This window comes from Aphelocoma coerulescens, chromosome 4 (assembly GCF_041296385.1).
Source record: "Aphelocoma coerulescens isolate FSJ_1873_10779 chromosome 4, UR_Acoe_1.0, whole genome shotgun sequence".
Taxonomy (NCBI): Eukaryota; Metazoa; Chordata; class Aves; order Passeriformes; family Corvidae; genus Aphelocoma; species Aphelocoma coerulescens.
In genome coordinates, this window is record NC_091017.1 from 58518317 (window position 1) to 58590405 (window position 72089).

At 36.3% G+C, this 72089-nt stretch overlaps 1 long non-coding RNA gene across 2 annotated transcripts; it reads right to left on the reverse strand.

Moving 5' to 3' along the window:
- Positions 1 to 5026: 5026 nt before the first annotated feature.
- On the reverse strand, positions 5027 to 56161 carry LOC138109101 (uncharacterized). 2 transcript variants are annotated; one of them, XR_011150264.1, is made up of 4 exons: positions 55859 to 56161; positions 21871 to 21949; positions 15872 to 16023; positions 5027 to 5394 (listed from the first exon to the last, which is right to left on the reverse strand). It is a non-coding gene; the product is annotated as an uncharacterized lncRNA (long non-coding RNA). The 2 variants fall into 2 exon arrangements; XR_011150265.1 differs by having other exon boundaries at positions 15850 to 16023.
- Between the last annotated feature and the right edge of the window lie 15928 nt (positions 56162 to 72089).

The following is a 72089-nucleotide window of genomic DNA, read 5'->3' on the forward strand; positions in this document are numbered from 1 at the left end:
ATTAATTGTTATTATTATCAAAGCATGACTCATAGCACTATAAAGAGGAAAGACTAAGGTGAAAATACAGGGAAATGAAATGTTATAATGAGTTGAAAAATTTTATCTAGTCTAATACCGTCCTACATACCTATTAAAAAATTATAGAAACTATACAGGTCTTCTATCTTGACCTGAATACAAAACAGGGAAGAGTAAGGAAAATATAACTTGCTTAAAGAGAAGATCATGCTCAGATATCAGTGATATGTCATGTTACTATTGTTATCAAGATGGTTAAAAACGTTTCCTGTAGTTTGTCTAAGTTCCTAGTGATGACTTTGATCTAGGAGACTTCAATAACCTTTTTATGGCAAGTGGTTTTATTGTGAAGGGGAGAGGGAAATCAATAAGAGTACCTATCAAATTCCCAAAGCATGCAAAGGTAAACTGACCTTCCTGTTGAGCAAAAAGTCTTTTACAATAACCTTTCACCTTTACTTTGAACTTACTTCTTCATATGTGACCAATTTATCCTGAAGTTATTTTCAAACAGAATTGGAGGACAGACAGTTACAGATGTGTGAAATGTAAAATCACTTGGAGAAACATGGCTTTGTATTTATTATAAACTGAAAAACCATTCCCCAGAATGATGCTGGAGAAAGAGAAGAGGAGAGGGAAGAGGAAGAAAAAAAGAAGAAAAGGAAAAGAAATAAATGAGTAAAAGGTAAAAAAAAACAAAAAAAAAAAACAAAAAAAAACAAAAAGGAGGGGAAAAGAAAAGGGGGAAAAATAGAATAGAATTTTGAGCAAGAGAAATGTTCCTAAAGTTTACTTGATTCTTTGCTAACCAAATGTAAAAAGAGATACACTTTTGAACACAGGTTGTTCAAAAGAGAAATAATTGCCTGAATCAGAAGCAAGGTTGTGGATCAATAAGAAATCACAGTTTATATTTGTAGCCCTTGATTTTTTCTTCACTGTTGGAATAATTCTGTTCTCATGTTTTTGAAACCTTTAGAAGGATTCTCTAAACGTAAATTTCTTAAAAGCGATTATAATTTAAACCATTATATATATATATGTGTACATGCTTATCTGTCTTCATTTTATATGTCCTCTTAGTATTAAATTCTGCTATGCCACTGCTAAAAGTTGCTTACATATTTACTCTTTGTTTAATAGAATACTCAAAATATTACTTAATTTATTGAAAAAATCAGTGACCAACAGAAACAACAAAACCAACATAAGAAACAAAGCCAAATTCACATTTCTTGAGATATAGAAATTCTGAAGGCACTTAACAGCAGCTATAAATTTGCTTATTTTCATTTTTTGCTTATTGCATGGGAGATTACTCATTTTAATGAGTCCTAAAAATATTTTTGCAAATCACTAACTTTGAGAAAAACTCTTCAATGTCATCCATGTTCTCTTACCAAATTATGAATTGGATTTGCAAAAAAAAACCCCAACCCTATCTGAGATATAGACTCTTACATGACCTGTGCTTCTATTAATGAATTTAAACATGTCCAATTAATACTTTATGGTAGAACATACAACACATCTTAGTAAACAGTTGGTATGAATATTTGTCCCAATCTATTTTATATTCCCCCACATAGTATGTATCAAGACTTGGTTAAAATGATGTGGGAACAACTTCCAGTAGAAAATTTGCTGCAAGAAATGATGTTTTGGACATGCAAACACTTTCATTAGCATGGCCTTGGATATGTAAAGATGCTTTTGCATATATTTAATCTATTATTGCATGTTTATTCATAAAGCCACAAGGGATCACAACACTAATAGAATTGTACTGTGTGTATTTTACCTTTATCTACAGGAGACGCTCATCAGGCTTCTCTGAGAGATAAAACAGTTATTATTTTTCCAGAATAAATAAAGGCAAATGAAAACTATTTCTGGCTTGCTTCACTTCTACAAAATAATTTAATGGTCTTACTCATATTTCATTGTCTTTCCCAATAAAAAAAGTGTTCATAATTTATATATTTTTGCATTTAACCTTTGATAATTTAGCTACCTTTATTTTTTTTTTTTTTTTTGTATTGAATCAAACTGTGTCCTACCCCAAGTAAAATATCATAAAATTAATTTTTGTTTTTTTCTTTTAAATTGGGTGATAAACAATATTTAGTGAAGGGACATATTATTATTACTGAAAGTATTACTCACATAATACACGATCTGCTTTCCTGCAGTTCTGCTTTGCAGTCATAGCTGTTGACTTCCTAATAGCCATTTGAAGACACAAGAAACAAAACAACAAAAATATTCACAAAAAGTATACATAGAAGCTATTGCTTAAGCAAATCATACTCCCTGGGCAACAAAAATTCCACTAGATAAAACTTGTTTGAAATTTGTATTAATGTTGAGACATTTAATATCTATAAACTCTTGCTAAAGAGATGTATCTTAATCCACTGTCCCTCTCAAATGTAAGGTGTTGAGGCCTTTCATGGTTTAGTGTTTGGTTTTGAGTTCTTGGGGTTTTTTTCTCCTTGAGTTTCCCTCCTGTTACCAGGCATCAATTATTCATTGCTGCTGAAAGGAGACTGTTCTGGCTGTACAATCAAAGAAACATCTACCAAGAAAGATAATCAGTTTCATGTTAAACTTTGCTATCTCAAGTGTCCTACTCAGGGTAGGTTTTTTCCACATATCCATGCTTTCAGCAGCATAGTTTAAATAGCTAGCTGAGAGCACCCATAAGAATTTACATCAAAACAGTATGACCTGTAAGTCATGTGTAGACTCTCTAGTCTGTCAGAGTTCCGTACAGAGTTTGTGTCCAAAGCTACACTGTCAGACCTCCTCTGCATGCTCATAACTTTCCCACTCATCTTTTTTATTTTATTTCCATCTTCCCAGGTTACTAGAGTGCCATGCTGTTGCTGCAGCACTTCCTCCCTTCCCACTGCACTTGCTGGGATTGCACAGTTTTGTCCTACCCTGTTAGAAGAGAAGTCCTTTCTTGTATGACCCTTTGCACAGCATTTTAATATGCTTTCTTTACTGACTGTCATCCTTCAGCCTGAAGGATGTCTGAAGGATGTGGCATCATCCAGAGGAATGTGGACAAACTGAAGTGCACCAATGGGAGCCTCATGAAGTTGACAAAGCCAAGTGCAAGGTGCCACACCTGGGTCAGGGCAACCCCCAGTGTCAATACAGGCTGGAGGCTGAACACAGGGACCTGGGGTACTGATGGATGAGAGGCTGAGCACAAGCTGGCAATGTGCCTTTGCAGCCCATAAGGCAAATTGTATCCTGGGCTGCATCCAAAGAGGCATGACCAACAGGGTGAAGTAGGAGATTCTGCCCCTCTACTCCACTTTCATGAGACCTCACCCGAAATGCTGCATCCGGCACAGGAAGGACATCGGCCTGTTGGAGCAAATCCAGAGCGGGCACATGAAGGTGATCAGAGGGCTGAGAGAGCTGGGGTTGTTCAGCTGGAAAAAAAGAAGTTTCTGGGGAGGCAGCCTCCCAGTACCTAAGGAGATCCTGCAAGAAAGCAGGAGAGGGACTCTTTACAAGCACATGCAGTAATAGGACAATAGGAGTGATGAATGAATGAAAAACTTTATACAGTGCCTGCTTTTGAAATTTACTACATAATGCTTTATAACTAAATAATTATTATTTACTTTTATCAGGGATCCAATATAATTATAGTGGGGATCATTCCCATTGCAGAATTAACAATAATATTTTCTTTCACTCCTTTGCCTTTCTCTCTATTCTTCATAATTCTAAAGTCTATATTTAACATGGCCCTTTTTTTCCCTTGTGATTGTGTTCATAATTCCCTTCCACCAGCATGATTTCATCTTTTTGTGAGCACTTAACACATAAATTTTCAATATTTATTCAAAATGACACATACTTGCCTTCTGCAAGGCTTGAGCAGGATGCAAATTCCTCCTTCTATCTGTTCTAAAGGCTGCATATCTCTTCTGCCCCTTCTAGTGCTATAATAATGTAGCATGATGAGATCCTGGACTTTAGATGAATAAGGCATATTAATGACAACGTTGATATGAAGTGTTGATCTGGAGCAAGTTTACACCTTACAGAAAAAAATTTCCTTTTCAGATCAAGATCCAAAAGATTAACTCTGCACAGAAACAAGCTGTGAGATGATATCTGGCAGATGCAGGAATCTGGACACACGCAATAGACAGGAGGTGACATAACCTCAGAGTCTGGAGGATCCTGCAGCATTGAGGCTCAACAGAGCAAATCAAGGTCTGAAAGGCTAATCCTTGTCTGTGGTACAGTGCTGTGTGTAACACCTACTCAGTGTTACCTAGTAATGATAATAGAATGTTTTATTTATAGTCTCTTCTGACCCATGGTCAAGTTTATTTCTTTCATTATGTCTGAACATCAGGCATGAAGCCTGAGGATCCCTAGCTATGAAGCTTTGTGGTTTGGGAGCAAGAGCTCTCAAACAATTTTTTCTGGTCAGTATGCAGTATTTTTTTCCTTAATTTAGTATTTTGGATTTTTTCCTTCCTTTTCTATAGAAACATTAATCTGAATTTTTTTTCATTCAACCGTGTTTGCCATCTGTTATTCTTAGCATTTAAAAGGTATAACCTTGAGTGGTCTTACTAATGCACTGGACCCAGAAAGATAATTTTACTTACAAAATGTGGGGGAAAAAGTGTCAGTTTACATGTGACTCCTTTCAGATTCAAAAGCTATCTATAAGAACATAAGAAGAATCTTCTTGGCCATGGTGCCTATATAAGAGGTAAACTGCAACATAGCACAGAAGAGCCACCGCTCCTTGGAAGTAGTAGAGAGAAAAGACACTTCTCATATCCTGTTGCTGAGTCAGGAGCAGTGCCACACAATCAGAAAGTGGAAGATCTCCCAGCAGAATATATTTCAGAAAGTACAAGGAAAAAATTTACATCTGAGAAGACACCCTATATATCACAGCTAATTTATTTTTTGACATTTTTGACACAATTTTTGACATTTTATTCTTAATTCTTTAATGTGCAAGTTACCTTCTTTAAATTCTTTAACATATTTTCTGAGCTGGTTTTGTGTCTTGCTTTTTCCATAAACTTGTATTTTACGCTTAATAAAGTACTAGGCAAATAAAAAATTTCTTTATATTCTCCATGATGTCATGTTAATCTTTAATCTCTCCCCTCCCCTATCATTCACAGTGTGGATAGCTGAGGAACATGAAGTGTGCTACAGCAGATGTTGAAACCACTTTGATCAGTGCACTTGCACTACATAACTTCCTCTGAGCACATATCTGTCCTCGTTCTTTCTGACATTGCTTTAACATTCTTGTAAGATTTTATTCCACACCATCATGCTTCTTCATACTGTTTTTTTCCTCCAAATCTAAAAAAGAAAAGAAAAAGAAAAAGAAGGGTTACTGGACTTCTCTACTTCCTAGACCATTTTTTATTTAGATTAAGTTCTTGTCTCATGAGGAAAGGAGCTTGAAACTGAGAGCAGGGGTTGAAGGTGGGGTTGGGTGGAGTGTGTCTCTTTTTATTTTTTTCTGTCATCAGATTACACTGTTGTACACCATATTTAGTAGCATAACCATCTGCTTCTTTCCCCACTTTTGAACAATCTCTGAAACATAAAAGACCTTTAAATGTCTGGAACTTGTGTTTCTCCCATAAATAGTGTTGTTTTGAGCAGCTCTCTTAATGGTAAAGCAGTGCCATTTTGTAGGAAAAGACTACTTCTTAACACCATTTCCATAGGAAGTTCAAAGAGAATAAATTATTTATTACATTCAAGACTGGGCAAAATGTTCATTAAAAATATATAGAGACCTAGATTCTAGCTGAAGATGACTTTAGCAATGAACTTGAGGTGTGCCAGTTATAAATATCTGACTTGACTTGCACGCGTATGGGGTATTTTTTACATGTCATTGGCTTTATCTCTTTTTTTATAACCTAAGGGAATCTTATTTCCCTTAGCTTCTCAGATTAAAAACAAAACAAAACAACCTCACAACTAAGCAGTATTCATTTTGATATTCAAGAAATTTGAAGAAAGGTGAAGCTTCCTTTTTTTAAATGATTAACTCTAATTCAACAACACAAAATCTAATGTGACACACCAGAGTAATTTGCAGCAATTAGATACGGTTCAGATCAAATACAAGAACTGTTGTGTTAGCATCTTATGAAGCTGTTTACTTTAAAACTTGAACTGAATATCTTGATCCTTATTTCTGGTTGAAAAGTACAGCTTTGCCATAAAGCAAAGGAGTAGTAAAGGAGAAAATCAGCTGTGTTGTGTACTTGACATTAGACTACCTGAGTTCTATTGCATAATAATTCTATTTAGGTTCATCTATTCAGTTAATTCAGATTCTGCAGGCATTCCAGAGAATGGTTTAGAAGAATTTGCAGTAGGAATAGGAGACAACTGAATATTGATACTGAATAAATAATAATAATAATAGAAAGAGATGTGGACTGATGCAGTCACGAGACGGTGATCAGATCATTTACATTAAAACTTGTCATCTTCTCTGCATGATAAGGCATTATTATAAGTCTTTCTCACTACTAAGACTGAAGGGACAGGCAAGAGGAAGTGTTCGTGTATGGCAGGTGCTGGTGGTATCAGCAAAAAAACTGGGGTCCTGCAATAGAAAAATTGAATTTGAAGAGAATTTCTTTCTCTTACTAAAAATTCTGTCTCCCCACAGAAGATTTCTTCACCATGATTCATATGGTGCCACATTTAAAGGCAATACCTTCCCCACAGGCTCCCCCAAAAAAGTAAAATCAGAGCTATCAATAATGATTATTTGATAATTAAAGCAAATATAATGTGTAGAGCAGAAATAATTTTAAAAAAATTACTCTTTCAATTACAATTCTTTCTTTATATTCCTCTTTGGATAACTTTTGAGAAACACTACATCTTTAAGATTTGTTCTAAAATCAGTGAGGCTTAAAATATTTTATTCATACACGACAGAAAAAGTGAGTGTTCTCTTTATTTTTCATATGCAAATACAACAGTTAATTGTGCATTATTTATCGCTGGTACTTTCATAACCTTATAGAAGGTAATGCAGTGCATTCATTTCTGACAGATGGGGAGTAACCAGCACTGCCTGCTGGAGCAGGGAATAGCAAGTCCAAGCTCAACAGCCAGAAGAAGATGAAAGTTCAGGTAAAAAGGTAAAGAAGTGACAGCTGTAAGAAACAGAAGTTCTTAGGGTAGGTAGGAGTGGCAAGGAATGAAATGTGATTCAAGACCCTGTTGATACAGCCTTGGTAAAATTGAGTAAGACCAGCAGAGAAGCAAATAGCAAAACTGAGAAGCTGAGGAGTGCTGTGAGGTTGATAGCAAAATAAGTGGCTTTTACGTTTCAAAAAGTTATAATCCTTTTTCTCCAACTTCATTGAAATCCTTTATCTGAAGACATATATACTTTAAATGTTACTGATACCTTCTCTCTGGTTCAGTATCATCATGAGCTTTGTTTTAGCAGTTCGGTTCATGAATGGTAATAAAGAGTAACATCGTATTTTTCTGTACTAGTTGTATCATTGTGGCTAAAATTTCCTCTAAATATTTAGAAGTGTGAATTCTTTCTTTTATGACTTTTAAAGAAGTATCCCTTCACTTTTATCGAAGGCTGATAGATCATCAAATTCCCTTTTAAAATAACTAGACTTTTGTACTCTACAACATATTCTCAAAGTTTGCAAAACAAAATTTTATCATTAACTACATCCTTAAAAGTGTCTTTCAGTTGTAGTATGTGCTTCATTTATTATTAAGAGTGTTATCATAATTTTGTTCCTATACTGGTAATCAGTTGTAATAAATTCTCATATGGAACAGAATCTAATTCCTTTGAGGACTAAGTATTAGTGGGAATTTAGCAGGATTCCAAATCCCTATGAGCATGCAATTAGGGCTATTACTAGGGTTCTCTGACCTGAATGCCCTGCTTTATTGTCACCACTTTCAAATAATTTAGCATCCTTACTTCTACATAGAATTATAGAATGGTTTGTGTAGGAAGGGAACATCGCCTAGCTCCAACCCCTCTGTCATGAGAAGAGATGTGTTCCACTAGACCAGGTTGCTCAAAGTCACTTATAGCTGCCTGACTTCTCTGGCAAAATTAGTTGAAAATGGAAACTTAAATGATGTGAGACAACATCTGCCTTAGACTCAGAAAATGTCAAAGTTAAGATATGTGGAATGGAATATTTTGCACTCAATGAAATAGTTCTTTATACTGAAATTTATTCATGAGAAGATTTCTATTCATCTTAATTAAGGAAATTATCAAGTAAACCTGAGTCATGCTGAAATAACCAATATTTTCCACAAAGTGTTTTCTAGATGTTAATCTTTCAGTTAATGGTTGAAAGCCTTAAAGTTCTGATTAAAACAACATAAATTAATTTCATTACCTTTTTTTCTTACTGATTTGAAGGGATACTTCATTTCTGAAGAAGAAAGAAATTTGCTTTGACAGTTCTACTTTAGAGTCTCTCATAAAATCTCTTGTGTAGGATCTTCTGTTCAAAGTAACATGAACAGAGCCTCTTCCATTTTGTGTCAGGAGTGCTCTGTAACATAAATATCTTATAAAAATAAAAGTTTTCCACACCATCATCCTTGCAGAAGTAAGATCATATTAAAATCAAATAGTATTTTTGCAAGATGTGTCTTGCTTTTAAGTAAGACTATTGTTTGCTATTCTGCGGGGGGGGTAGGATATCTTTGAATTTACAATATATTACTCTGAGTGTATTTGTATCTCACCACTAAAGGATGTAAAGAATGAATTATAGCAGACATTGTTTAAACACTTTTTTTTTCAAAATATTGGATAAAATAATATTCTATGAAAAAGTTCAGGCCAGGTTGAAACTAGAAAATGAGTCTGTGAGACCCAGGAAATAAAGAACATCATTTTAGAAAGGAAGAAGTGTTATCCTTCTTAATGCTTAGCTTGTATCCAGATAAAAAGGTTTCAAAGTCAACAACAGCTTGGTTTCTATTCATTTTTTCATTTGTACTTCACAGGTTTATGTCATCCAAGCTGAAGTTAAGCTAGATGTAGCAAATAGATCCATCAGACATGTCTTTACTGTGCATTCCTTCCCTATGTTTCTACTTTCTGCTGCACCCACAATCACAATGCTATGTATGAGTTACAGGTGATGATGAACTCAATTAAAAGGTCAAGATATATACCAAGGCATATTGTTTCTCTCTTCAGCAACAAAATGGGTCCTAATCACCATTACAGGGCACTCTGTGTTAGTGAAAATTAGTGACATTTGCATGTTGATGAGAATTAACTAGCTTAGTATTTACATGGAACAGAGACATTAATGCTTTTCACTCCCACAGTACAGTGGATTTGAAATAGCTAAGTGAAATCAATTATCTTGTAAACATCAATTCCTCTCCCTGTGTAAAGTAAGATACAAGATATCACAAATAAATAAAGGGCTGAGCACTAACCTCTTCCTTGGCCACTTGCTGGGCACGTAATAAGGCATTGCCTCAAGACACCAGGAATATAGTTTTGCCTGGTTTGCTTCACGCAAAACAGCATGAGAGGTCTAAAGTAAATTACCTTTCATCACTGCCAAAACAAATAAAGGAGCCAGCCTAAAGTGGAAGTCTTCCATAATAGAACAGTAAATAGCAGGTTTCTATTTCTTCCAAGTATTCCCCCAGGAATTCATGTATGCTATTGATTCTGTCCACTGGAATTTTGAATGTATCTGAGGTTAGCAAGGTCTGTCAATACCAAAAATGTCAGCAGGTGAATTCATTATTGTTGTCTCCTCATATATATATCATTTACTTAAAAAAACAGCAGTATCTCATTTGCATGTATTATATTCAAGGTCAGCAAGTTTGCAAATAATCAGCTTATATAGGAGACATTTTATTAAATAGCAAATAACAGTAATTTTTGTTACGCAGATCTGAGATATTAGGTCTGAGCATAGATCTTAAAACCCGTTATAACTGATTTCTAAAAATAGTAGAAATAAAAATCAGTTATGCTGACTATGAAATTATAAATGTATTATACAATTCACTGCAATAAAAAGAGCAACATTACTGTGGTTGTTTACAAAAATAATATTTTACAAATGAAATAAATAGTTTCTATTTGTTTTTAATATTTATGGATACGTATCTGAAGTGTCATTGTGACACTGTCACTTATCACCATGTCTTACTCTCTGTGAAAAAAACCCCACTATTTAATAAAAAAATGGTTTATAGTTGCAGCATATTATTAGCTGATTTTATTGATTTTACATTTTTAAGGTATAAATTTTTCTTGTAACATTTGTTGGGTTTTGCTTTCAAATCAGATTTTTTAAAGTTACTGTAAATGGTTTTCTTAATCATAGAAATGAAGGGTAAGAAGTTATTTAATCACATTTACAACTGTAATAAAGTTTAACATCTCATCACTTTACAGCCCAGTGTATTCATTAATTCAGCTTTTTAAAATGTAAAACTGACCAATAGAGAATCTTTATTTTTTCAGCTTCATATTCTTCTAGCTATGCTCAAGAATGCAAGATAAGCCTTTTATCAGTTAGCAAACAAAATTACCACTCATAATGTAAAAACTGGAGTAATATAAGCAGTTTATTGGGGAGCAAAACTTAAGTCAAATAAATTTTTCCAGAGATTGTTTCAGAATATATTTCATTATAATTGCCATTCAACTGTTGTACTCAAGATGAAAAAGAGGATTTGACACTTACTGTTTTACAGTGTAAAGAGGAAGAAACTGAATTGTTTAAACTAGGAGGGAAACCAGACAAGCAAGGGAAGAAAGATGCTTAAAATCTAGTTCAAAACTTGCTCATTCAGAATCCAGCTCAGCTTGCTGGTATGCAGCACCTTTCTCTCTTCTGGAGAGAAAAAGGGAGTAATGATAATGCTTCCACTTGCCCAGGCAAGCCAGCATTTTCTGTTTTACTGAACACACATATTTTCTGGTTTGTTGCACACACATATGAGAAACCTCTCCTGCCAATTTCTTTTATCACTTTGTTCATTGATTTTCGTCAAGATTGTGTGATTACATTCTCAGGATGAGAAAAAAGTTCTCTCAGTCACAGTAATTTCTATTAAGACTTTCAGAATCTCTCTATTTCTATATCTATCTTTCTCTCTCTCCCTTCCTTTCACTCTTTTCTCTTTCTCTCCATTAACTAAACAGTTTTAAGATTTCTTTCCTGAAGTTCTACAATATTTATCTTCAAAAAAAATCTAACAGTGGGCCCACTGGAATAATACAAGGTTTTGCTCTAGAAACTACATATTTCTTGAGTGGGAAGAAGAAGAAAAGAAAGAAAACAAAAAAAAAAATCAACAAAAGTAACAATGTATGCTAAGTTTCTGGGGCCTTTATTAGTTCCATTAGAAAATACAAGACTATTACAAGGGATGAAAATGTTTAAAGCAATGTTTTATAGACCAATTTTTTACTATGATGCTATACTTCCATTATATTACACTCACAATTAAAAGGAATATTCATTCATAAATGGGTCTATTCCTAAAACAAATGCACATCTCAGTTGAAAACTCCAGAATTTTCTACTGTATACAAATCTCCCACTGTACATCAATACTACTTGATTTAGGTTTTTTGGTCACACCTTTAAGGATGTGTCAGCACACATGTTATACACATTTGTTATGGGATCTGTAGCTTGCAGGTCAGTTGCCTATGCACAAAAAAAAATTATCTGGAAAAGCTCATTCCTGAAGGTGCTTAACCCTCCTTCAGCTCTTAACTTTAATAAATTCTCAGATTACCACTATTCTTTAAGTACTGAACCTGAGCTACCACTTTACAAGGAACATATTTGCTAGAGTAAGATACATAACTTAAACTCTCTTGAGGTATTGAAATAATCTAGACAGATATTTAATATTACCGCAGGCCTGGTTCCTACGGTATGTCACCGTGTCCCGCAGCCATAGGGAGGAGGAGGAGGAGAAGATCCAGCAGGCAGGAATTGTGCAGCAAGGTTGATTTATTTAATTATTTTACAAACTCTTTTATAGACATTTTTCTTCATAGCCGAATTGGACAAAGGATCAGCCACCCCTTGGGGGTGATTGGCTAAAATCCTAAAACATCCATTGTCAAAATATTTTTCTACTATACCATAAACAAGACTTTTCAAGGTTGCAGGTGGCTTGGTTGTTTACATTCCCTGCCACCTCTTCTGTGAGAGAGAAAAGTCTCTCACGGACTTAGAAAATAGCAAGAAAATCCTCGCTAACAGCATTTTTGTATCTACAATTTAATCTTCTCTGCAGTTGGAAGGACTTGGTATTTTACCACTATTCAAACACACGATAGTCATGCACATCTTTGTGAATATCTACTACACTAGTCAGGGACACATATAGCAAAATACAGCCAAATGGAATAATATCACCTCTATGCCTTACTTTTTCATGATTCTTCCATGTGTTTAAATATGTTTCTCATCCCTTTGTACACAATGACACTCACTATTCTTTTGACATCTTATTTCAAATCTGATCTTTTTTGTCTTGGCCTTTGAAAATTCTGTCCAAATTCCAAATAAAATTCAATGTTAATGTTGCCTTATTTGCTATTTGTCATGACTGTTGACCTTGCATGTTTTTATTCTTTGCTGCCTTCACATATGGTACAGGTTACACTGTGTGTCTTTACTATATTTTCATCAGGAAATGAGAATTTAATCTATATGACACAGAGCATAACTGCACTTTAGAATATTCTTCATTAACTATATTCAGTGTAAACTAGAAGCTTCAAACATGCATTCAAACTTCATCAAAATGAAATTTTACAACTTTTGAATCTCTTCTCATAAAATATAAAATAATGCCTTGTTATTTTGCTTTTGTCTGGAAAAGAGAAATAAAGACAGATCAATAAAAAAGTATAAAGATACTTAGTAATAAAATAAAATAAAATTTAAATGTAGTTTTACATAAAACTGGTGATATTAGAGTTAGAACATTTACAGATTTAGCTCCACATCTTCTAAAAAAATATTTAGATTTTTTGGAGACATATACTAGTTTGGGAAAGAATTAATGAGTACTGTAGCTGCTTCCTCTTTATGTAACACAACTCAAGATAATTCACCTTTTAATCCAACACTATTCCACATTTTCAGCCTAAATTAATGAGAATTTTGCATATTCTGCTGTATTCTACACTATTTCTTCTGTCTAGAATAAACACCACTCTATCAGTCATTTGACAACATTTCTTTGAATAACCAAAGGGGAAAGAGTGGTGAAATAGAATAGCAGTTTGAAACATCTGAATCCTGGATAACTAAGAATATCTGTGAGTAGGAAGGTGAAACAAGTAGAGTGTTGCCGCTTCAGTGCTATCTACAACTGACATTTATCATTCTTGTTGTGGTAAGGCAAGAAAAAATTATGGACCCTTGAGAGATTAGAACAAGATATTGATCAGAGCTTACTAAGCTCTAAAATCTTGTGCTTGAATTTGTAGTAAATCCTTTAAAAGAGCTGTGTCAGCTCAAAACTTGGTTTTCGTAAAATACATGAATAAAAACTAACATGACTGTAACATGGCTTTCAGGTGAAAAAAAAGAAGGTGCTATAAGGGCATACTTGAATTACAGTTGCAAATCTGCTGTTTTCTATCATAAATTTCTATCTCTTATGCTATGGAGTACCTATTTTTATAGATCTGATCATTGTCTATTGATGTCAAATAGTCTATTCATTGTGGTTATAGCTGAGAAATAGACTCAAGGAACTTACAGTTTTACCCTTCAATACGATCCATCAGACAAGGGAATTACATAAAATTGTTGTTTGGGGGTGGAGGAGTACGTACATTTACAAAACTGTGTTGGGAAAAAAACCTTTCATCTTTCAACAGCTTTTATAAGGCAAACAATCATATTTAAACAAAGGACGAAACGCCAGAGACAAACATTCGCAGAGCACTACGGTCAAAGAGATTATATACCACTTAAATACTTATCCCCAATATTTCTTAATAGTTGTCTCTAGAAAAATTGTTTATTCATGAACTGCAAAATGTTCTTCAAAGGAACTCAGATGTAATTTAGGCCTTATGAAATTTCCTTATCCAAAACCAAATCCTAGACCCCTCATTTCTGTCTATTTTCATATGTGAATGTGTTGCTTCTGTTAAGAATTTATGACAGAAACAAACAAATAAAATTATTTGCATTTTCATTGCTTTTATCATCAATAGTAGTTTTGTTATGTCTCTCTGTGAAGCAAATACAACTCAGTGTGTTTTCAATAAGATGCTAAAAGAGTTTGAGATGATTTCTGAAATGAGTTAAGTTTTTAAAAGACGTCTTTAAGATCTTACAAGGAACAGCTTAAAAAAAGAAAAAGTATTTCTCTAAACAGACAGAAATTATAGCTGTAAGAGAGTCCCAGTAGATCTTTATTTTGTTATGAAATAATATATTAATAGATTTGCTTCATTATTAGTCTCTAATTATATCACACCTAGTGTTCCACATATTTGAATGTCCAAGGTATGGAAAACACAGTAAATGGGTAAATAATGTCAGAAAGTTTATATATTTCAGTTATTAGAAAGGTGTCAAGAACTTAGACCAGCTACCAGTTATATGAACATAATTGGCATGGTATATCAGGATGAGATGAAGGAAACTTACCTGCTATGCAGAGCTAGCTAGTAAAAAAGCATTGAGGGTAGCACAGGATGCAAAATTCTCCCCTTTGTAAAGTTAGAATATTTCACTGAAATTTTGAGAATGTAATTGTCATACTCTCATTATTGTGCAGTATTCTCCTAAGTGTATATGTTTAAACTTAGTGGAAAGAGCCCATTGTCAAAATATTAATATGAAATTCTAACAATTAGATCACCACTCATGAGCTTTTCCAGTTGAGCAGAGAATTTACACATAGAACCCAATAGCTATGTGCTCAGGAATAGTCTGTCTCTGAGCTCTACTCTTTCAAGAGGTTTTGGTGAAGGAATGCCTAAATTCTGTGTCCAGAGGAAATTTATGTCTAGATTGATTTGGAACTAATTGGACTCTGAAAGTCTGGAGATGTGCACAGGCACAAGAGTAGCTAAGTAGAGAACCTAAAAGTGAAGTTGGACATTATCTAGGTAGCCTGCATGTTCCAAGGTTCAATGACAGCTGGAAGGATAGTGGTTTGGGGTTTTTATTTTTAAGATTTCAGTAACATTTCACATCCAAAATAAACCTGTTTAAGGTAGTGATGTACTAAATTTAAGAATCTAGTTCTGAAGTAAGGAAACTTGTTTCAAGTTGTGCAAATGCCTTCCATACAAAGAAAAAAATACCCAAAACCTCCAAAAAGACAAACAAAAAAAACCAAAACAAACAAAACAAACAAACAAAAAAAACCCCAACCCAACCAAAAACAAACAAACAAAACAACAACAAGAACACCCCCCTTCCCTCCCCCCCCGAAAATATAATATCTAGTTACTGGCTAAAAAAGATCCCCCTTCTGTTTAAAGAAACATACTAAGTATCTGCAGGAAAATGAATTTCCACTTTTAAAATAAATGCAATATTTGTCTACTTTGCTTAGTTCCACAACAAAAATCCCCAGTAAACAACAGAACCCCCCCACCAAACTATGCACACACTAAAACAACAGAAAAAACCAAACCACAAACAAAACCCCTCAAAACAAAATAATTAACATCTAAAAGTCATAAAAATTTAAATAATTAAAACAATTAAAAGAGATTTTATATTCCAGATATACCTTAAAAATATGTAAGATGTACCTTTTTCTTCAATCAAGTTGATAGTCAAATCATATATGATACTTGAAATCTTTGGAGAACTGCTTTAGAATTTTCTAAAAGGTGTCCTGATGAGCAATCACTTGGTCTGTGGAAAGGATTGTGAAAATATGTGGTATCCATCAAAGTCAGTCCTAAACAAAGAAAAATGAAATCTGAAATATAAGATGGATTAATCGGTGACTTAGAGAGCTTACCAGCCACTTCCCACACAGGAAAAATAAAATGGTTTTTTTCATGTTTTTGAATGACTTTGTGCATTTTAATGCAGTATTCCTGAAAAATATAAAACATTAAAAATGTCCAAACTCATTCAGATAAAATAACCAGGCTGGTAATGTTCTGAGCTACCTCATTTTGTCTGTAACAAAGTATTTTGTGAAAACATCCTGATTTTTTTGTCTGTATAGAATTTTCATTAACTTAGAAAGCTGTAGAGATATAAAATAAAAATCCATTTCTTGAGAACTATTTATATATGTGTTAAAAGTGGACTAAATAGTCCTTACTTTTTTTGTCTTGGTGCACACTTAGAATTATTTGGATTCATTTAGGGACCAAAACTGTATATTCCTGATTTAGTCTGTTTCAACTGGTGTGCAGACGCTTGGGAGGAATCAAATGCATCAGCAGCAGCCCCCTGTTCTTTCACTGACTTCAGCATCTCCAAATATCCCCCTCAATCCTGCTGCAACTCACACAGTCTTTGATTCCCAGAAAGTTCAGGGTGGTTGCTCTCCAACTAGGATTTCCTGAACTGAAATGCAGGAGCCAGGAGAGGCACCCTTCAATTATTTCTTTGACTGCTTCACACTAGCAGCTTCCTATTTGATATTTCTGTGTGAGGTCTGGGAAATAGGTCATCCAGCCCTCTTGCTCTCCTGGCTAGACAGGGAGGACAACTTGCAGGAAGATGTAGAAACAGTTTATTGACTTCTGTTGGGACCTAATCCAGCACAGCAACTCTGCTGGCTACTCTGGTCCCCCTCTTCTATTTGTGGTTTGGTTTCTTTTTTTATCCCTCTGTATTCCGCTTTCAATTAATCTTTTCACTTTTCTGTTAGCATACTGTGCGAGTTGAAATTTATTTCTGTGGCTGTGATCTCTAAATGTGCAGGAAATTTAGCTGCCAAGACCTGTATGTCTACAATAAAAAAAAAGGCTAAAGAACTCAGACTGTCACAGCTTGAAAAGCCAGGATAAAAAAAAGCCTGCAAGGCCTGGGCTGACAGGGTTACAAAGCAGAGTAGAAAGGACTTCTGTTCTGGGTTTGTAATGGTTGTTGCAGAATCTGAAAACATTAGATGCCAAGGCACATGGAGCTGGGATAGATGATACAGGGTGAAAGTAGAAGTCAGGAACCAAAACAAAGTTGTATTTTTTCTTTTCTCTTTTGGATAACAGGTATTTGCAGCAGGTAGTATACTCATTCAAGCTTAGTCTGCTTGCAGAAAAACAACTAAGCAGCACCCTTGTGTTAGTGTTGGGGCCAGCATTCAGCATGCCATACCCCCAGACACCCTCAGTTTTTGTGAACATTGCCCAGGAGCACAACAAGCAAACACAATCAGAAAGGACTGGCAGTAGCATGGCAAGAGGCAAGTCTCACCAATTTTCGAAGAACAAGAGCAACCTACATTACAGTAATCTGTGGCACTCATTTGTCATATAAGCCCAATGTGGTTTTTTTGTTTGGTTGTTTTTATTTATGACTATAGAATCCCCTCCAGAATTTCTCTCTGAACTGATGATCAATTACCATCTGCAGTAATATCCTGACCAGTATTCACACGAAGTAACATGCAACGTGGAAGGACGGGCAATTACTCACACAGAGGGTGAAAAGATACCTTGTTTTTAAAAAGCAAGTACTTAGCAACAATGTGATATTTTTTAATAACTTTTAATAACTGAAAACCCAATCCATTTGCCAGGAAACTTGTGTAGTTTGTCTGGCATGCCAAGTACAGGAAAAACTACAGCAACAGAGAGCACATAATTTGTTTTCTCCTTATGCCTTGTTTTATATAAACCATGGCATTTTTCTTGCCTTGAAATAACATTTCTAACTGGTGAAGCTCACTGATCCTCTAACTGGTGAAGCTCAACAAACATACCTTACTTTACACTCAGTTTCAGGAACGTAAGTATAACTGTAGAAAAAAGTATTCATCATCCCAAACACATTTTAGTCATCAGCTACAGATAATCAGGAATATGGCAGTATCCTTCTATCTCCTTTATTCTGAAATATGTGTATTGGGCAAAACAAGGGTACTAAGTGACTTTGATTAGCTGAGAGACATAATAGCCAGATCTCCTCTTTCTTAGCCTAATGGCTGGAAAGAAGAACCATGTTTTAAAACAAATGTTGCAATCACATTGAGAAAAACTTGAAAAAATATGTCCTAAAAATAGAGCAATTCTTCTGGACAGCTTTTTAAAATAGGCGAAGAAAAAAAGATAAAAAAACAACAAAAAAAACCCCACCCCCCAAAAAGAAACCCAAAAACCAAACCAAACAAACAAACCACAAGCATCAAAAAAACCAACCAAAACCTCCCTCCAAAACACTTGTATTTCTATTTATACATTATCATCAAGTGTTCCTTGTGACCTTCAGGAGTAACGTTTTAATGCTTTACATTAATCAACCTTACAATAACATAAAGTTCAAATGCCTCCTGAATAAACAGTAGAACAGCTGTACTAGATAACAAGAGGATAACCACTAAAATAGCTATCAGGTGATAAGGTGTTAGAGATAACAAAGACTGCCAAGAAGTCTAATAGAAAGTTGAGAAAATGAACTCATAACCCTTGGATTCAGTTATTAAAAACATCTGAAAGGATAAATAAAAAATATGTAATAGACTTAACACTGTTACTACAAATACTCATAAATAAGAAAGTTACTATAAATACTGCTACAACATTTCACAGAGCAATATCTAGAAACATCAGTAAATATTTATAATGGAAAGGACTTGAAATACTCTTTACAAATTCCACTGTTGCCTTCTGTTAGCTTGTGAGAAGATAACGAGTCCTTTGAGATTAATACAAGGTAAACCAGGGAGGAGGGGCTGCTTCAGAGAACAAATTACTCTTTCCTGTTGACCTACTTAGAGTTTACTTCTCAAAAATAGGTCTGTTCCCTAACCCTGTCACATAACCCTCAGTGCAAAGTAAAATAGGAATAGGTTCAATAAGATGGGGAAAGAGATTCACTTCTTGTTATGCTGTGTTCTTTATAATGCACATGAAAAAATAAAATTAGAATTCCCTTATTTCAGATAAGAAAGAAGAGAAATTGCAATATTGCTTTCACACAGTCTTCGTAATACAAAGCAATCTGTTTTTCAAGTGAAGTGAATAAAAGAATGAGGAATAGGGATGTGAAGTTTTTTAAAATACTCCAAGAACCATAGATGAAGTTTCTCTAAGCTTCAACTAAGTATGTTTTGATATACGAGACTCAGTTCAGTCTTGGCTTTTTATTTATGTCTTTACCAGTCCAAAATGTAAGTTAAGTGGATATAAAATGCAATAAAATCAGACATGGCCCTTAATACCTACTGTACACTCATTCTGTTTTAGCTCAGCTGACAAAAAGGCACCTTCCTGTCTTCTATGTGGTGTTATTGAAAAAAGATTTTTTTATTTTTAATGATAATTTGTTTTCATTTTTGCTGTCTTTAAAGCACTGTTCACGAGGACTTATGGAAAAATAGACTTCATGTAGCAAGACAGTTTTCTTCAGAGAAATCAGCCTCATTATTTTATATTGTACTGTGTTAGTCTGCTTGTGATCTGCCAGTAGGTCCCTATGGTGAAAGGGGAAATATCAATTATGTTAAATGGAAAATTATTTGGTGAATAAAAGTGCAAAAGATCAAATAAAATTAAAATTTGGCCAAAAAGGTTATAAGAGCATCTCTTCAGGATTAATTTGGTATAGACTTTTAGCCTGCTGGCATAGACCAGAGAAGTGAAGCCATTCCCTAAGGGAAAGTTAGCCATGAGCCAGTGACCCCAGCATAGGCCATGCCCCACAGGCTCTGACCAAAGCCAGCTGCTGGAAGCTGGATCCAGTAGCATTTCCAGACTAGGGAAAATGAAAAAAAACGAGATCTGAAGTCCAATTCATAAAGTCCAATTCATGGGGTACAGTCAGGAGCAGCAAGATACAGATCCAAAGGCAAGCTTGGAACCAAGTCACAGCATACCTCAGGAGACAAGGGGCCTGCACATTGGGCATGAAGTCACACAGCAAGGAGAGACAAGGCTGGAGGCAGGCACACCTTGGACACATCTCACCATGAACTGGCTACCCAGAACTGAACTCAGCTGGGCATCCTGGGTGCATGGGCCAGGGTTTGGATGGACACCCCTGCGTGTTGAAGCCATTAAGGCCTACTAGTGCCCTCATGACTCTGAGAGCTGAAAGGGGTAAAAAGCCAGAAGTCTAAATTATTGGGTTTAATAGAATAGAACAAAAACCAACAACAATCAACCAACTACAACAGAACAATGAAGTCTCACTAGAATAATCCAAACCCTACAATATTTTCATTTAATCTTATTTAATACACTAAAACATACTTGATCAACTAATGAATTGAAGTAATGAACTGTGTATCAGCGGGACTCCTTCAGTGAGTACAAATTCTTGAGGGATTTTCATGCTGTAGAGGAACAATCTAAAAATACTTTCTAGTTGCAACAAAATCTGAACTTCTTAAAATATTTTTGTTCCACAAAAAACAAGAAAATGTCAAATTTTCACCAATTTATGTCTAATAATATCTTTTCAATCAGAGACAGTTCTTTGCTGGATTTGTATTATTCCTAAAAGGCCAGTGAAATATCTGTACTACTTTTGGAACATAGAACTCATACTGGGAATCGAGCTTGTCTTCATCCTACAGCCACCTTCTCTGTGATTCAGTGATTGGTGTGTGGAATGAAGTTCATTCTCAGTAAGTTTGTGTACCATGGCAGATTGAGAAGAGCAAGCAATTTGCTGGAGGGCAGGGCTGTTCTTCAGAGGGACCTCCTCACATTGGAGCCATGATCTGACAGGAACCTCTTGAAGTTAAATGAAAACATATGCAACATTCTTCATCCAGGTTGGAATCACCCCAGGCAAACAGTAAAGACTGGATGCGAGTTGCATAGAAGGCAGTTCTACAGAAAGAAATCTGGGATCCAGGTGAAAAGTGAAAAATGTCCCAGAAACGTGCTCTTGCAGTGAGGGAGGTCAAACACATCCCAGGTTGTATTATTAAGGGTGTAGTCAATAGAAAAAGAAAAGTCATTTTCTCTCTCTATTCAGCACTTCTAAGACTCCATCTGGAATGCTGTGTCCAGTTTTGGGCTCCCCAGTGTGAGAAGAATACTGGCATACTAGAACAAGTAGATCAGAGGCCACCAAGATATTTAAATGCAGGAGCACAGGGTATATAAGTACAGTCTGAGAAAGCTGGATCTGTTTAGCTTGAAAAAGAAGAAGCAGCTTGTGATATCAGATATATATTTCTACAGTTACCTGATCAGAGATTAAAGAGAAAATGGGGCTATACTCCCCTCAAAGGTGTACAGTTCCCTTTTCCTGGGGTAATTAATTTCTGGAAAACACTGGTTAGATACTAAAGTGATTTGGTGTTTTTTTTTTTTTTTATTTTTGGTTGTTTTTTTTTTTTTATTTAGAAGGGTGGTTAAGCTCTCAAGAAGTTCTGAAATCTCCAACTTTGGACAAAGCACTGAACAAACAACCTAATAAAAACTTCCCTGTGTAGGATTAGAAAGCATCCATAGGTCTGATACAACTTAAATAACGGTTGTATGATTCTATATACATTATTTTTCACTTGACTGTGTTGACAATCTGATCTAAAGACATAAAAAGTACAGATCTGAGGACATAAGGAGAAAAATTATAATGTATAACATGCTATAGCTAATGTATAACTATTTACCCTTAAGAAACCTTCTTCAATGTCGTATCTGAAGTGAAATTCTTAACGTAGTTGAAATTCTCAGTTATGACTTGTGAACCTGACAAGAGGGGAAAGAAACATCATGAAGCATGAGTATATGTACAGTTATATAGATATACATATACTCATTATTTTACAGAAATACACAGATAAAAAAAGAGAAATTTCAATCCCTATGTATGCAGATACCCACTACTGATATTATAAGTATGAAAGTCTATATATAGCCACAGCAATCTTCAATAGTATGTGATTAAGACTTAATGCACATACAGGCAAAAAGGACAATTGGAGAATATTAAGAAAAGAGCAGGGCAAGATATTAACACTGATAGGATAAGAAGGATATTAAAAATGTGCCGTCCTGAAACACAGATAACAGTAGCTTTTAAACAGGACACTAACATTATGCTGAAGTATTGAACTGACTTGTAATAAGTCTAAAATTATAATGTATCATGGAAAGGAATGATAAAAATACTAATTCCACGTCTTCTCTGGATTTAAGGCATTTTCTACTGACAATTTATAGATTAACATATTTTTGAGCCTAAAAATATTTTCACATTAATCAAAGTAATCAAATTTTCCAAATAATAGTGCTTGTGTTGCATTGCTAATATACTAGCTTAGATCATGAAAACCCTGAAAACAATTATGTGCCAACAAAGTTGCTTACTCTAACATCACTGCCTGAAACACCTGAAGTAACATCCAGGAGGTATCACTTACACGAAATATGTCCCAGTACTAAATAACAGAATTTCTAATGACAATTTTTACATTTTTATTAATCATGAGCATTTGAGTACTCCCAGATCTCACATAAAATAAAGACAATAAAAAGTAGCAGGATGAGTGTATCATTGAATTACTCTGAGGCAGAAAAAAAGAAAAAAAATCTCAAATGCATGTATATCTGGTGTATCCAATAAGGCTTGCAAAATCATACCCAAACTAATATGCTGCAATCTGAACTGCAGAAATTTTTGGGAGCTAGGGGCTTTTGCAGTTTTAAAAAAGGTCAGGGAAAGCCTCCTTCATGCTTTTGACACCAGGGAAGTGTGATTCACCAAATCAGCTTCCACATCTAGTCTACATTGAGAAATAAGATTTCTCTCAATGACTCAGCAGATACGTACATTAATGTACACACTATATTTTCCATTTAATTTACATATATTGGATTTTGTATCAAAAATTGCTCTGTATATCATACTGATATGTTTTTTGCAAAATGTTAAACATCATGAATAGAAGCCTAAGCTGAATTATTCCATACTTTTCTGTGGGGTATGCCCAGCCACTGCCCTGGAGGGACGTCTGCTGAGATAAGGAGATTGAGCAATCTCCCAGCAGGACTCCCTGGAAAGGCAACCACTTCTTTGGTCAGGCAAGGAAAGGCAGACCCACAATCCTTTGGGAGACACTATGCAAATCATTCTGTAACCCATTGGTCTGTCCCAGATCCTCTGTAATCCATTGGTCCCTTGCTGATCCCCTGTATCCCTATAAAAGCAAGCTCAGTGGGCCCCTGTGGCTCAGAGAGGGCTTCTATCCCTGGCTCCTCCCTTCGCCAGAGTGGACACATAATAAAGCTCCTTCCGTGTGGAACCAGCCACACGAGCCTCTCGTCTCTCTCTGGTCTGGTCTGGCCTGGAGGTGCCCTGCAGAGCTGAGCTGAAATCACGAGCTGAGAATCACTAAAGAGCTGACAGCCTCTGCAAGGGCCCTCCTGCCAGCAGCTGAGGGAAGACACTGGACCTCGGGAAGGCGATTCCTTTTGGGACCATCTCCCTGGACCGGTCATCTCTTCCTGGGTCAGAGCTTCGGACCCCTTCTCCAGCTGTAATAACCGGTGCCCGAACAGCCTTGGACCCCGGACCCCGGACCTGGCCTGAGCTGCGTCTTGATCGCCAAGACAGAACCAGCTGTTCGTGTGCTGCTCCTCTGAAGATAGACCTACGTTTTAGCAGGACTTTTGGAGGGGGACAGTTCGAGACCCTCGCCTCCCACCTAGGGCGGAAGTCCCTGAGGATCGAACTGACAGACCATCCCTCCAGCAGACGTCCCTCCAGGGCAGTGGCTGGGCATACCCCACACTTTTCAACACTCCCCACAATTAAACTTCTAAAGTTCATCTGCAGGCCTAACAGTTTATACTCTTGCACACTTCAGTCTGTAACAGATTATTCCCAAGATTATCCTTAGAAGAAGAGAAAACAAGAGCAACAATCTTGATAGTAGTACTGAAAAAGAGAACTGCTCCTTATCATAAATAAGGTGATCAGTACCTTGCTCATATGTTGCATGACCCTAAAGCCTTGAAAGTAATTATTTCACAAACCTCAGTTTGTGTATATTAACGACAGATAAAAAGTGTTTCCCTCTGTTTAAGATATATGACAGGTACTAGAGAGCACTTCAGACTAAACAAGGAATTTAACATTTGTACTTCTTCAATCTGTAGATCTTACAAAGCTTCTCTACCTACAGAGTTCCTTTATGAGCTTTGCTATTTACTTGCTGCCCAGCTGAGTTGGTAACAAACACATCGCAGGTGATTTGGGTGGAGTAAAAACAGATGGTGAAGAAGAGAGGACAGATTAGAGGCAGTCAATCCTGAAGATCAGACACATTCATGATATCTTCTTTCCTCATCACAAATGTTCTTATACATTACAGATTCCACTCTCTGAAAATTAATTCCCTATCTAGGACCAGAACAACAATACTTCTCCAAAGTGACAGGGATTGAAAATTTACATCCAATTTAATAGAAAATAGTTCTTGTCTAAAAACCCCAAAACAAAACAGAACAAAAAACCCCCAAACCTGAAAGTTACATCCTTGTCCTCAGACTTTCCCTTTAAAAATATGCTTGCAATAGTTAGGGCAAAGCTGAACAAATTATACCTTCCATAAAGCATTATGTTAGTTTTCCCAAATTCACTTTTACCTGTTGTCTTCAAAAAAAGTATTATGATATCTTAATTCTTCACTGAAAATATATTATTTTTTGCATTTAAAAACAAATTGTATGCAATTAGAAAGATTTACCTCAAAAAATTAGCATGAATTCAGTTAGCAGAAGAGTCCTTAAATACAGCTATAAGATGGCCCAGCAGAATTATTAACACTCTTTGTCTCAGCAAGGTCAAGTAGGGATTCTCATTCATATTTAAATTCCAGCTAATCTTCAGAGAGAGGGTTTTGCATCATATTTTCCAGATCTAATTAATAACATCTGGACAGTCGGTAACAGATTGGGAAGTGCTAAATGTGCAACAGCTAAGAAATTAATATGCCAGATGAGAGACGTAAGAAATAGAATACAAGTACTCAGAAGAATAGAAGAGATTTTTCAGTAAAGAGCTTCATGCTTTGTTTCATCCCAAAAATATGAGGAAGCAAAAAAGGGAAATATAGTAAAGCAGGAAAGGGAAATATAGTAAAGCTAGGTGTCCCCTGACACCTAGCAACTAGGCCAAATATCCCCAGCAAAGGGAGAAGTAGCAAAATGCATAACTGCTAAGTAAAAGACTAAAAAGCTTAGGTAAGAAGACCAAAAGTTTTGATCAACTAGAAAAATTAGAGTTATTCATAACAAAATTCAACTAATGGGTTAGTTTGCAGGGATAAGTGGGAGTGGGGTGAGAAAAAATCAATTTCATGAAATAGAAAAAGAGGAAAGCATGGAGTGAATCCCATCTTCTGCTTGAATACATCCATGGCACCCTTTTATTGATTTATCCAGTCTCTCTACGGAGCCAAAGCTGACTTACCAACCTGCTCACAGCTTACCTTGCAGGTTAAGCAAGTGATCCAAATCTTATGGAGATCCTGTTCTGACCACTTACCACATGGACGAATTCACAAAAGAAAAATAGTACCAGAAGCATTTTGAAAGTGGTACTGGTATAACATCAAGTAAATTCACAGAGAAAATGAAGGCTCGCTGTGTTTTTAATAGAGTCCATTAAAAAGAGTAAGCCTGTCTTAGGCTACATTAAAAAAACCTTAGCCAGGAACTTTAAGCAAAGAAACAAAACAAAACCACAAATTAAGGCTTAAAGTTTGAATCAAATGCAAAAGACTATGATGTCTTTTTATTTCAGAGGTGTATGTTTTAATTACATTACTGCCTAGCTACATGTAAAAGCAAGAACTGTAAAAGTTATGTGAAGCTCAATAATTTACGTGCACCACACATATAAAGGAGCTAGTGCTGCATCTCAAAAGAAAAGCCACTGTCTAACAAACAGTCATTTCATTTCTAAAACTGAAAAAGAGGGCTCATCTGTTTTAATTTTCTGTGACTGTGAGCTATATTTTTCCAGAATAAAAATGGCAGTATTGCCCTTTTCACATACCCACGAAAATTTTTGGAAACAGATAACAAGCAAAAGCATGCAGGCTTTGGGTGTCTGCAGATGTAAGTGATGAAAGAGTTAACCTGCCAAGAGTAGTTTGTATATAAGCAGGATAAATTCAATCATGCAGAGGAATGGAATCCCTACAAAATGGAAAAGAATTACTAAAGGGAGAAATTCCATCACCAGACAGGACTGCAAAGAATGGGAAGTCAAAAAAAAGAAGTGAATAATAAGCGTTTAAATGAAAACTGTCATAGGACATGCAAGACTTGCACAGGATAAGATAAATGATGGTACATTTGCTCAAATAAAATGAACCTGTAAATGGTCTACTGAACATCACACAAATGTTAAAAGGAAATATTCAGCCCATTGCAGGAGGATTTGTGTGTACAACTTATACAATGGAAGGCTGGATCTCTAGTAGTGCAATGATGGTTTCCTTTCATAATAGCTTCAATATTGTGATCCACAGTCTTGAACCACTATAAAATGCAATGCATTTTACTTTTTTGGCGTAAATAATGCCTGGGTTTGACCTGAAGTCACATCTCATGCCATCTAAAAGTTCCTCTGTATAAATCTCCATGGCTTTTTTGTGGGGAGTAGAAGAAGCAAAGAAACAAAAGGCAATCATTCATTAAAGGGAAAAGCAATCCCATCCCCCAAAGAAAAATGGCTCTCTCCATATACATCAAAGTTACATCAGAGCAGACCAAATGCTGTAGAATCTTGTGATGAGATATGATATTTCTCTAAATTTATCACACCAGAAAGTCTGCATTTCAATACAAGTAATATAGAAGGTGTACTCAAACTAAATTACTTCATTCAGGGAACAGTTTCAGTAAAATTTCACAAACCAAAAACAGTGCTACCTTTCTCCAAGAACTGTAGCCTATTGGAATGCAAGAAGCTATAGATGTTACTAAAATTTCAGAAATAACATTTTGAACAGAGGGGGACAAGATGCTGAAATAAATTAATCCAATGGCATCAGTTAATTGAAGATAGCAAAAGATTAGTCATCACAGTGCTATCTCAGTATTGTCTACTTAAGAAGATGATGGAGAGGAGAGATGACATGAATGGAAAATAGTGGCAGTCTTCCTTTATTGGCTGCAGGTGTGTTTGATAAGGGGAGAAAGAGAGTCTTTTCTTTCATCTTAGCATAAATTCTGTTTCTCTGTAGAACGTGATATACTACTTCATCAAAATCTTTCCTTCACCCAGTTTTCCTATGAAGTCTGTGCCTTATGTAATTTTTAACACTGTAGGCTGAAACAAGAATGTTTCCTGATTTATAAAAGTCTTGAGAAAACTAAAATGGCTTATGTCTAAGAGTTTGCTTCTGTATAATATTTTCAAAAAGATATTTCTGTATATTAATTTGATCACGTGAGAAAGAGATCTTAATTTTCTACAGGTCCTTTTCCAGCTTCAAATTGCAGCAGTATTTTAACAGATGAAATACATAATTGCAAAGACTTTCCTAGTTTTAGTCAAACAGATATAAACCAATGTTATTTATTTACTGGGGCATAAACAATGTTCACATTGTTTCACTTTACATATTACTAATATTTTAATATACTTTAAAATAAAAATAAAATCTTAGATTCTAGAGATAAACACAGGAGAAAAACAGTTCTGTTGAATATCATAAGTTAATGGTAGTGCAAAACTGGTTTTCCTTACTTTTTTAGCTCTCTTTACAAAACTGATGTTTCAAAATTAATTCATAATTCTATACAAACTTAAGGAAAGCCCTCCCTCTGAGAGATGCAGGTCTTTACTCCCTGTGCTCCATCATACCCTGCCCATTGTTTTTGCCTCAGAGTAGGAAACTGATCAGAAATAATTTTTCCATCTGTGATACTTTTGTTTGTAGCTTTTCCTCAGGTCTTCTTAATGAAAATTTGCAGAGAGACAAGCAAAAGAGCAGGGAAGGAGTAGGACAGGTCATTCTATTGGTTGCTGTTTGGTTGGTGTTGTTTTACCGTACCTTAAAACATATGGGAGCCACTTGCTTAGATGTATAGTCATACGGAATGAATATGTTGGAATTGTGTAAGACATGCAAAAGCAAAGGCTTGCTGTATTGAACCATGAACAACAAGTGCAAACAGCTAAAACTTGAGGACAGAATATTTCAGTTTAAAACAATTGTAGTGTTGAAAGCTTGAAAAGTGCCACTGTCTTCTGAAAGATACTGAAGACTTGAAATACCCTTTTAAATTATCAGAGAAGCATTTAAGAATCACTCCACAACATTATGTTCTGAACTTATGTCTTTACAAAGCGTCAAAAGCCTACCAAAGTGGGATAGTGAGTAGGGGCTCTGGAGTAGTAGTCTCTCTAGAGTAGTGAATAGAGACTTTTTATTTCTGCTTCTTTCACCCCACACACAAGGACTGTAAGATTATATGCAGGGATACATATCAGAAAATTCTCTTCTAAATAAAAGGGGACAGGTCCTTAGTGTCTAGTCTTCCAGATATTACTGGATCCAGACACTGTAGAATTTTGATGATATTAATATATCATTTGCAGAACAATCTAAAGATTGTGTGCCATTCTAGCAAAAAGGGAAAAAGTGAACTGAGAAGGGTAGTAGAAAAGATAAATGAGCCAAGGTCATGAAGTAGCTTATGCTAGGTCAGAGGACTGAGTGATAGAAAAAAACCTGGATTGGACAAGGCAATATGAATGTGAAGCTAAAGTAATTCATCAGATTAGGAAGTATTTGTAGAACACTGTTTGTAGAACACTGTTGAACACACACTGGACACTACTGCGATACTGAAATTACAGACAGAGCAGAAAATATGAATAAATACCACCTGGAATAGTGAGGTCAAAAAATGATTTTTTGGAGCCATCTTCCTCCTTATGGCACACTTTGTGCTTTGTTAGGGGCAAGTTGATCTACAGTCTCTGCCTTTGCACATTTAAGAGATGAAAAACAACCAGATCAATTTGACCCTTTTTGTTTTCATTTCTGTGAAACAATAATACATTAGCTCTGAAAACTGTTTAAATCTGGTGTTGCAATTGCTTAATCAGAAAAGCTTTTTCCTCTGATGAACTAGTTGTTAGAAGCAATACTTCCAAACAGTCAATAGAAAAATTGAGCCAAATGCTTCTGTAGTGATGTTAGTCCTTGGCTCCCACACTATGTCCCTACAGTAAAGTGCTCTGCAATTAATTACAGTGTGCAACCCCCACAGCAGACCAGAGGCATTAGGCATGATTAGAATTGAGTGCTGGGGATGATGTGGTTCTGCTGCCTGCATCACCACCACCCTACTGTAGCTATTTGAAAGCTACAGCCTTGTCATTACAAAGGTGTGTACTGTATGTAATTCTGCATATTTTTGGCACAAATGCTTGTCTGTAAAAGCACTGGAAAAATACTATCCTACTAAGAAAAAAAAACAAACATCAAAAACATTGTGTGTCTCTAGACAGGATTCTACTGCGCTCTTTCGTAAACGTAGGAAGACATGATCAACCATATTCTCTAATTTGGAGCATCCTAAACACCCAGTGTTAATGGCTTAGGTATTTGGACTCATGACGAGTGGCAGAGGTAGCTCTAGCTCTACCTGCTGTCCTCCTCTGCTTGTGTTAACACCACAGATCTTGAAAGGAAATGAAAAATACTTCTTTGGCATCCCTGAACAATAGAGAGAGAGGGGATGAGTAAGTGACTGTTCTTTTTTTTCCTTAAAATTTGAATTCCTCCTCAGGATTTTATACTAAAAATGTTGAGAGCAGCATATTTTATTTCAAAGAAGCAAAGACTCTCACCTCCTAATATTCATAATTAAAGCAAAAAGGTGTGCCATTTCTGTCTGCATACTGAGTTAGAAGCAATGCTAAATTAGCTTTATCATTTTTATTGTGTTGTGGGCTGCCTAACAGCCAGTGTCACAAGCCAACACCCCACTGTGCTAGGCATCACACAAAAAAAAGACTGTCTTGGTGCCAAAGAACATTTCAGCCGAACATTGTAGTTCAGAGAAAAAGAAACAGGAGCCAAATGTAAAATTCAAATATAACAGTAAGCACTATCTTAGCTAGTTCCCATGCCCATCTGTATGTCCTGTTTTACCTTTCTTCTGGTTTTCAGCTTTGGAACGCACCTTGTCATTTCACAGCAAAGCCACAGTGATCTGAGGAAATGTGAATACTAGCAGAAAAAAAAGTCCTTGGCAATGCCTGGTTTTGTCACATTATTTACTTTTTTCTTTCAAATGAACCAGAAGAGTAAAAATAAAGTTTAGAGGAAGAAAAAGGTCCTCACACAAAATGCAGTCTTTAGTGATTTTCCACATATCTGGCAACAATTAGAAAGTTATGTTATGTAAATAGAAGTTGCCATTCTGCTCACTCCCTACTCAGTTTTTTAAGTATGCAAGCTCTAGAACTGCACACCAATGGTCTGAACTATGTTTGTTTACTTATACAATATCTGATGTCAATGAAATCAAGCACAGAAGAATGGAAATGGACCTGGAACTATACTGACCAAATATCTCATGATCCAGCGCAGAGGATGGACTATGAAAGAGAGAGACGCTGGAGAAAATGGTTACAGGGTACAAACAATTCAAATGTGTGCATGTGGGGTGGCTGGACAGGTTCTGTGAAAAGTGAGACATGCACTACTCCACACCCCAGCCCTCTAAAGCCTCTAGTCCAGCCCAGAATGGCTGTCAGTAATTGGCACTCCTGTCACACCTGAAGCAATGCCCCACATGAGCCCCTTGAGCCCCAGTCCAGCCAGAGTGCTGATAAGACCAGAAGCCCCACCTCGGAGGGGGTGGCCACAGGTGGCCAGAGCAGATAAAAACCATTGCACAGCGACCCACTTTGTTATGTTCCAGTTATCCTTGCATTTAATGGCAGCTGAGACCACACTGTATCTAAGAGGTGGTAGCTCTGTTTTGCTCTTCTCTCTCTTGTTCTCTCATTTTCTATTCTTAATTTCCTCTCCTTGAAATCTGGGTAATTTAAGGTTGGATGGCTTAGAGTTTTCTAAGTTAATGCTTTCTGAAATATTTTATGAATGATTGCTTTAAATTTTGCTGAGTTCCTGACTGGGGTGGGTTGACCTTTGCTGGACACCAGGTGCCTGCCCACCTAGCTATTCTACCACTCTACTTCCTGGCTGGACAGGGGAGAGAAAACAAGATGGAAAACAACTCATAGGTTGAAATAAAGCAGTTTGCTAAAGCAAAATTTAAAGCTTGTGCGTGTATAAGCAAAGAGGAATAAAAAAGTTTATTCTCTACTTCCCACTGTCGAGTGATGTTCAGCCACTCTCTGGGAAGCAGAGCTTCAGCACGTGTAGCAGTTGCTTTGGAAGGCAAACACTGCAAAAAATGAATACCCCTCCTCCATCCCTTTTCCTTCTCTTCGCTTTCATATCTGAGCTGATGTCATATGGTATGGAATATCCCTTTGGTTAATTTAGGTCAGCAGGCCTGGTTGTGTCCCCTCCCAGGATCTTGCCCACTCCCAGCCCCTTGATGAGGGGGCAATATTGAGAGACAGTGCTGATGCTGTGCCAGCCCTGCCCAGCTGTACCAAAAACACTGGTGTGTTATCAACACCTTTCCAGCTACCAATGCACAGCAGAGCACTGTGAGGGCTGCTATGAGAAAACTCTATCCTAATACACTGATCTGAAGTTTACAAGTTTGCTTTTTAATCTCCTGAGAACCTTTTCACATTTCTCCTATGCCTCTACCTCAGGGAAAAGTAGTCCCTTAAGTCCCTTTTAAATAAACTCGCCAAGCGGGGACCAAGACTTTACAGAGGGCAGTTCTCTGCAGCCTCCAGCAGGGAGACAAGTCTATAAAACTTAGAAATACCTATGAACAGGGACAATGCAGAGAATAAAGTATATTTAGCCATATTGATGGACTGTGTATAATTTTAAGACAGGCATGAGATTTATGTATCATTTTAGGTGTAATCTGCAGTATACTCGTTAGAACTGTGGTTCTCATGGAGCTAGCTGTGATATGCTATGGTTCTGTGGAGTGAAAATGCTTTTTTAAGTGATCTAAAAATTGTCTTCCTAGGCTGATAAAATCAATCTATGGAAGGAAAATCAAGTCATCTACTATTAATTATATGTTCATCATTCCAGTTTTGGGGCAAAAAGGGTTAGAAATTTTTTGTTATTCTTATTTGTTTGTTTTTAAGATGCATACGTAACTGTCATAGTAATCACTAGATAGGTCAATGTCTCTAATTTTCTGAGTAAGAAAATAACAATGTGAATAAAACTTTCATAGACCAGGCTTAGGGGTGAGTTAGCTACCACTAGGAGTTCTGGTTCTTCTTCTTGCTCAGATTTCCAAAGAATACTCTTCCTGCTCAGTGTTAGCCATGGCATTAGCTTGACCTCCAGTGCACCACTTCAGAGAACTGAACTGAGAGAAAGCAAACACAGATTTAAAGGAGAGCTGGCAGCAGGGAGGAGTAGGAATTTGGGAATTTGCAGGTAAATCTGTGTTTATACACACAGTGGCAGGGAACAGTGAGCTGGACTACTCCCCAGGGAGGTGGGAAGAGAGGGGGAGGGGACAAAACAAGACAGCACAGAGCTGCTGAGAAGAGACACAGCTTCTGTTAAAAGGCCAGTGCTCATCAGGTAAAAGCAAGATAAGAAGATAGGTTTGAGGCCCAGCCAGGAAATGAGGATAACCGTTCAGAAATGGAGCACTCCTATGGCATGACTGGAGTGGGGACTCATGGACTTGGGCTGGGATGCAATGGGATTCTAGGCCATGGGCAGGGCTGGGGAAAGCCCTGGGGAGGCTGACTAGGGATAGTCAGACTTGGTAATGCCCTGACATACATGAGCAGAGAATGTTCCCTCTCAACATGAGGTTTGGAAAAGCTACAGTTCAGAACCTTGTTACAGGTGATGAATGAGGAAAAAAGAGCAAGTTATGTGATTTTTCAGTAACAATATTTAATTTTTCAATCTCAATCTTAATTAATTTGTTGACTTTGGATAATTACTTTTATCTCGATTTAAAAGACAATATGTTCAAACACTGATATTGCATCCCCTGTTAGACATCTACACTTAAGTGTTTTACACACAGATCTGTCTGGACCAGTGAATTGCTTGAACTCACACTCTTCTTCCTCTCATACATGTTTGAAGCAATTTAGTACATATGACTGCACCACAAATTCACGATTTGGACTATCTGGGGAATATAGCACCATTTCCTCTGGGGAACAGCTAACAGCTCACATTATAGGTCTGATTCTAAAGACAACATTTTATGTTTAAAAACAAATGCAGATATTTTAAACAATGTTTCAATTATATTTTTTGTATTCATGTACTGAAAATGCAATTATTATTTCCTGTGGCTATTGCCTGAAGGAACAATCCAGTGTTGTGTGGGAGATAAGGTTCAAATTAAAATGAAATGGAGAGAAATAAGCTATTTTGCAGATAATGTCTTAATTTGCAGGTTTACTACTCTGAAAGATGTCACTCATTATATACTTTTTTGATGCAATATTTAAGGTCTTTCTTCCTTTTAATAGCTTCACTTTATAATTGCATTTTCACTCTATCAAAACAAACTCAAAATTAAATCAAACAAATATTCTTGTTTGCACTAAAATTCACTTCTGTAGTCCAACTTACACTGGTATAAAACATATACATAAAAATATGTGGGGAAATACTTTTTTATTACCAGTGTTTCTTCCTTACTGATCATTCAAAGAAAGTTTGATTTCATCTATAAAATTTAAGTTGAAGAAAAATACTGAATTGTTTAGCAATGAACAGAGAGAAATTAGTTGCCTACTGTGCAACATTCTTTTTATGCAGTTTAAAGGTTAATTAATAATAAAAATTATGGAAATAAAAAGCAATGGAAAATAAAATTGGGCAGTTCTAAATTATTTTCTTTGTTAAATTTATCGGTTTCTGTTTTCTATGCAATTGCCCTGAGCTAATTAAAAAAAATAGTGTTAAAACTCTAGTGAGTTTATAATAATTGAATCTGGTAAAATGAAACCTATTAAATAATTTTATTAAGGTACAAGCCACATAAGGCACATTGTAAATGTCGATCTAAATGACAATAGCAATGTTAACCCAAGAAAACAAAGTATTAGTAGGAACCATTAGCACATTTTAACCAATAAGGACGTATTGGTTGCCAGATAACTTGGGACACATTCAGACTTAAATTTTTTTTTAACTCACATTATACCAAGCAATGAATGAAACCAGCTGCACTTTATATAGAATGTCGTAAATATTGTAGTATTGTATAGCTATGTAGATAAACCTTGTACAAAATGTATTATATGGTTTACTGTTACAGAATATCAAGAACAGATATCCCATATATATTAGTGAGTGAATCAACTTAAGGTTTAAAAATGAAAATATGAATGAAAAGAATGAAAAGTGTAACAGTTTTATTAAACTTTTTCAAGGTCTCTGAGGAATGACTCATGAATTTTTAACACAGATAATGTCTATCCATCTACGTTGCAATTTATGTGCATTTAATAGTTTGAAACAGAAACACAAAAAATTCAGGCAGGATATCAGATAGGATTTTCTGAAACAGAAGAATCTGGATTCACCTGCAGGCATCAGAAAGAATTCTGAGGCAAGAAAAGCTGTGTCTAGGAATAATTTCCAGACTATGAAGACAAGTATACAGACATTGACATTCCCCTTCACGTGTACTCAGACTGTGCCATGTCTTGAGAAACAGGCCAACAGGTTGGCACAAAATAGCATCTGTAAGATGTTGATGGAAGGTCAAAAGTCTTGGGAACTCTTTCCAAATGTGAAAGAAAAAACTTAATCCATTTTCATTTAAATTTGTTAAAAATTTTATTTTTTCCCCTGCCCTATTTAAGATAGATGCAAACTCTGTCACTTCATTTTCCTGTATGCCATCATATTCACTATGCTTCATAACAACTTCCCTCTTATATGAGCTGAATCTCTAGTGCACATCTGAGTGATATTTGAGGCACACCCAAAATATTGTCTTTATACCATTTTATTTTTTTTTCCCACGTGTGGAGTAGGAAATATAGTGGAAGCTTGCCTGCAGTTACAATCTAATGTAACAAATCATGGGGTGGTTTAAATGTGTTTTAGTACCACATGCAGGATAACTGCTGCAGTGCACCACATCCTGCATATTCCTTTCCTTTGCTTCTATAAAAAGTAAACAGCCTACACAACTCTGTTAGTGCAGCAGCTAGAATGCCTTTGGAGTCCATGCTAGAGCAGCACTCTGGAACTTCTCAGGGTCTTCCTAAAAGTATTTTCCAGTCTAGAGAAATTTTCAGCTCATGTTCCTGAAATGTTCCATCTCTCTTATTAGGAGCCTAAGTTTTAGGAAGCGCTTGCCAGCCAGAACTATGATATTATGTTCCCTCCTTTTTTAATTTATCCATTTATCTGACACAATAGAAGAAAACCCACTTGGAAGATTCTGCTCTCAGTGTTGTTGACTCTTGCCATTCTTCACAAATATATTAATATTGTATATTTATCACATAGTCCAGTGCTTGAAGAAAACCAACAGTATCAGAATCTCAGCTTTCACAAAAAGTGTATTTCTAGTTCTCATAAAGACCTAGACACAAATGTGTTCTATGTGTGAAGACACAAAGAACATGAAGAAGAGTGATTCAGAAGCCAGAAGTAAAATAAAAAATATGTAATCACGTAAATAAAATAGTTCTACTTTTCAAATCTATTAACAATGCCATGGCTCAGTATGAATGATATATTTAAAAAAAACCCAAAAACTAAAAATATGTAATATAGACAATGGTGCTGCTAACTATTTCAAAAGACAAAAGCTCACCAAAATTAATTGGAAAGTTAAAAAAGATGAGTTAAATACTTGGATGAAGTCATATTCTCATTATATTGTATTATGTTTTTTATGCCTATACTTTGTCACTAGCTCATATTTTCCTTCCAATAAATGTCTTATTAGAAAATAAATATTTAAGATATAGTTTCTGGAGGCATCACTAGTGTTTTATTATCATTTATTTCTTATGTTTCGGGGGGTTCGAAGCATTGGAATGACAGGACTTGTGTTATTAGGATCCTACCAAAAATGAGACCAAGATATATCAACTGACAGCTATTGGTAAGAGAATATTTCCAGTCTGTTCCACATCAGGAAATCTGAGCCACCTTTCCCATCACTAGCCTTTCCTTTTACACCTAAGTCTTCCTGCCATAAAACTATCCCACTTCAGCATTCATTTTTGCCTTCAACGGAGTTCTGAGGTTATTCAGAAAATATCTTCCTGTCTCTGACTTAAATTCAAGGATAAAGATTTTTGCCTACTATCAAGAAATTTAATTGGACAAAACCAGATAATGTATAATAGCTATGCATACCATCTGCATGAGACATTCTGAAACAGAATGAGGTCAATAAAACAGGGTTAGCAATTTTTCTCTATTTCAATGTTTTTGCTTTTTTTTCAATAACCACAAGAGGTTGAAGTCTATCAGTTTGTTTGTTAATAACTCTGTGAAAGATATTTCCAAAAGCGTAGAAGCTACAATCTAAGCATAAAACAAGAATTAAATAGAGATTCAGAGATCAGATTATAGATTATTTGCAACCATGTCATAGTCCAGTAGACATAATGCAAAACACGTATATAGACTAAAAGATGACCAAGCCATTGGTATAGTTTTGAAGAGATAGACTGATTAAAAAAGAGTCCTAATGATTAATCACCAAAATATAATGTACATTTATTAGAAGTATAACCTTTTATATAGTGCATTTGTTAAAAATTTAAGGACTTTCACAGTTCAAAAAGTAACAAGTTTTGGTTTTTTTTTTGTTTGTGGGGAATTTTTGTTGTCAAGGAATACTGTATACATAGAGTTGTAGCCATGCTGATTGACACCAGACAAGTATGATGATATTCAATATTTTGAACTCTAACTTACCAGCAAGACTGACAGCAGTAGAGCAAAATTTAGACATACACAATTTCAACTTACAATTAAAATTTTTAGTTTATTCATTAGGCTACTCTTTTCAAGGAAAAAGAAACCAACCTTGTAGTTTTGGAATGGAGATTTTGAAGAATAGGAAGAGAAAATTTTTATTGTGTAAGTCAAGTCTAATAGTGATAAGAAGAAAAATCTCATTCTATCACTGAAATTGCATTTGAATGTGTCCTTTTTATGCTGTCATTTTATCTCTCAAATAATACCCTTAAATTTCAGACTTATCAGAATAAATTTAAAAGAAAGAAATAAATAAAAGACTCTAAAATAGCATTTGATAATTATTATTTATTGTCCATAATAATTGGACATAAATTGAACATTTTTTGGTTTTCTTACTGACAGAAGTTCCAACGGGTTAAAATCATTACTTAATATATTTTATTGGTCCAGTAAAATAAAAACAAAAACAAAAATATTTTTAATAATTAGTTTTTAATTGGAGTTATTAAACTCTGGACAAGCTATTCTTTCTGAAATGTTAACAGCAAACACAATGTGCTGAGAATATAGGTAAGATGTGTGTGCCTACATTTCTCAAAGAGGGAAGGTTATTTCTGCACTTCTAATTTATGTTCTATGCTTAAGCAATTTTTTTGGTCATTTAACAATTTGGGTAAATTCCAGTATCTGTGTAACTCTTAACATTGTAATGTTAGCAGGGAATATGAATAATAAGGGTGTTGCAAGTATGACCAGTATAAGTTCAGTAGCAGTAGGTATTAATATGCATAGGGAGACTGTTAATTTTCTAAAGATATCTTCCTCCACTGTAATTTATTGTGGGTAAAAAGCAGATGCATTCCTTATTTTGTTTGTACAGCAATTTTTTTTTTTAAATATATGAATAGATTTAACTCACTGCCAAGGTTTCAGGTATTAGATCGACTACTTTACAAATCAAGATGTGAGCTAAAGACAGATTATTACAAAACCATTTTAACACACCTAACATTTTCTCAGCAAATGTTTTTGTCACTTATTTACTGTTACATTGCAATACAACATGTAGTAGCTGAGTTGTAATTGTTTAAAGAAATAAAAATAATCTATATATTTTTCAGAACATCAGAAATATAAAAATGCTTAATATGAGACCTAGAGAATAGCTAAGAAAAAGCTCAGTTTACGAGAGATTTCCCATGTCTATACAATTTTATTGAACACAGAACATAATATAACTTGTGTCTGACTCCAGCTGATGCTGATCAAAGTTAAAAGGGACAAGGACAGCACAAATATCTGTAATTCTTGGCAAGTTGGAGAATTCTAATAACTAGGGAGACTACAAAACTTAATAGAAAAATGAAAATGACTTTTGAAATTCAACTTCCTTTCTTTTCCCAAGGAGTAGCCAAGGAGTAAATTATGTAGGAAACCTTTTTTTTACTCTGAAACACCAAGTAAAATTATGAAAATATAGAAATTTTTGATTTATTTTAGTCATTAGTGTAATGTTTTATTATATAAAACCCTACCTAATTCTCTAATAGCCTGTGAATTAAAAAGAAAAAAAAAAAAAAAAAACCAACAAAAATACAAACTTTCAGATGAGGGAAGAATTATTTAAGTTAAAGCCAAACCAACTGCTAATAGATTTTGTCAGTGTATTTTCTTGACCATCAACAACTCTTCCAAATAAAATGTAGGAATGGTGCTGGAACATCAAGTTACTAAAAATTGTAATAGTTCAAGATTTTATAATATCCATAATAATAACTGTTATCCTGTCTTTTGCATTACTCCATACTTTTTAAATTCTCTTTTGACAACTTCTTTTCATAGTAATGGGGAGTCTAGATTATTGTTTTAAGTTTCAAATCAGATGTAGACAGCTGAAGTATCTCATATTTTTGGTATGCAATGATAAGCAAACATAAGCCAGCATTTTGAGCAATATTATTTGAATATAAAATTAAACTATTCTAAGAATATTGACTCTTCATTTTGTTTACCAGTTACTAAATATACTATAACTAATTTTCCTGGGGATTAATGCAACATATGTGACATCTACAAAACAAAATCTATTGTACTAAATGGATGGAAATTCTAATTGCAAAGAAGATAGCACACATTAGAACTTATTGCCACAAAGTTTTCAGTCACCACATTATATTCAATGTAGATATCAGAATACAAAGCTATACAATTCAATATCTTTTTGATGAATATGTGCAGATTCCTTACACTTGGCAAAGACTGTTAGAATTTTTTCTTACAAGATTTCTTCAGGTTTTTTTCTGACCCCCAGATTTCCTTTTTTTGCATGTGTGTTTTCACTTAAATAGAGTATGTGCAGGTCATGAAATGACTACTAATATTTCTTCAGATTTTCTTATGAAAGAATGAAATTGAACTTACCAAGAGAAGGGACAGAGGTCCTTATCAAATTATTCCCCTGTCACCCAGATTAATAAGATTGTCTGCCTCCCTAAAAACTAAGAAATCATGAAGATATCAACATTTCTCTGTACATCTCACAGATGATCATTATAGGGACATCTGTAAAACTAAGAACAGTTGATCCCAGTTCTATTATTTCCTCTTTGGTGAAGATCTGTGCTTCATTTATTCCCATTAAATGTGTGGCAGAAAACCTCTAGTAGAATTCAAAAAGATTGATTATCATATTTTTTATCAGAAAACAAAATCTGCATTGTAAGCAGACCAATTCTGTTCAGAATTACTAATTTTCCTTTATTGTGTTATCATAAAAATTCTAAATCCAGTTGATTATGTAACCTGTGATAATTAGGGGTAGCTTCCTGACCTTTTACATTGCAGATTTTCCAGGGGTCAAAGCTGCCACCTGGGAATCTTTAGTTTCTGCTCAGATAAACCTCATGTTCAGATTTATGGTCCTTAGGGATTTGGCAATACAAGGCCTCCCTCTTTAGTTGTGGAGAAGAATAAGGTATTAATCTACTGATCATAGCTTTTTCCTATGTTTGAATATTGTATGATACTCTATAACTTGATCAAATTATTTGCTTTGTGTGATATGACTGGGTTAATAAAGGCCTACATTTAAAATTTGAAGAAGCCTCTAATTGAAGTTCAATCCTTTAAAATGTATTGTGACTCCCAGACTACTTTAATAATTCTTTTTTTGTTTGTGGTTTGGTACCATGAAGTTCAAAACTTGCTAATTATTCACTGAATTCAGCACATGGAAATTGAAAATCATGAACAAAAGAGAAATTATTGTCCTGTGGTACCTTTCTTGCTTCAGTTATTCATCTGTTGCACCTACCATTCTGGAAAACATGACAATTCTTTTGTACTTGCCACAGATTTTTTGCTCAAAATACAAGATATTCTTCCTAACTGTATGAGAGGAGAGAAAAAAAAAAAAAAAAAGAAAGGGAAAAGAAAGAGAAGAAAAAAAGCAAATGACAGTCTTTTCTTAGAGTTGCCAAGTTGTAGATGGCAGATTACATTTTGTATATCTAAATTGCATTTTGTACACCTACAGAATAGTTACTGGTACGTAAGCATAGCACAGTCAGTACTAATTAGCTTGCTAAGAATGTCTTGGTAGTGTCCTGGCAACTCTGGCAGAGCTGAATAAACTCTTAAGCAGCATGATGAAGGAAAGGGCTAACCCATGTTGGACTGACGTACACATAACATTTACAAATGAACTGAGTACTTGGAAAAACTGTATCATGCAGAGTTGAGGTAGATTTATTGCACATGACATCCAGTGATTAATGAAAGAGTTGCTTCTTGCCTTTCTTGAACAGATGCTCAAGGAGAATACATAGAGACTACTCTTATTTTGGGAACAAACACAATTACTATTCTAGCAGTTGAGCATTATCTACTCTTTGTGACTTTCCACAGATGACATAAAGAGGTGAAAAAAGATATTCCATTGCCTTCTTTGCTGGTCACACATAGATGCAAAGTTTATTATTCAGAGTAGTTTATAATTCTCTGACATTCTTGAGTGCAGGTGGGAAATACAGGGGAAAAGTCCATTTTTGCTGACTTCCTAGAAACTACAGCTATCTTCTCATCCCAAACCGAAGAAATAGAGTATAAGGATAATTTATGTTTTCTATATGAAGCAATTTATAGCAAAACTCATCATTAACCCAGTCTTTTCAATGGGACATCCTGGATTAAGATTTTAAATTTTAAGAGGCTTCACTGACATCTTTTCAAATCTATAAACAGGGCTCAGGGGAGATGAGATTGTAGCCAGGTGGGGGTCGCTCTCTTCTCACAAGCAACAAGTGACAGAACAAGAAGACATGGTGTCAAGTTAGCCCAGAGAATGTTTAGACTGAACCAGAGGAAAAATGTCTTCACTGAAAAGGAAGGCATTGAAACAGGCTGCCCAGGAAAGTGGTAGAATCATCTCTGGAAGTGTTCAAAAGGCATGTGGATGTGGCACTTGGGGACCCGGATTAGCGGTGAACATGGCAGTACTAAGGTATCTGTTGCACCCAATCTTACAGTCTTTTCCAGCTTTAACAATTCTCTGACTTTAAGTCTTCCCCAACAAGCTAGTTTTAGAGATACTATTAATGATCTGCAATTCACTGAGTTAATGCAACAGGAGAGATGCTTATTTAACATTCAATTTAACTTTCTGTTCTATGATTACTTTCTATTCTACAATTAGCAACAGCCATCCATTGGGCAACATTAATTTACATCTCAGGGGGAAAATAAAAAAAAAGATAAAATGTATGCAAAGAAGAGCAAAGAAACAATTCTACTAGTATATATGAGACTACTCAAGGGGAAAAGGATTTTCTTTGAAGGGATAGTATTACGGTTTTATCAGTGCTCATACTTGTCATTGTTGCAGCAATTTGAGAAAACAAATATTTGAGGGCCAAATGAGTAAAAATTTTCACATCAGTAATACCACATTTAATTTTATGACATATGTTCACATATTTATTCTTGCCAGTAACCCAAATATTTATTAATAATACTCAAAGTGATATTTCTGGTGATAACTCTACATACAAATAACTTTAAAAAATAAATTCTAGGTTTTTACCCTGTATTCTCAGCACTCAAATCAGTGAAATATGCTAGTGATGCACTCGTGCTATAAAATAGTGTGACTGCTAATATATTGGCATTTTAAATTCCCAGGAAATTGTTCAAAACAGGGTCATTTTTCATCAAATTGAAGGATTATCTCTCCCCAGGGATCAGCTCAGATGGGACTAGTCCTTTATTTATAATTTTCATCTTAAAAAGCAGTACAAGGAACAGTGATAGCTCATACATACAATGTGCCAACCAATCAAAATATTTTTATCCCCCTCCATGACAACAATCATAGAGATAGTATTGCAGCAAAGCATCAAAATTCAAATGATATCATCAGTCTGACAATATATTGAAAAACAATTTGTTGCCTATAGCAACAAATAGCTTTATTGAGTCCTATGTTGCCTTGGGGATGCACAAAGAAAAAAATTAACGAACTATAAATTACAAGTGAACTAACTGGTAAAAATGAAAATAGACTAAAAGCTAAATCTAATTTAAGGTATAGTAGGTGCAACACCTACCTAAATCCCAAGTATCTTGCCACCAAGAAAGTTTCAAAAATGTCAGATAAGTATATGCATTTCAGGAGCAGCCAACAGCGTGCCTTAGAAAGCTGATCTATAAAATACATAAAATTATGAAATTTGCATAAAACAGGTCAGGAAACTCTAAGCATACGGATCTGAGTTTTGTTGTATATACAGTACAGGGAATTAGGGCCAAAGAAAAACAAGCCCATCCACAGTTTCAGAAATATACTACACTTACTGAGGTTAGCTTATTGATTACCATTAATGCTGCATTCACTTGCACATGGAAAAGAGAAAAAATATTCAGTTTCTAGAGTAAAGAACTTAGTACCCTCAAGTTTTACATACATTTCCTGAACAGTAAGTCCCAAGTCATTTATGGTGGAGGCTCTTTCAATGCTTTCACAAGAGTTGAAAGAGTTTTTGACCATTTTGACAGAAGCCAAACAGGAATTATATGAAACTAAAATATAATAACTAATATTAGTATGCATTTGAGAACTGAAAATCTTTACTCCTTAAACTAAATGTGTGCATTGTTAAGCGTAATTAAAGAACAGAGACTAAGAAATAATACTGGCTGTAATCAGAGGCTTTTTTGATTTTCTTTCAGTGCTGCAGACCTTCTTCAGTCATAAATTTATTTTGTGATGTGACAGTTTCTCTAGGAAGTATTAGCTAAAAGTGGTTAAAGCATTTATCAGTCTTTCTTTTGTACACCTATGGAATTTGGGAGCCAGATGTCTTGTTGATTAGGATAAACTAGAATAATCTGGAAAGTGCTGAAGTACTGTGAGTATTCAGATCAACAAACGAAGCATATTGTGTGATATTCAGGATGTGGCAGGTGCTGAGGAGTACTCTTATAAATAGTAATTTGGAAGGTGGACATCTAAAGACATCTAAGTTTCTCCTACCAGGGAGAAAATGCAAATATAATAACTTTTCATTTTAAAAAGACCACTACTAGCTGGAAAAAAACACAAACAAACAACTGTTATTTCACACATTCTGGGCAATAATCAGAGCTCCTCTTTGGAACACATTTAAGAAAAAGTAGGAATTTTCTTGACTTATACAACATGATTGTCAGCACATATTATCAAAAACACTTTCTAGAAAACACCTATTAATTAACAGGAATGCAGACTGATCTGCAACTGTTTCTTCCTCCTACAGTAGGAATTTCTGCCATTACCTCTAGATTCACTTGGATGACATGACAGTAAAATACCAGGAACTTTCAAGTTTGAAAGGATACATCAATCAGTTAGAATAAGCATGTCTCAGTTAAGGAAGATAAGTCAGATTCTGATCTAGCAAACATTTAATAACTTCAGAAGCCATGTCCTTAATTAATTCATTATCCATTCGGTAGAAATTCAGTACTTCTAGGAAAGCTGTAGTCAGCTAGAAAGCAAGAGTAATTAAATATGGGAGTTATCAAAGAAGTGTTCCTTCACAAGTAGGTGTTTAACTATCCTCATATTTCTGGAAAGTAGAAATGCTGGAAAACTCATTGTTTTCTGAGAGTTTGCATATTCCATCATTTTTTGTTGTATACTTCATGATTTTAAATTGACAACATGGACCCAAATTCCAATTCACAAGTTGAATCTCATTTCAAGTTTACAAAATTTCAGCTCTTGCAATCATTTAATGAACAAAAGTAATTACAATTATAAAAGAGAAGATAACTGTGATTGAGTGGATGAACTATCCATCTATCCATAGATCCTGTCAGGATGTCTTTTAACATTCTTTGCAGCCAGATATCTCTACAACAGATGTCAAAATTATAAAAGAAATAGTCACTTGAGGCTTGAGCTGTCTGCACTTCAACAGCCCAATTAAAGACTTGAGATTCAACCAGGGGCATTAATGATTACATGTGACTGTGAATTGCTAGGAAATACCAGTGTGTAGGAAGAGGATAGCATATCACAGCAGCAGAGAAATTTGAAGCTAAGCTTTCTTCTAATTATTTTTTTAATTCTACACTGAACCACTTAAAGTACACTGCAATCAGCAGTACTGCGTTGCACGCAAAGGTAAAGAGCTTCACCCACTGGATCCCAGTGGGATCCCAGGAGAGAACTTGGGGACAGTCCTGACACTTCCTCAATATAAGCTAGTGGCTAAGTATGTCGGGGACATTGGAAGTTGTGTCTTGGAAGGAGAAGGAAGAAAAGGAAGGTATAAGAGTCTTGAAACAACAACTAGGTAACTGCTTATCACAGTTCTATATATTCAGCCATGCATGAGGGAGTCCAGTTAGAGACAAGAAGGTAGCATTGTAGGGGTTCCGTTGCACTAAGTACTTTCAATGGCATAAAAGGAAATTCTATAGAAGAATAATTACCTATTTATGAGTTGTTGCAGAAGTAATTATATGAAAAACAGCATATGCATTTGTCTTTTTACAGATATGCAGGATCTAATGCTATAGAATTCATGAGACATGTTAATGCTAAGAAGTGTGTATGTGGTCTGCAGATGTGTGCCTCTTTGGAAATACTTTCCTGACAAATAAAAGGCATTACAGGGAGATGGGAACTCTTTTTACTTTCGCTTGGAAAAACATACTTGTAGAGAGTTATAACATAAAAGAACTGTAACAAAATTTTGACTTGGTATTTAAAATCCAAGAAAGGTATCTGTGGAAAAAGCCAAATTCTCTAGACCTCTGAAAGATTTCCACAGTCTCTGTAGAAGTTTATGAAAACAAGTTTAAAATAACTGCAAAAAATAACAGTGTAAAATAAACTAGCTTATATACAAGAGATCATAGCATGGTACTTTTGTTTTTACTCAAATATGACTTGAATGTGTTTCCATCTTTACTTCAACATTTAAGTTTTTTAAACAACCTATTCGTCAGGATTGGAAGTTTCAATTTCTCTTCCTGTAGTCTTCGAAAGGACTTTTTGCCTAGAAATATTAGATAAAAAAGATCCTGTACTATTCCATGTGTAACAGGTAGTACACAAAGCCTCAAGGGTAAGACCTTAAGATACACATAAAATACCCTTTCCAAATAGGATTTCTCCTTCTTAATTTCTGGCCTTAGCTTTAACTTAACTAACCTCTTATGCTTTGACATCCTTTAAAAATACTTGTAACAAGTTATGTCTCTCATTGGTGGCAGGGGAATATCTTATGTTATGTAACTTTTTGTCTGGGGTTCTATGACATTACTGTAAGTTAACTTCATCCTCCTTTGTTTTTATTTCTTGTCAAAAGCTCAGTTAAACAGCTCATGTAAATTATTTATACATAATTTGCTTAGAACTTTTTTCATTTATCTGTTACACTTTATACTCAAATGAGAGAGCTCACTGTGACCCTGTATGCTCAGAACTGATCTACAAAGAACTTCTAGCCACATTAATTTTTCTTGGTCTCATCTGTTCTCTGCATTATTTTTTTGAATCTGTGTTGTCAGGAGGTCTTTTGCAGTTTATGTTGGTCCTTATATGTCTGCTCTGAAGTGTACATGTACATATTTTAAACTATTTGCTTTTGGCTGCAAAAAAAAACCATTTTAAATAGAACTAGTTTGACTTGGTTGTTACCTCCTAAGCACTAGGAAATGTAGAAGGAAAAATGTCTAATAGGCTGCATAAAATTCAGCTTTTCTAGGTTGTATGTTTCCTTTCAAGTTTCCTTTCAAATTTCCTTTGATTATCCATTTAAAACTGCTTCTTTCTATAATTGTGTTTTTTACTTTGCTGACTAAATGTTGTGGCTTTCTTTGTTGTTTGCTTTGGTTTTTTTTCAAATTCTGCTTACCATCATTAAACTAGAGAGCTCCTTCTTCTAACGTACATAAGACTTATGGACATTATTTCCTTCCTTTTCAGGGTCAAGTTAAAACTAAGATTATAAGACAGATGTCCACTATTAAGGCAAGCTGTTTATTGAAGGTAGAGCCTATTTTTTTTTATAGTTTTTATATATTTATGCAAGTACTTGTTTTGCACAAAGCCAAATCAATTAGGCTTTTTCATTTGAGCAAGCTAAACCCCCCATCATTCAACAGAGTTGGAAAGCTGAAAAGTGCATTATGAAATACATGTCAGGAGTATAGATTTATATACACAATGTGTGCTAATTTACACATTTGTACCAACATTTATTTAAATCAACATTTTTCACACTTTCTTCTGAGGAATTTCAGCTTTATTTGTAGCACTGGATTTGGATTTATCTGAATTATGATGTAAACTCAGAATCAGGCAATAATGGGAGAAGGATTCTGTGTTGTTTTGCTCTTAATTATTTTTATGTCATGCAGCTGTTTATTTCTCATTAGTGATGTGATCTGTAGCCCCAGTCTTGAAAAAAAATGACTTTAAGACAAAGGGTGTAAGAAAAATCTGCTATGCCATTTTCTGGTTGTATCACAAAATCTGAAGATGTGCATGTCAGAACAGAAAGAAAAGAACAAGAAAACAAGAGAAATATGCTATTTCTGTGTAAATAAACTCAATAGACTACATTTTGATTTCCCATGTTGGATTTGAATTGTTAGAATATATATTTTTCATTTTAGAAAAGCAATATTAAGTTTCACTGTGTATCATGAATGAAAAGCTTCAAAATTATTTTTTTCTACTGCATTCAGTAAACATGAGGCTAGATTGGAGTTACAAGACTGGGAAACAGCATTTTCTATTAAAACCCTTTTCACTGTGTTGCTAATTCAAAATTGATTGTGCATGTGTTAAAAACCTACATATTTTTGCTTCTTGAAGCAAACTTGATATTCACTTTGTATCCAAATTAACCCTGGGGTAACAGAAGGCCTCAAGGCAAACTTTGTCAGCAAACTACTTTTTAACTACAGCTAATCATCTGATTGAAAATGTTCTATATTTAAAACAGCCTTGACTATCATTCTTCAAGTAGTACCACTATAATTACTTAGCATGTTCCACACACAGGCTCTTGCTCTCTCTCCAAGGTAGTTACTCAGTTTTATTGTTCTCTGTAGCTCATACTATATACAGATCTAAAAGAATAAAGAAAGCCATGTGGGGATTAGCAGTGGGTTTAATGTTAATGGTTCATAACACTCCATATTCTCAGAAATTCACATTAAAATTCTGAGAGTGGCATAAGCAGTGTGCAGAATCTTTGAAGAAAGGTACTGTTAAAGTAGGGGGATAGGGAAGTTATCTAGAGGTGAAAAGTGCAACCAAGAAAGTGTGTTCTGAGCAGAACTTTTGTAATATGACTGAAAAAAACGTATCATGAATTCAGCTCCAGTAACTGGAAGTACACTAAGGCTGTGTCTGATAATTGCATAAAGTATTTTTTATTATTTCTGCCACGTTGCCAATTTTTTTCTTGTATTGATAGCAAGTATGCTGTTGCTACTGATTATGGTCTACAACTTTTACTTTAAAGTACAGGTTTATATTTGTTCAATGGCATAAATCATATTTTCATCCATATTTTGATTTTGTGTTTGTAACTGATCACAGCAGAGCCATTATTTATTTATGAAGTTGTAAGAATGTCTAAAATGGTGTTTTGCCCACTTTTGGTTGTGTTTACCTCAATTACTTTAATCATTCCTTCACAAAATCTGCTTTTAATTTTACCAATATCAATGTAAACAGAAAAACACAGATTGAGATTTAAAATCTGTCATCTTTCCTTCATAAAGAGTCATGAAAAGTGATATATCTTACTGTCCTAATTATTACTTGCTATGTTGTTCTCTGTTCCTGCTACCAGAGGTTACAGACATCTACATTAACTTTGGAGTTCTCATTTCCCTGAGAATAGGCCAGAGCTAACTGGTTTTTGTTTCACCCCATTAAAAAATTACTTTCTCAAAAACTCAAAAAATTGTGACAGCAATCAGCAAGAAAGCTCATAGATGGTAAAACCAAAAGCTGATATTCGTTACAGGAATCAAAGAAAAACAAAATCATGAAAGCCTAGCTGTTTGATTCCTCCTCTCTTTTTGTTCCAGTCCAGGCTTTTTGGTTGACTCTCTGACGTGCTAATCCTCAGTGCTGAATTTTTCAGGAATCGAGGGAGTCAAGACTACCTTTCTCTTGGCTCTTCAAGGAACACTACCTCAATATGGTACTGTTAGGCAGGCAAGTATAAACCTGTCAGCAGATTTAGAAGCCCCAGATTTCTCACTTCTGGTAGCACTTTAATCAGATCAAAGATCTAAACTCATCTTTCATTTTTATTTCACTGTCAGACATATACTTTACTGTCTCTGTAAAATTATTTTGTGTCAGAAATGAACCTTTTTCTTTTCTATGGTCATCCTAAAGCAGACTGTCTATTCTTTTCCATATCACTTGCAGTATGATCAACAGATTGTTAAAAAACATTATTCCTTGGCTGAAATGTAGGAAGTAATCTTCCTTACATGTATGTGAAAGTCACTAAGAACACCTATTGTCAAGTAAAACAGAGCAAACAGCACAAACGTAATCAGAACATTGCTCTCTTCTGGTCTGGCAGCTTGTTAAAAGAGAACAGTTTATTCACTACATCCAATTATTTGGCCTCACTCAAGTCACCAGTAAAATTCCCACTTGGTGGACTAGAATATAAGTGACATCAATAAGTACAAGAGGTAATTGTTATTCTGCAACAGTTATATATAAAATAGGCATAAATATAAGTATTACTGGATACTGTAATTGATCAAAAATAGGTGGCATGATTTTGTAGAATTCTCGAGCAGTACATACACCAGAACTCACAACAATTAACTGAAGGGGGGATTATTGAAAGATGAAGGTGCACAGTTTTTACTGGTATGGTAGAATGGTGACTTAGATTCAAAACAGTATCCAAAGTTCTGTACTCCATTATAAGGAATGCTGTGGACAGTATTTACAGGTGTTTTGACATTTTCCCTCAACAGAGTCTGATTTAATTATGAATACAAGTGTTTATAATTTAAAAATCTGAAAATCACCTATATTTATTATTGTATAACACTGGTGTTTCCCATGCTTTGTATTATTCTACTCTGCCTTGTCTACTGGTGTGACCTTCCTTTTGACAGTTTGTGATCTAACTATGCAGGCAGGTGATCACGATTTAAAATGTATCAGTCACTGTCATTTTAACTCAGTATCATCCTACTTTTTAGAGCAATTAATATAATTAGTACTTTCCAGTCTGTTTTAATAAGGAACACAATTTAAAGAAGGAAAAGTATTAATTAAATGGAGCATTGAGTTTTTTCACGGTGGAAGACCAAAGAAATAATACATTGGTTTTCTTGTTAAAAAAAGTATTTTTAAAAAAATATACATACCACTCTGTTTGAAGAAGCCCTCAATATTAAAAAAGCAAAGTAGAAAGGAAAGTCTTTACAAAAAATACAAGTTTAAATTTTGGAACATTGTACAAGGAACTTTTTCCAATACATTGACTTACAATATATAATCACAGAATCATAGAATGGTTTGGGTTGGAAAGGACCTTGAAGATCATCTATCTCCAACCACCTTGCCATGGACAGGGGCACCTTCCACTACACCAGGTTGCTCAAAGCCCCATCCAACCTGGCCTTGAACACTGCCAGCAATGGGGCATTCATAGTTTCTCTGGGCAACCTATTCCAGGGTCTCACCACTCTTAGAGTGAATAATTTCTCCCATATGTCTAAACTAAATTGCCCCTTTTCCAGTATGAACCCATTACTCCTCGTCCTATCAGTACAGTTCCTGATGAAGAGTTGTTCTCCAGCTTCCCTGTAGGCTCCCTTCAGATACTGGACGGCTGTTTTGAGGTCTCCACTGCTCTTCTCCAGGTTGAACAGCCCCAACTTTCTCAGCCTGCCTTCATAGGGGAGGTGCTCTACTTTCCTTCTCAACTTTGTGGTTCCTCTCTGGACTCGCTCCAACAGTTCTATGCCCTTTTTATGTTGGAGCACCAGAACTGTATGCAGAATTAGAGGTGGGGTCTCGTGAGAGCTGAGGGGGAATCACAGGGATCCTCTCCAATATAATTTCTTATGGAAGGAAAAACAGTTCCAGAGTTTACCTAAACAGATCAGTCTATTTTAATTTACTGCCTTCTATAAACCCTTCTTCCACTATCTAAAAGATCTGTAATAAAAAGTAGACCACACCGTAACTTTACCTAGATTTTGCATCTAGAATTTATTTGATGGCTGATTTTCCTGCTTATTTAGCCTTTTAAAGGTAAAAGGTCTTTGGGACAGTCACCAAGACTTGCTCATTCATTTTAACCCAACCCATATTACTATATATCAGAGACTAATATCCACTAACACTAGCATTCCTGTTCCAGAACTGCTTTTAACAAATGAAAACACACAAGCCTTAAAAAACCCTGGTTGGAAATCTCATTAACAATTTGTTTGACAAGGTTCTATTTTAATACACAAAGTCTCCCTTCCTTCTAGTGACTGTATTGGCAAAAAGCTGCACGAGCACATGAGGAGCAGATGGAAAACATGCTAGCACTGCAGTACTTTTAATACTTTAATTTCATTATGTGCTTCTGCACCTATTTTTTTCACATTGTTTTTATCAGACTTCCTCTTTCAGAAAAAAAAATAAAATTATATGAATGACTTAGCTCATTTAATCAGCAGCTTTGTGAAGAACAGATCTGCAAATTAGTTTGAATTGAGGTAGCAAGGCAGGCAGGTGCTTCCATGTTGGGGGCTATTGAACTTGCCTGAACCCAGTCAGTTCATTCCTGGAATGCATCCATGCTTTAACAGATATTAAAGCTGAACAGGATTTATATAAGTCATTTGTCCCTCTCCTTGCCAATATAAGTAGATATCTGTACAATAAATATAACTGATCAAGCCTAGATTTTAAAAACCCAGGTCGTGAATATTTCACTCTCTATTGAGAGAGTATTCTTCACTTCAGTTATTCCTTGGAGTTTGTGCTAGATTTTATGTAGAACCCAAACGTTTTCTTCTCTTACTTTATTGGTACTATATCTGTCTATTGTACCTTTCATCCAGATTTTAAAAAGACTGAAATGCTAAACTCAATGGCAAGAGTCTCCCTGATATAAAAATGACCAAGAATTTACCTTCAGTTTAGTCTGCTAAGTGACTACTTCCTCTTACTCACTGTATCAAATCACACATTCAGAGAAAACAGTTTTCCTGATTTCTGGAATAGTTGATAAGTCCTCCTACCAAAAAAAAATATTCTAGTGTTGGGAATAGGCCTCTCTTGTCCTACCCAACATGTTGTCATGCAAACATCCCAAACTGACCTATGACTGATAATGGTTTCTACTCAATAGATGAAGATTAATGGACTTCACATCAAATAATGCCATTTGGGATATAACAGCCACTCTACAGCCTAACTAAAGAGTCAATACTAAAATAAGATGGTAACTTCTGATTTGCATTACATATATTTAATGACAAAAGAAATTTGTTTTTCTTTCAATCAATGATTATGGTCCTACAGTGGTATAAGAACAAAGCTAATTATATTAAATTTTACTAAAATTTGCAAAAGAATTAAATTTAAGTAGTGTATGTATAAAATATACTACAGTTTTTCACAGTATTATACCTTCTCTTTACAGTGATTTTGCCCTTATTTTTTTAACAAGTTTCTCTCATGTAGCAAGTATCTTTGAATAATTTTTTCTTTCTACAAAGCTTATGATTTTTTTTTTATTTCTTTCTTTCATCCCCTTTCTTTAATACTAGGAAAGCCACTATTACTGCATGTAGCCTAAAGAAGTATTTTTCTAACAGCACTTTTCAGTTTTGTGCAGGGAATATCTTTTTGTCTCTATGACAATACTAGTATGTCAGTAAGCTTTAATAGGCAGGTAAATTCATTAATAAATTGTTCATAACATGTTCTAAGCCATGCATTTTTCAATAGCAATGGTAGTATTCCTCCAAGAATTCTTTAAAACTTCCTATTTTTTCTACATAATCTAAATTCTAGTAACAGCAGTTTCAGATTACTAAAAACATGTATTTTCATATAATACACTCTCTTTAGGGAGAATGGGAAAAAGCATCAGTTGACTTTAGGAAGTTTTCTTGTTGTACATTTTTTATGTTATCTGAAATAATAATTATTTGTTCCTGTAGATGATATTAGTTCCAAGGAGAAGACTCTAGGGGGTTTTATTTTGATTTGGGGGACTTTTTTTTTCAGGGGAGTGAGTCAGGTATGGTAGTGTTGGCTTGTATGGTTTTTTCCTGGATTTCATTTCTAGGGCATACAGGTAGAAGTATGTGGACAAATCAGGAGAGGAATTAATTCTTGAAAAAAATAATAATTGTACATATGTTATTGCTCAATTTAACTATCTAAAATACAGATATAAATATAAAATATGTTTTATTACACACACAAACACATATGTACACATATATATGTACATGTGTGTGTGCGTATTTTTATATATATATGTGTATATATATGTATATTTTGAATTTTTCTGCTCTGATTAAATAAAGTGGTATTATCTGAATATCCAGACAGACAGCTAGTATGTAGCCATTTACAAAAATGCTGTCATAGCTGTTAAAAAAAGAAAGCACCTTTGAAAACTGTCCCTGAAGGGATGCAGCTGTGAAGATTTGTGTCATAAGGACATCCAAAGAAAGCTGAAGTGGCTTATAAAAATCATTAGGTATCCACCCATTGACCTACAAGTTAAATTTTATGGCCAGTATTATTTTTATAATAAGGTGAAGAATTCAATTATATTTGAAAACTCCTGTTAACATGTAGGCGAATAGACAAAAGAAACTCAGCACATCACTTTTATGGACAGATATTAACCTTCACAGATCACTGAGTATATCCAGACTCTATAATTGTGTTTGCTAAAAACAAAGACTCCTAAGCTTCTTTCAGATGACTCAGCAGAAGTGTATTTTTTTTAATGACACTATATTGATCTTAACTGTATATCCTTCAAGAAAATCTGTGTCAGGAAACTTTGACCTGAATTTTCAATGACAGCAGAAAAAAAGTATATTCTTGTTTTCTTCCCGGATTTAGAAAGAGATTTAGCAGTGTGTCTACTGTTTACAAGAAAAAATAATAAATCCAGGGATAAAGTGCCATTTTCAGTGTTGCTGCAATGACTGAAAAATGCATTCCAAACTCCTGGAGAGCACCTTAAAAGTTTCATGAAATGTATGAGATAGTGATGTATTTTCTAAACACATATATGTTACAAAGTAATAGAAAAAATAAAAGAGAGAGAAATGCAAGCTAGGATTTTTTTTCTGGTTTTCTTTTGGTTTTAGCTTTTTTAGGGGGGAGGGAGGAAGGGGGTGGTCCTTTATTCGTGGTGGTTTTAATTTTTTTTGTACTAGAAAACATCTATGTTTTCCAGAAACTGGTTTGCAGAACACTTTCAAGCTTGGCATTTGTCTTCATCTTGACTTAATCCTGAACATCAGACCCTATATCTATTAAGTCACAGAATTTTTTCTACTTGGATACAATATTTATGTCAAAGAGAAGTCACACAAATTAGATGCCCTATTTTTCTAGTTTCCAAAGATGCATCTGGTATATAAAGCCTACCTACCAAACACCAACTATTGAACTCACCATGAAACACAGCAGTCACTGCCACTTGCAGGTTCTTTGATCCTGCATTCTACAGAGTACCTACTGAGGAAGTAGCATCCAGTTCCCTCAGAACCTCAAGGCTTTAAAAGTACAGGTAACATGTCCTCACTGCTGCCAAGTAGACATAGTGGAAACCACTGTTGTTACTGAATTTCTACCAAGAATTCAAGATAATGGAATCATAGAATCATTTATGTTGGAAAAGACCTCCAAGATCATCAAGTCCAATCATAAACATGGCATTGCCAAGTCCAACACTACACCATCCGGAAATGTCACAGCTTTTTGCCTTTTAAATACCTCCAAGGACAGTGACTCAACCACTTCCCTGGACAATTCTTCCCATCCTTAACAACCCTCCAGGGAAGACATTTTCCTAATATCCAATTTAAACCTCCCCTGGCACTACTTGAGACCATAGCCTCTTGACCAATCACTTTTTACTTGGAAAAGAGACCGAACACTTTCATTTAAAGAAAAGGAAAAAAAACCCCAAGTCTTATAACATATAAAATCTCATGCATGAAATCCTACCCCAAAAAAAGCATTAAAACATTATTATTTTCATAAAATCAAAACTGATTTTATAGGAGGCAGAGGTAATTGAGATGTCAAAAAAGTAATCTTTAACTTACCTTAAGATACTGACTACAGAAAAAGAAGTGTACTTTTTTATATACTCATCCATATTATGAGACTTTTATAATAGTTTTTCCTTTGTTTTATGTAAGGATATGATTGGCACTGAGAGATATGATGTGTGGAGGTCAGAGAGGTCTGACTAGGCTGAACATAACTCTTCATCCAGGTTACTGCTGGTAACCAGAATTGGAAGAATCACTTCAAGTGTTTCTCCTTGATCCTTTCTCTCTCTGCCATGTGTATTTTGTTGTATGCTGCTACCTAGCATCTAGCCACTGCTTCAACAGAAGTCCACACTTAAGATCTGGATAAATTAGCAATGCAAAGAAACTGAATAAATAGCTTCAGTCCTGTATCCAAAATTCCAGGCATCAATCCAAAAACATTCAATGGAGAATTTCACTACAGATTTCCAAGGTAGACTATCTTTTTATTTGGGAAGAAAAACAGTAAATCTTTCTTCATTCTAGCTCATAGCAAAAGTTTGCTTGCAATCCAAAAATGTTCAGAGAAGTTTTAAATTAAATAAAAACCTTACACTGTACATTAGTTGATTTTTAGAATGGCTAAAATATTCACAGTGTTTTTGAAACATCCCTTTCATTAAGGAAGGAAAGCTGAAAAATAAAACCTTAATCAAATTTTTTTAAAAAAACACATCATACTCTGTATATTATAGTGAGTGTTAAGGAAACTTCCTTCTCTGACCTTTGAGGAGCCACACTGGCAGTCACACTCCCACCACCAGAGCCTTTCCCTGCTGGCACTGAAGCCCCTTCACAGCTGGTGGCTCCGGTGACCAGACAGGTGCCACTCTTGACTCCCTACACACCCCACTCTTAGACCAGGTTTCCTTAGTTGTTCGATTCCAGGTTTTCCTAAGGCACAGTAACAGAAACAGCTGGAGATGGTGCCTCCCAGGAGGGATCCCCACTGAAGGAATGTCTGGGTTTTTACACCCTCACAGTCCAAGCACACAAATTCTTGTCTCTTCCTCCTGAATCCTCAGCTCCTGACATATATCTTCCCTTGTGAGTGAGGAGTCAGCAGGAAGGGGTGGAGCATCCCTAGTTGCTCAGTGACTGGTTATAAGAACGATCTACAGGTGAGTCACTTACTTCCATTGTGAGTGAGGAGTCAGCAGGAAGGGGTGGAATTTCCCTAGCTGCTCAGTGACTGGTTATAAGGGGCCTCTAGGGAGTATGGCAAACAGGGGTGTGGCCGTGGCAGTTTGCACAGGTAGGGCTTTAGGTTTTTCTTTCTGCTAGTAAGGGTTGCTGTGTGTTGTTTGAGGTGTGTCTGTTGGCTGGCTGGTTTTGCAGTTTCTGTTAGTAATGGTCTTAACACGGTTGAAAACTGTAGTTTGTACAAGTGTATGTGGCCAGGTGGAGCCCTCCAAAAAGGATGCATCTGTACAGACTCACTGCTGCCCGGAGTATCTGAGCTTATCGGTGGTTTTGGGGGTGTTGTGGAGGAGGCTTGCCTGTGGTGTGAACAGGTGAATGACCTCCTTTCACTGGTGGCAGAGCTTAGGGAGGAAGTTGAAAGATTAAGGAGTATCAGGGAAAGTGAAAGGGAAATAGATTGGTGGAGCTCAGCCCTTTCATCTTTAAGGGAGACACACCAGGAGTCAGAGGGCCCATATGCCTTCCACTCTCAGGCAATAGACAAGCACCTGGAAAATGAAGGGGAGTGGAAATGGGTCCCTGCTCGGGGAAGTAGTAATAAAAATTCCTCCCATCCCATAATCAGGTGTCACTTCAGAATGGGTATGAGGCCCTGCATCTAGAGAGCCAGTGTCAGAGACTGAAATATTATATTTTATGACTTAAACATTTTTCTTAAAGGACTTTTAAAACTGTATTCCAAAAGCTGCAGAGAAGACTACCTCACCCTGAATGGGCCCCTGACTGAGGCCTGACACTGCTTGCTGATGAAGATAAGATAAAGTAACAACTCAGGGCTGGGGATATTCACAGAGCACAGTCTTAACACCTCCAAGATGAGGACCACAGCCCCAGGGCTATCAGCTGCCGGGCTTGCACAGACCCTCCACCAAAGGGTGGGAGGGAGGAGAGGCTTTGGGTGTGTGTTGGAAACGCCTCTGGTCAGAGACACAGTGACTGCCCATCCTCCACTGTGCAGAGGAGCCCAGCTGAGGGGTCCGCACCAGGGGGGAGGAAGCTTATCCACAGCAGAAGGGGGTGACATGGCCCATCACAGGGGCCCCCCTCAAAGGAGTCCCCAGACCCTGCACCAGAGATGATGCAACAGACCCTCCGTGTTGCAAGGGACAGTGTGTCAAGCTAGCCCCTGTAAGAAAGACACGTGGGCATTCCCACCTGGCCCAAAGTGTGTATGAATCCACAGAATTCTGTACTCTTTGGCATGTGGTGGTGTGGCATGGCGTGTAGTGTGGTGGCGTGGCCATTGCGTGTGGCAGCATGTAGCGGTGTGGCCACGGTGGCGACGGGGGACCCTCAGCACCAGCAGACCAGGTGGAGGGGAGCAACGAAACGTCGTTGGGACCCTCGGATGGGTGATGTGCTTCCATCTAACCCCTGTTACCTCTCCCTGTGCCCCCGCCCCCCACACACACTTCTTTTTTCTATTTCTTTCTCACTTTTCTCTTCTCTTTGACTCTCTACTATTAAATAAAATACATCAATTTTTTGGCAACAACATCTAACCTTGTTTGGTTTTAATCTCATTTCTGGGTATATTTTGAACTGGTTAATACACAGAGACTTAGCTTGCTTTGCTTTTCTGGTTTAAACTGGATTGTAACAGCCAGCCAGATGATTTAGATGATTTAGAAGAAAATTATCTGCCCAGTGAGCCTCTCAATTATGATTCACTTGTAAGAAGGATCACCACCTCTAACATCAAGAAGAAAAGAAGGGTAATTAGTGGGTGACTCCCTTCTGGGAGGAACAGAGGGCCTCATATGTCGACCCATTCCACAGGGAGGTCTGCTGCCTCCCTGGGGCCCAGGTATGGGATATCACTGAGGGACTTCCTGGGCTGATTCAGCCCTCTGATTATTACCCACTGCTGATACTCCAAGCTGGCAGTGATGAGATCGAAAAGAGGAGTGTTAAGGCAATAAAAAGGGACTTTAGGGCACTGGATCAAGTAGTTGATAGGACAGGGGCACAGGTGGTGTTCTGATCAGTCCCTTTAGTGGTGGAGAAAAATGATGAAATAAATAGGAGAACTCACATCATTAACAAGTGGCTCAAGGGTTGGTGTCATCAACAAAATTTTGGATTCTTTGATCACGGGGCAACTTTTACGGTGCTGGAACCAGATGGGATACATCTCTCTGTTAAGGGCAGAAGGTTTTTAGCTCATGAACTGGCAGGCCTCATTGAGAGGGCTTTAAACTAGGTTTGAAGGGTGAAGGGGATGCAGCTGGGCTGTCTGGAAGCTGGCCCAAAGGCGGTGAGCCTGAGTTAGGGGTGAAATCAGTAGCCCAGCTGAGGTGCATGTATACCAATGCACGCAGCATGGGTAACAAACAAGAAAAGCTGGAGGTCATGGTGCAGCAGCAAAACTATGCTGTAGTTGCCATCACTGAAACATGGTGGGATGACTCACATAGCTGGAGCACTGCATTGGATGGTTACAAGCTCTTCAGAAGAGACAGGAAATGGAGAAGAGGAGGAAGGGTGGCCCTTTATATTAAGGAGGCTTTAGATGCCACAGGTATTGAAACTAATGAAGATGAGGTTGAATGCCTATGGATGAGAATTAAGGGGAAGGCCAACAAGGCTGACATCCTACTGGGAGTCTGTTATTGTCCACCCAACCAGGAAGAAGAGGTGGACAACTTATTTTATAAGCAACTAGATAATGTTTCAGGATCATCAGCCCTTGTTCTTGTAGGTAACTTCAACGTGCCAGACATCTGCTGGGAATTTAATACAGCAGATAAGAAACAGTCCAGGAAATTTTTAGAATATATGGATGGCAACTTTTTGTCACAACTGGTGGGTGAGCCTACCAGGGGAGGGACTATGTTAGGCTTGTTGTTTGCAAATAGAGAAGGGCTGGTGGGAGATGTGGTGGTTGGAGGCTGCTTTGGGCAGAGTGATAATGAAATAATAGGGTTCTCAATAATTGGTGATATCAACAGGAGCATCAATAAGACTCTTACAGTGAACTTCCGGAGGGCAGACTTTGGCCTGTGTAGGAGACTTATTCAGACAGTTCCTTGGGAAGCAGCCCTTAAAAACAAAGGATTTCAGGAAGGGTGGACATGCTTCAAAACAGAGATCTTGAGGGCACAGGAACAGACTGTCCCTATGTGCCGAAAGATGAGTCGACGAGGTAAATGTCCAGCCTGGATGGGCAGGAGGTTTTGGAGGAACTTAGGAATAAAAAAAGGATGTATCATCTTTGGAAGGAAGGAGGGTCAGGTCCCTCAGGAAGTATTTAAGAGGGCTGCTAGAGCATGTAGGAAAATAATTAGGGAAGCTAAAGCTCAGCTTGAACTTAAGATGGTGACTTCTGTAAAGGAGAATAAAAAATGTTTTTACAAATATATTAATGGTAAAAGGAAGGGTAAGACCAACCTTTGTTCCTTATTGGATGAGAGAGGGAACTTAGTATCTGCAGATGAGGAGAAGGCAGAAGTACTTAACACCTTCTTTGCCTCAGTCTTTAGTGGAAAGATGGCTTGTCCTCGGGACTGTCCTCTTGGGTTGGTTGATAGTGTCAGGGAACAGAATGGTCCCCCTGTTATCCAGGAGGAGGTAGTCAGAGAACTGCTGGGATGCTTGGATATTCATAAATCTATGGGACCAGATGAGATCCATCCCAGGGTGATGAGGGAGCTGACAGATGAGCTTGCAAAGCCACTGCATCATTTACCAACAGTCCTGGCTCACTGGTGAGGTTCCAGATGACTGGAAGCTGGCCAATGTGATGCCCATTTACAAAAAGGGTAGGAAGGAGGAACCTGGTAACTATAGGCCGGTCAACCTGACCTCAGTACCTGCTAAGGTAATGGAGCAGCTTGTACTGAGTGTCATCACACAGAATTTACAGGATGGCCAGGGTATCAGACCCAGCCAGCAGGGGTTTAGGAGGGGTAGGTCGTGTTTGCCCAACCTGATCTCCTCCTATGACCAGGTGACCCACCTGGTAGATGCAGGAAGGGCTGTGGATGTTGTCTATTTGGACTTCAGCAAGGCCTTCGACACTATCTCCCACAGCATACTCCTGGAAAAGCTGGCAGCACGTGGCTTGGATTGGAGCATTCTTTGCTGGGTTAGGAACTGGCTGGATGGTCGGGCCCAGAAAATGCTGGTGAACGGAGCTGCATCCAGCTGGTGACCAGTCACCAGTGGTGACCCTCAGGGGTCTGTCCTGGGGCCAGTTCTGTTCAATATTTTTATTGATGACATGGATGAGGGAATTGAGTCCTTCATTAGTAAATTTGCAGACGACACTAAGCTGGGAGCTTGTGTTGATCTGATGGAAGGTAGGATATCATGGTGGTCAGCAGCTGGCCTGAAGGGCTCACAATAATAATTAATCCCATTTTATAACTCCCTCTTTTATAACTGAAATAATGAAGATATAACTGAAATTACATAAGTACCCTGACCGGTTGGTTATGTAATCCGAGCACTGTGGACTGTTGGAGAGCAGGCCCAGGCCACTGGGGACACACGCAGCTATTGGCTGGTTGGCCGGGTGGCAACTGGTTCAGCCCATAGGGATCGACCGTGCAGACCTTCACCTCTGTGTAAGTAAAGGAGGACTCAATAAAAGTGGGCTGTTGTGCATGAACCCAGTGTGTCTTGTCGCTTGTCTGTCTCCGAAACTGTGACAGTAGGAGGGCTCTGAAGAGAGACTTGGAACAGTTGGATAGATGGGCAGAGTCCAACAAGATGAAGTTTAATAAGTCCAAGTGCCGGGTACTGCATTTTGGCCACAATAATCCCCTGCAACGTTGTGGGCTGGGGATGGTGTGGCTGGACAGTACCCAGGCGGAAAGGGACCTGGGGGTACTGGTCGACAGCTGTCTGAACATGAGCCAGCACTGTGCCCTGGTGGCCAAGAAGGCCAATGGCATCCTGGCCTGTATCAGGAGCAGTGTGGCCAGCGGAAGCAGGGAGGTCGTTCTTCCCCTGTACTCAGCACTGGTGAGGCTGCACCTTGAGTACTGTTTTGGGCCCCTAAGTTTAGGAAGGACGTTGAGATGCTTGAGTGCACTCAGAGAAGGGCAATGAGGCTGGTGAAGGACTTGGAACACAGGCCCTATGAGGAATGACTGAGGGAGCTGGGGTTGTTTAGCCTGGAGAAAAGGAGACTCAGAGGTGACCTTATCACTCTTTACAACTTCCTGAAGGGTAGTTGTAGTCAGGTGGGGGTTGACCTCTTTCACCAGGCGGCAACTGACAGAACAAGAGGGCACAGTCTCAAGCTGCATCAAGGGAAATATATGTTGGATATTAGGAAAAAGTTTTTTACAGAAAGGGTGATACAGTGCTGGAATGGACTGCCTGGGGAGGTGGTGGAATCACCATCCCTGGATGTGTTTAAAAAAAACCTGGATATGGCACTCGATGCCATGATCTATCTAGTTGAGGTGCTAGGGCATGGGTTGGACTTGATGATCTTGAAGGTCTCTTCCAACCCAGACATTCTGTGAATTCTGTGAATTCTGTGAATTCTGTGAATTTTGAGTGTCTGGTCACCTAGCTGGCCAAAGGTCTCTGTGTCCTTTGCTATGCAAAGGGTCAGCAGTTTGAGGCCTCTTTGCTTTGGACCCCACCACCCAGAGCTCCATGTGCAGCTCCCACTGCAGCTGCTCACTGAGCTACAGGCCCTGGCTGTATTCCTTAACAGCGAGAGTGTTTGCATTTAGATTTTAACAGTAACAATTTTTTTCATTTACCTCTCCCAGCCTGAGGGAGAGGTCCCAGGCACTCCCTTCAGACTGCAACTTGCTGGGCTGTAGCTATCATCTGAAGATTTATTTGGATCAAAGCCTCTGCCCTGGCAGAGACAGCTGCTCCAACACCTCTTGGAAAATGTGTCCTGTGCTGCATAACTACCATTCCTTTGCTATGGTTGCTGGTGGATGATCTAGATACTTCCATGAAATTATAAAATATTTTAGTTTATGTACATCAGTGATTTTTTTGTGGAAAAACATAGGACAATTTTTTTCTTGTATTTTTAAAAGTTTTTTTCAGAGCTTCTCTAGTGAATTATAATGAAAATATTTGCAAAAGTTTTATATTTCATGAAGATTTATGATGGAGAGAACTCCTCCATCAAACCAATGCTTATTTAAGCTTTTCACAAAAAATAACTGTGGAGTATCTATTATTTTGAAGTATATCTCATAACTCTTAAGCCAAACTTTAAACTATACCCTGGCTGCACAATTATTCTTTGGAAAAAAAAAAAAAATTTAAGTTCTGATTATTTTATTCTAACATTTTTGTAATGATTAAAAACCAGAAAAGCTGTGTGATTCTTTGTGAAATTAAGAAATTATCAATATTAATGTTCCTATCTGATACAAACGAGGAGTTATATAGAGTGAAATGCATTTAATCTTGTTCTATAACTTTTAAACGTGGCCCAATCATTCACTAAAGTTCTTTAACAAAGGCTGCAGGTGCATTTTACTCTCTGAACAAGAAGCTATAGAGTTAAAAAGAAGTAGCACCCACAGTAAATTTGCTCAAATAGAGTAAGAAAAATAAGTTGAAAAAGGGAAAAAGACAGAAGGCAAAGGAGAGTACATCATTTAGAATTATGTGTATTTCAGGCACACACTTCATAGGAAATATTGTGGAAAAGGCTAGAATAAAAGTGCACAAATTGCCACTGAAATTTTATTAATATTTTATTAAGCCAACGGACAAGTAGTTATAGGTTTAAAAATACATGGAATCAAAGAAGTTAACTGCATTATTAGTACTTTAGAATCTTTATAGATTTTTGACTAATATCAGATGGGAGGTATGTGCTCTTGGAACTATATTTTCATTGAACATGGTGACAGACCACCAACTGTCCTAAAAGATCAGGGAGACCATAACGACACAGACTATAAAATTGTGAACCTTAAATCACTCTTCAAAAAACAGTCTAAACAAACACAAAAGAAGGAGATAATCTGTTCCTTAATTACAATACAAAATTGAGCTTTCAAAAAAAATTATCAAAAAAAAAAGTTTGAAGATAAATTCATTAAAGTTATGTATAACTTCAGATTGAACCCTTTCTAAAGTTTTTACTAGGTGATCCCATAAATATACACAGATGAATAAGTGCACATAGAAGTGTAACTGGGTGTCTAGGGAAAGGAATTCCTCCTGTAGAAGAGGCAAAAAGACCTCTGTGCTTCTTCAGTCTGAAAAAAAACCAAGACAAAACTGAAATACCAGTTTGAAAATTCCTGCAGACAAAAGCATTTTTATTACCAGCAAGACCCAATGAAACTATCAAGCATGTAAAACTTGAGAAAACTTTTCTTCATGGATGCTTAATAGAACATGTTGTTATGGCACGACAAGTAAGACTGAACTCTGTACAGAGGAATTACGCACTAAAGCCTATGAAGCATAGCTAAATGCTGCCTCCCTCAGAAAGGTATTTGTCCTTGCACTCTCTTCATATTTACTGCTGTAATATAAAAGATATTACCCAAAGAGGATACCAATTGATTTAACACTTTTGAGAGTATTTGATTGTTTATACAACACTCTTTGCATGTCAACATTCAGAAGTGCACCAGAATGTACATTACTTAGTTAAAAGCCATGCAAACTTGCAAATTTAATCTAGCTGCATATATTAAAAAAAAAAAATCTATCAATACAAAACTAATAAAATGGTGTTGTGGCAGAGGCGGAGACAGAAATAACACATAACTCAAATAACAAAACCTATAATAATAAAGCACGTAGAAATTCAGATACTGCATACATATTTCACCAGAGTCTACCTCACTTGAGGACAGGTACTTTTCTGGGATCAGCCTATTTAATTTTATGTCTCTTCTTCCACTGAGGAATTTAATACTTTACTTAAGTGTAATATATTTACCAGAAACAATAGCAAAACTGCCATTTGCTGTAATAAGTCCAATTATTACATTCACTATTTATAGATTTTTCTATTGACCAACTTTTAGTTTTCTTCATAGTGACCTGCGTAACCCAAAATGTTATAGCGTTCCTCAACTATCCGTGCCCAAGATTGTTATTGTCTCTTTAAGAACCAGTGGCATGGCTGGAAATGGAACTGTGGGGCAGGGAGGTGCTGGTCCCTTTTAGAAAGTTCATCAAATTATTTGTTCTTGTGCAAATCTGAACATTAAAATTACAAGAAAAGCAAATAATTATGTTTTCCCAACTGAAAAGAGCCTTTTAAATTTAAGATTGATTTGAAGATCTGTATGTTATGTCAACCGTAAGATTTTGTTTGTCCTGTATTATAAGTGATGTTCTCATAAATTTATTGAGTCTTCCTACAGTCTGAAGGGCAAGAACTCTATTACAAAACATGTCCAGAAATGTGTTATGAAAGTGCAAGATAATTACTGAAATAGTAATTATTCAAGAAACATTACTCTGAAAGATTTAAAATTAAAATGACCTTAGTAACAGGCCAAATGTTTGCTCATATTAATAAGTCACAAGTATATATTTCTGAATAACCCTTCATAGTGGTAGGATGTTTTTTCCCTCTTTAAACACTCTTAAATCAATGTGAATAAAATTAAAAGAAAATCCTTCAAAAGAATGAGGCTATAATCAGTCATTGAGCTCATCAGAGTTCATTGGGGACAACAAATAATGCTATCTAATTAATTAGGTTGACAGCAAACTGTGTGACATATTTCGTATGGCTGGCTGGTTTAAACCCTCTTGTTTATTAGAGCTTGCATGTTTCAAATAGAAAAGGATGTTAGACATCCCATCTGCTGTGTAACAGAGCTTCAGAAAAAAAATACACTGAAGTCTTGATAAGTTCACATCACAATAACAAGACAAATGCAGCATCTTATCTGATATGCAATGACACAATTCCAATTGTTTCTAAAATTCTATTATTTTAATGGGACTACATGGAAATAAACATCCTACTGTCAACATGATTCCCTGATCAAAGTCTGACGTCACGTTAGTCAATAAAATGTCTCAGTTTGAAATACCTCTTATCTCTGAGTGAGCACCAGTAAAATTTTGAAATGGAATGCACATCCTGAGACGGCACATCTTGTTTACAAAGTGGTGGTTGGCAAATAGTGATATAATACTGACTGACTACTATGCGGAGCTGTGACTCTAATTATGTGCATATTCTGAAATAAATCTGTTAGAAAGCAATTTACTTAAAAATGCATGATTCTATTTCATGCCTGAATACACTTATGTGAAAGTACTGTACTTCTAGTATACTTCAAATAGATTTAGCAAACATAGGAAGGGGTAGAAATCCAAGTATGCTATAATCAAGCTCTTTTTAATTTTTTTTTAAATTTTTCTTTTTGATAAAATATTTTATAAGTATCACTTTGTTAACATAGATATCCATATCATACATGACTACATAAAACTGTATGCAATTATAAGTTCTTGAGTTCTGATGGAATCAAACGCAGAAATTAGGAAGCAGGACTACCTGAAATTAAAGCACTTGACTGAGAGCATTGTCCAGATGCTCCTTCAACTCTGACAGGCTGGATAATATGCCTGCTTCACTGGAGGACATTTTCCAGTGACTGACTGCCCTCTCAGTGAAGAAGCTTTTCCTGATGGCCAGTGTGAACTTTCCTTGATGCAGCTTGATTCCATTTGCTTGTGTCCTGTTGCTGGTTGCCAGAGGGAGGAGATCAATGCCTACCCCTCTTCTGATGACCTTAAAGAAGATATACATTACAATGAGGTCATCCCTCAGCCTTTTCTTCTCTAAGCTGAGCAAGTCAAGTGACCTCAGTCACTCCTCGTAAGTCTTGCCTTTGAGGCCTTTTACCGTCTTGGCCATCCTCCTCTGGACACACTTCAGTAGCTTCTAGTAAGTCCTTTTTATAGTGAAGTACTTAAAACTTCACACAGAACTTGACTTGGGCAGCACCACTGCAGAGTAGAGTGGAACAATCACTGCCCTTGACCAGCTGGTGATGCTCTTCTTGATGCACTCCAGGACACAGCTGGCCTTTCTTGCCTTTCTTTTTCCTATTCAAAATTCTTTTTTTCAAAATTACAGTTAGTTTGTTAGTTTCTTGACAAATCTTGTTGATTTACCATTCAAAAAACAGGAAAGAGTTCTCAAACTAGAAATGTTTCCAATAACATGTTCTCATATCTACAGTCTAGGTGAGTTCTAGACATATTATTCATTAAGTTTGTGTGCCAAATGCTTGTGCAGGATGGCTGTAACAGATCTAAGTTAAATGGTCTTTAAGCTTTACATAGAGTGTTATTCAGCAGGTGTTTTTGTCAGGCTGCTTTCTATTGCTCTTTAGTTTTTTTTTTCATGTTACAATATAAACAAGAACTGATTTATTCCTAATAAGCCCTTTTAGTCAGGAACATTTGGAATGAGTATAGCAAATTTGCATGAAAGTGTATGTTTTATTGTTGATGCTGCATGAGTAAGAATGATTGTTACCATGCTAATAGACATGGGCAATATTAAACATGGAAAAAATTAAAGTTAATATTAGACTGTGTTAAAGACAGAAATTTTTTGTCAGAGGAATGACAATGGGGAGTGTACTCTGTAATTATCATCTTAATGAAAAACAGAAGTCAATTCTATATTTTATGGATCATACCAAAAATCTGAGACTGTATTCTAAACACACATTGAAGTCTGTTATTAATGGCACAGTTAAGAAATCTTTAAGATACAAAGATAACAAAATCATAACACAGACTGGGACTCCAGCTGATCATGCAAAACTCACAATAAACCTTAAGGCTAGACGGGTTTAATTTTCATTACGAGTGAACAAGGAAAACTCTACCCAAACTTCCCAAAAAATGGAAGAAATTCTCCCTCCCCAAGAAAATAAAATCCAACAGCTAAAAAAAACCTTAAATAAATACCACTAAAACATTTTATTTAATATTCTGTTCTATCTTTCATCTTTGTAGGAAATAATTAGAAATCCATAAAAATAAAAATTGAAACTATCGCTGGAGCTGATGGAGTTTATTCACTTGTAAAAGACAAGATCCAATTTTCTTTGAGATCAAAGGCAAAACAAAAAATAAAAATATTAATACCTATTACAAATAAATTAGATATCCAATCCAAAAATTAGATATGAAAGGGACTGTATACATAAAACTTGATAAGAAAAGTAGTGTCAGAAAGAGCAAAGAAAAAAAGAAAGTTTAAGGGATACAAGGTGCTTCCTTCTCTTTAAAATGCAAAGTCTGAATTTCCCAGGATGAGTTTTTTATTTAGTTCTTGTATTCAGTAGAATTTTATGTTTTTCAGTAAATCATATACAGCTGTTTTATGGGAAACTGTCAGAAACCATAATGGTAACAGGACGGGGCAAGAATGCCATGCATGATATCAAAAAATAATTCTGGATGACAACTCTGAATTTTATTCTGTGATTATTGGCTTGTATCCTGAAATGTACCAATGTTTCCTCAGGATTGGCCATTATCAATCATTACAAATCTGGGGGAAAAATAACCAAACAAAATATACATTATATTTTAAGTACTCAGAAAAACTGTAAATGTTCATTGGAGAACATGAAATTATTGTCATAGGTCAGTGAGACAAAACAAGTTTGAAAAATGCAGACACTCACTGAAATCACAAGATTTCACTTCCTTTCCTGAAAGGAAGAATTTCATTTCAGGAAAGGAAATTAAATCTTGAAATCAGAGAACATAGTGGAACAAACACTGGAAAGGAGATATGATAAAATAAAATACAATTGAAAAAAAAAAGAAAATTTGGAAATGGGGTGACTATAACAAAATGGACTGAGATGAAATGAGGTGCAGAAAAGGACCAAAACTTGCCAAAATTATTAATATTGAAATCCCAAAATCAGGGAAGAAAGGTAAACAAAGAGACGGGAGAAGAAATTGAAAAAAATGAAATGTTAAAAAAAAAGAGAAAATTCTGAAGCAAAGTGAAAATAATAAAAGCAAATGGGATGATATGAAGTGCAGTGAAATGGACCAAAGCTTGCAAAATTGATCCTCATTGATAACGCAAGATTTCATTTCCTTTATGACTGGAAATGAAATCTTACCATTTCAATTAGGATCAATTCTGCAGGTTTTGGTCCATTTACACACACTTCATGTCATCCCAAGCCATTTTATTGTTTTCACTTTGCTTCAGAATTTTGTTTTATTTTTAGCGTTTCATTTCATCAACTTCTTCTCCTGTCTCTTTATTTCACTTAGTTCCCTGATTTCAGGATTTCAAGGAGAAACATTTTGGCGAGATTTGGTGCATTTCACTTCAAGAAAAGAACACCCTACTTCCCAAAAATTCCTCTCTTCACACCTTTCTTCTTGGCACCACCCATGTGATGAACCCCTCAGCAAAAGCCCACTTTTACTGCTCCACTTAGGGTTAGGCATATGCCTTGGTTTAGACTTGAAAAAATCCCAATGCCTAGAGATTCAGGGACTCTGCAACTACAAAAGGCATGCCAAGGGGGGCAGAGCACTACCCCAACATTGCTCCCTCCACACCTTTCTCTTTGGCACCACCCATGTGCTTGGCACCTCAGCAAAGGCTGCTTTTACCACTCTGCTTACGGTTAGGCTTACGCTAAAGCTTAGGCTTTAGAAAACCACAAAGCCTAGTCCTCCAGGGACATTGAAACTGCGAAAACCATGCAAAAGGGGAGCACTTCATGTTATCTTATTACGTTTGATTACAATTACTTCATTTCTGAATTTTCTTTTATTTCTTTCCATTGATTTTAATTTCATTAGAAGCCCACCCCAGTTAGTTTGTTTCATTTTTGTTCTCCAATTTCAAAATTTAATTTGCTTTCATGACCAAAACTTTTGTGCACACATGCAAAAAAATCTTTTTTATGTAGAGCTGGTTCAGATTAACTAAGTTTAGCAACAAGAAGGAGGCTCTCCCTCTTAATCCTAACTACATGAATGGAATCTACTCTCTGGGAATTCTGTTTGTTGCAAAGGCAGGAAAAAATACAGACAAAAGACTGATTAACCAGATCCTCTCTGAAATATTACTGACTTTGAGCACTGTAAGAATCAAAGTCAGAGTTATAGAGGAAATTTGAGCAGTAACAACATCCAGATCCTATTTCAGATTGTGAGATAGAACAGAGGATAGCAGACAATCTTACCTCAAAAGTTTCTATGTGCAGGAATTACAGCAAGAACTTGAGTTTCTTTGGAGATTAAATAAATATGACAGAGAGTTTGCCATACTGGAAATTTGTTTATTAGATAACAACGTCATTAATGCTGACAAACATGAAAGGATGTTTATAACAAAACTAAATTTTTCCTGGACCTGATGGAGGTTAAAAGTCTAAAGCATTCAAAGTTGGTAGAAATTATGAACCAACAAATTTAGAAAGACAAAACAAAATTAATTTATTCTTTACAGAAGCTGTACTTATACTGATATATAGGTAAAGATGCCGCATCAAGAGTGCCTATGCACTCTTATATGACTTCATATGTTTATGCCTAAAGCTGTAACCCTATGATAAGAGTTTTGATTGATTGGAAGAGTATATTTCAGGCCTCTGAGAAGACATCTTTACAAATAGCATTGACTATGTATGGCTGCTCCATCTTTGGAGAGTTCAAAGCCAGCTTGGACAGGACTTTGTGCAACATGCTCTCGTGAAAGGTGCACCTGGCCATGGCAGGGGTTTGGAATGGGATGGTCTTAAATGTCCCTTCCAATCCAAACCATTGTGTGATTCTGTATATGAAAGATAAAGGACTTCTCTCCTATTTCACCTAGAAATCCAATTTATTCACCAACTTTAGCTGTTTCTGCTGCCTTCTTAACAAAAAAGTGACCTAGGAAACACAGGAAAAAAAAGCAAACCCACACAAACCTCCCCAAAACATTGTCATTGATTTACTCATTGTGTCACAACAAAGACACACTACATAAGTAAAAGAGTACTTGGCTAATATGTAACTTAGGTAAGGTGACATACCTAAACTTTTTAACTGTACTTTACATTAAATCACATTAGCTTGTATTCACTGTCAATTAATTACATATACAGGAACAAGTAAAAGCAGTTCAGCTTTTACCAGTTATTTGGCTTCAGATTAAGTCATTCAGGTGTCTACATACAATATTCAAGCTCCTGTCATTTTCAGCTAGTCAACAGTCCAATGGGGTCTAAGGAGTTGATTCTCTAAATAGACCCTGATATCTGATCAACTAAATTGCACTTTAGCGATCACATTATGAAAAGGCACAGTGCAGTGCCTCAAACACAAACCCCTAGTACCATCTGAGATGTTTTTCAATATCCCATAATGACTTGTTAGACCAAAAAGGTAAGAGTCTCCTATAGTGCCTCTGTGTCCACTACAAGTAGGTCCAGCCACGCCCGGTCAGCTCTGGACACAGCAGGCTGCGGGGACCAGCCTCCGGTTTAGGAGTGACCGGAGGTCTGGCTCGTGGATCCTTCCGGGGGACCACAGGGACAGAAGCAGGCGGCGGAGGAAAGGAGGCAGGCTTAGAGCAGGGTTAAATCCAGAAGGTTTTATTGTACCTCCAGGCGAAGGTCCTCACCATCCAGGGGAGCCCAGCTCTAAGGCACAGAGCCAGGATGTGCAGGGGATTTTATGGGGGGGTGGCGGTCAAGGGAGGGGTTACAAAGGAGCCAATAGGGAAAGAGAAGGGTAGGGCAAACAGGGTAACAGACATTAACAAGAGCCAATAGTAACAAAGTAAGGGAGGGGCTCCACTCCCAGGACCAATCACTTGGCCTCCTGGCTAGAACTTTCTAGAAGCCTGGGAGGGGCGCCAAAGTGATGGACAGGGCCCTGGGAGGAGACAAAACCGATACATAGGGAAATTAACATAAAACAGGGAGGGCGCCAACAAGGATAAACCAAGTACACAGAACTTAGGGGGAATGCCCGGACTGAACCAACATAAACACTCCCACACTATAGATTTTGTATTAGATAAGACATTCCCACATGAATGCCTGAAATACCTTAGGGCATTTCAAATATCATACCTATGAACTGAATCAACTGCATGCTCTCTCCTGAGACAAATCTGTCATGTCCATGACACATTAGGGTGACTTAGTCAGTAAATTCATCATTTGTCTGCACTGTGACTTTGATCTATCATGAACCAAATTCTCTAAAATACTTTAAAAATACATTCAGGTAGACCTGCAAATGTCTTAAATAATTACATCAGAAACAAATACTTTTCTTCTTTCTCCTAAAACGCAATTAGATTTAATTGTGTAGATTTTATTGCTAGAAAAGAGTGGAGATGATAAGGATTAAGGACAATGTATAGGACATGTATGTGAATACATCATAGTAGCTATATCTAATAATCAATTCCAGAATATACATCTAGAAAAATAAAGAACACAGAATAGGCCTTATCCATACTATTGAGTTCTCTTACCCTCTTAAACAAGATTATCACAACTGACCTGCCTTGGGAACAGTCTTTACCCTGAGCCATGTTGAGAATTAAATGCTACTAAATGGTTTTCCTTTTGCTGAGCTGTTTAAATTCTCTTGTGTGCAGATTTCAGCTTAGACATCAATTTCTCTTCTGTGGAGTCTTGCCATGTGTAAGTAAAATTTCAGTGGAGAATTCAACTCCATGGAAATCTTTGTACATGTTGAAATTTATATTAGCACAGAAATTTTTCCTTTGCAATTAATGTCATCTTGTTCTCTCTTTATCAGGTCTCATGGAA